Source organism: Lygodium microphyllum, chromosome 25 (assembly GCF_053477565.2).
Source record: "Lygodium microphyllum isolate KBCC chromosome 25, Lygodium_microphyllum_v1.1.10, whole genome shotgun sequence".
NCBI lineage: Eukaryota > Viridiplantae > Streptophyta > Polypodiopsida > Schizaeales > Lygodiaceae > Lygodium > Lygodium microphyllum.
Window position 1 is genome coordinate 106,045,839 of NC_141159.1, and position 72,089 is coordinate 106,117,927.

Below are 72,089 nucleotides of genomic sequence, written 5' to 3' on the forward strand. Positions count from 1 at the left end.
TCCTTCTAGTCTTTATTCATGCTCTCCGAGGCTGCCTGTAGGTTGATACCTTTTCCCTTGCATAGGAATTGGAGCTTTACGAGCCCAATTTTTGAAACCAAGGAAGGCACGTAGAAACAAGGCTTATGGGCCTTATACTTAGAAGCTTCTAAGGAAGCTTCTAAGAAGCTTTTGATCTTCATCAGAGTCGACGTGGAAGGGCCCAATGATTGGAAGGAGGAAAAGGATTGATGACGGGGGGATATTTATGATCATGGCGGCGGTGGGTTAGCGACAGTCTGACGGACTGTGGCGGCGATCTCCACAGCTACAGGGGCAGTCTCTCCCCTTTCTCTCCCTTTTTTTTTCCATGCACGGCATCCTCCTCCTTTTTGTGCCTCTACTCTCTCTCTTCTCTCCCTCATCATGGCACCTTCCTTTCCTTGTCTCCCCCCATTCATGCAGCACGGCAGCATTCAATCTCTCCTCTCTGATCATGCCTCCCCCCAATGCCTAAGGGGGAGGTGATATAGTGCTAGGGGAGGGGGGGGGAAGAGACTCCACACATGTGGAGCCCTCGTGCTTCTCTCTTCTCCCCATGTACTCCACCTCTACAAGCTCTCCACAGACCTCACTTACTTCTTCTCACACTCCCTCTCCTCCAGCCATGCATCGGATGGGCGAATGGATAATTAGTAAAAAAAATTGCCTAAATTCCCACCATTTTCAATTTCCCCTTTTTCCCTAGAACGGATTTCTTATGTAGCTTTGCGGTTTTAATCCCCAGCCTCATTTGCACAATGCAGATGGACTCATTATTGCAGGTGTGGGGTAACCACTTGGCCACCGTCATTAGTCAATGCGGGAGATGACTTTGCATAGCTTTTACACAGGCGTGCGGGGGTCAAGATCTATAATATTTTTGGGTAGAAATATTACATGTATCCAGACATGAAGCCAAAAACTCTTACGACTTCTTCCTTCTCCACCAAAATTATATTGTCTGAACTTCTATTGAAAGCTTGGGATCCAATCACCTTGGTGATAGCTTTCAAAGCCATTATTGGTAAGCTTGGAGAGTTTGACAACCTGTTATGATAAATTGTAGTTGTTTGATTATTTAAGATTTCAATATAATGGCGAAGGCCTTTTGAATTTTGCCAAGATTCAATGGCCTTGAGCCCTTGGCTCTTCCAAGAAAGTTGTCTGCATCTTCAATTTCTATCTGCACAATAAACCACAATAGTATAATATGTCAGTAGATATGTATAACATACTCTAATATAAATCACAATGGATATCTTAGAATTATCTTTCATACCTTAGGAATTTCATCTTCTTCAAGAAGATTATCATCATATAGATTTATTGAAATTTTTGGTTTCTCCTCTAATGAAGATTTCAATTTCTCTTCATACCCCATGTTATCTATACCAAGTCTCTATTGAGTTTTTAAGTACTCTTCCTCTGTAGGTATCCCCCCCTTTTCATATTCCACAATCTAATTAATACAAGAATGCAAGGCTATAGATCTATCTTGAAAGTTCTCTCCCTCAACATCAAGAGTCTTGTGCATTGTTTATTGAAATTGGATTTAGACTATGTGATTAGTGTTTGCTTGCTTTTTATTGATTGTAGATAAAATGATATGAGAGATTTGGAGATCTTTCCTAATTTGTTTGTATTTTTTGTTTTTTTGGATGTTTCAGATGACTAGAACTAAGGCCACTGCAAGAGGAAGTAGAAATTTGATCTTAGAGGTCTTACTTCAAAGAACCATCAGTCCTCCAAGACTTCCGAACTTACAAGGAAATCAAAGCCAAGAAGAAGGTTCTCACAAAATGTGAGGTGCATTAAGGAGATTAGAAGTGCAATGAAGGCTCTAAATAATGCAATTCCAAAGCTCTCTTTTCAAAGACTTGTCAGAGAAATTTGTGACAAGTATAGTCTACATAGTTTTAGATGGACTAGGGCAGGTCTCAACTATATTCATGAGACTACATAAGATTTTTTTGATTGAGTTTTTCCAAGATTTTTATATTTGTGCTGCTTACGCACATAGTCTTACACTTATGGATAAAGATATAATAATTATAAGGAGATTGAGATACAAGCTTTCAAAGGTCCTTGAGCCAGTCCCTCTTTCTTATGTGAAGGCTTTCAATATTTTAAATGTGACTCCATATAGAAAGAAAAAAAATGATCCTGGTCTGAAGGTTGAAGATGTTACACATGTAAATGATAAAAGACAATATGAGAAAGAGGAAAAGGCCACAAAAGAGCAGGTAGATAAATGGAGGGAGTATAAAAAAAAGAAGGAAGAAGAAAAGAAAGTAGAACAACTCCCATATTTTGAAGAGGAGTTATCTACCCTTCTTGAAATGGTTGACCCTAAGGGCTTTAATGTTTATTAATTTTTACCTGGTGATATCAACAAAAGATCTGATATGGTATTTTTGGACTTTGATTGTGTTCAAATTCTCAATAATAAAGTGAGAGAATTAAATGACTCGATTCTTCTTGCTGGGATGAGGTATAGTATACCAAAATTTATTTTTACTCACCATATTTTTCTAACAATTGACTTTCATGTTGATGCTTACTATCTCCATTCCTTTGCTAGGTGTATAATGCATGAGCTCCCCTTTGATATACAACAAAAAATAGAGGTTCTTGATCCATCTATCTCATACTATATGAAGAGTGAGCTTGATGCAAGTGCTTTTGACCATTGGTTCAATTCAATTGACTTTCAGATCTTTGGAGCTTCTTCTAATTCCATACAATGAAAAGTAAGTAATTGTGATATTTTGTTAGATTTTATGAGATCTTGTTTTGCTAGATTATTGACATATTTTTGTTTTTAGTTCTCATTGGAGCCTTATTCGAATAGACTATGTGGAGAGAGAATGTTTCTTCATCAATTCTATAAAAGGAAGCCATGGAAATGTCAAGTAAGTTATATAATCTAGGGTCTCCTTCATATTTTGATATTTTTGTTGTAGGTAATCTAAATATTTTTATCTTTCTTTTATAATAACTCTAAATTTTATTGCCTTTTTGATACAGATTTTGCAAAAGATTGATTGAAGTGCTAGAGAAAAGGCCTCTCATGCCTTCTGACTTACTTGCAATAATGTAATATAGACAAGCTGCAGTAAGGTCTTGATTAATATGGTTGGAATATACTAAGAAAATTTATTCTAAAAACTACCATAAACAAGTTTCATAGTTTTACTTTATTTTGTTGATTGTACTATCCTCATCATTATGATAGTTACTTTTGTGGCTGGAGAGTAATTGTAAATGCTAGAAGATTATTTTGATTTATTTATCTCAATGATGATAAACTTATAAAGGTAATCTTTAGGAGAAATATGGACTCTCTTTTTTGCCCCTTAAGGAGTGAATAAACAAATATAGGCCTAACCAATGAGAAAGCTGGGATTCAAGATTCATGTAACATGAATCTTCTAGCCATATCTTGGACCAAATCTTCCCTTAGCAATAAAATAAGGGAAAATGTGGAGACTACAATGCTGTCACTTCTTGGAAGTTTGTGCCTCGAATTTTCATTTTCTTATTTTTTATGTTTGACTTTTCTTTTCTCCCCTTTTCAGTTTCCCCCTCTTTCTTATGCGGAACTCAAATTTGTCATATCTCTTTCCCCGCTTCTTCTTTCCTGATGAAATTTTACAGTCTCACTGTTGCTTGCCCTATCTGTAACCCTATAAAATTTCATTTGCTTTGCACAAGCACAGAGAGAGTTTCATGTGTTTTATGAGAGCAGAGCTTGTTTTACCAAAGCCCTAAGATTCTCTTCACAAAACTCTACAGGTATATTTTTCTCTTCCATAGATGTTCTATGGTAAAGTTTTATCTCGTTTGGAGAAAACCTGTGCAAGTTATGTGCATTCTCTGACATGTAATTTCTTTTGTTTTGATGCTCTAGGAGTCTCTTACAGTCAAGAATAGTGATATTTTGAACACTCAACTTCTTCTTCAACATCTTAGGGTTTCTCTGTAAACAAAGTTACATGTATATTGTCTTGTTTTTTTGTTACTCCCACTGTTAAATTTTATCTCGTTTAGACAAAATGTATACAAGTTACATGCATACTGAGCTTTCCTTTGTTTTTTTACTCCAAGAATCTCCAAGGGTGAAGAACAATGATTTATTAAGAACTCAACTTCTACAACATCTTTGGGATTTTTTGCAGAGAAAGCCACAGGTATATTGCCATTTTTTATTGTTTTTCCATGGTTAAATTTCAATGCATTTGGACAAAGCCTATATAAGTTATATGTATGCGTTGACCCAAGATTTCTTTTGTTTTTGTACTGGAGGAATCTGTCAGTGAAGGAACAATGGTCTTGCTATAAGTCAACTTCTTATTCAACATATCTAGGGATCTTTGTGAAAGAAATTACAAGTACAATGTTTCTTTTTTAAATTGATCCATTTAAATTTAATTTCATTTGGAGAGAACATTTGCAAATTATACACATGTTGATAGGTAACTTTTGTATTTGGTTGTTACAGATGTCTTCACGGAGGAAAAATATTAGTAGCATACTTGCAGTGGAGGTCTTCAACAAGAAAGATAATGGCGGTAATTGGATTTGTAATAAGTATTATAAGTTGGATTGGATTTTGATGCACCCAAGTACTCGAGGGAGTTTCAAGGTCAAGCGCAAGGATGTTGCAAACCCTAGCAAACATTGGAAAGGTAGAATTCTAGAGTTTAGAAAAGTGTTTAATGACACAAGTGCAGTAACAGAAGTGTTGATTCAACATGTTTATACGCATAAACAAATCTCTGTACACGACGAGAACAACATTGCAAATTATAAACAAAATAGTAAGTTGTTAAATTTTATCATTGATTATTCTTTTGTATCAGAGTTGTTTTTAAAAGTCTTTGCAGTATTCTAATTGAGTCTTGTTTGATTGACAGCTCTATATCCATCAACTTTGCATGAATGGCAGAATGTGGAATGTTTAAGCGGCAAGATACATGTTTGGCATGAAGAGATAGGTTCTTTGATCTATGATAATACCTCTACAAGTCAACTTGCCACTCAAAATATCTTTTTTTATAATTCATTGTATGTGGTAGAAAGCCAGAGATTGCAGCATGTCCCATTGCCGCCACTATCTAGTGGTGAATGGTTCATTGGTAGCTTGGAGTTGTCAGGAGCTTGCAAGTCGAAGATAAAATCTGACATCAATAGTGCTATGAAACTGACCACAAGCTCCAAAGATGTGCATCTTAGTTGGTTTATTCCATTCTCATTGTTTGCACATTTGTTTGGTTCATGTGATGTTTTGAAGAAAACAAAGATTACTTATCAATGCAAGTGTCCATCCGAGGAATGGAGAGTCAGCTTGGGTGAGTCTTGGCAAGTCAAAAGAACATATTTTGATGAGATGATTGAGTGCAGGGTCAACCAATCTGATATTACATTTAGGTAAAAAAAATTTACTACTTTGCATACCTTGATTTAATTGGCATAGGTCTCGCTTAGATGAATTGTTATGTTAGTCGCATTCATTTACCATTATTTTTGTTTTTATTACAGGTATTTCATTGCTAGACAAACTCTGTGCGTTCGCTTTCGATATAGAAGATGGCGACTTTTGCGAGGGGAGTGGATCAGCTTGGATCAAGATATCCGAGATGACACACATACATCGCTCGTAGATGTGGTAATCTTGTGGAGTGGTCATAATCCTTTCGTAGTCAGCGCAGAGAGTCATTGGCCCATTGATTTTCTGAGACAAGAAATCCAATTAATGTCCAGTGAGCCCCTCTAAAACTTCTATTTCAAGTTACATAATAGAAAAATCAGGACTCATAGTGAGCAATCCATGACATGTAAACAATGTGCTTCTCCACATATTCTTGAGATAGTGGAATCCTTGTAAAAAAACTTTATAAAGAGCAAATACTTACCTTTTTTGAACTTCTGAGTACTTTAAATTTTAGTTTACTGTGATCCAAGCGTGCGATAATACATACTGTAATTACTCAATCGTGCAGTTAAAAATCATAATTAAATTGCAGGTTAGAGGTCTATAATCTATAGAATATTGTCTTTGCACAATGATATATTGTAGCGCATCTCTGCTGCTCGTTTCTTAAATTTTATTATTAAATTGGATCCAAAGGGAATTTCAAGGCCTTTTAGATTGATTTTCTTTAAAAAATTATATATTTTCTCTCGTTAGACTTGAATATACTCAGCGACCCAAATATATTCGTGGATATAATAATGTAGAACGAAGCGTTTGTCTGTATGAGTAATTTTAACAGTGACTTTAAAGTACTGAAATAAAGAAACTAAGGTAAGAGTTTTAATTTGAAACTTTAGAGTTAATAACTTTATAAAGAACCTTTATTTAAAACCCTAGACACATAAAAGCTATAACTCCAAACTCATTTTCACTTTCATTCTCCACTTCCCTACACTTGTGCTCTCCTTCCTTCTCTCTTTGTGTGCCATGGCTACCACTCCCACCTTCACCGCATGGATCAGCTCCACATGCTACGCGCACATAGGGGACCAGATATACCCTAGGTTTTGCATGACCTTGAGTCTAGAGAGCTCGCTTTCCGCTGTAGACCCTGACTCTAGTATACTAGTATCGTTTTGTGATGCAGTGAACCCTCTCACTTGCTCTATTCCCGACTCCACTCTCAGGTGGGTTCCCATGGATTTTTTGTATAGTTTGCGTGCCGGATCCAGCCATGCAAAGGTCATAAGTCGAGCCCTGGTACATGTGGGGCAACATCTCTGCGCTAGAGCAGTGCCCACCTCGTCACAGGACCACGTCACGATGGACCTCATTGAGAGGGATGCCTCCTTTGCCATATATGTTATGTGCACTGAGGTGCAAGAGGACAGTGACAAGGACATCGACGCACCCTCTCGGCCACTACTAGAGTACTTTGAGAGGGAGCCTGAGGAGATCACTCTCGATCTGAGTGTTGAGGCAGCACAGAGCTTGGCCATTGTGCACCCACCTCCCTGCCCTGATGAGATGCCCATGAGCGAAGAGCCACCCCTCTCTTCTCTCCATGCTATCACCATCGAGGGGGTGGAATATCTACTCATGCAGGATGTGCTAGAGTTGTTGGAGCTTAGGGAAGAAGAACTATACTGTATCATGGTGCGTGATGCACCAAGTGATTTCATAGATTTTGATTTACAGGATGCCCACCACATGTTGATGAGGTGGCTCGTTATGATGGCACGAGCATCGATGACATCTCTACCATTGTGAGCATTCAGGAGCAGATTGAGGATGCGGCGCTACCGTATCAGATCTCTGATGAGGAGTTCGAGCACAGGAAAGCCTTTTTGGTCCTCGACCCGACTATGCAATGCCTATCCAGGAGAGAGACGAGGGCGGCCCAATGGTTGGCACGAGCAGATCTGGATGCTCCATTACAGCGGCAAATAGATGATGCAGAGAAGGTAATGTTCTCGGTTTCTTATGAAACTTAACCAGTAGGGCCTCTAGGGCATCGAGAGCGCACACATGTGTTTTTGTCGGGATCGGGCCCCCAGATGTGCCCAGGCCGGAGACTCGCGTCTGGGGGCCTGAATCTGCACTTAACCAGTAGGGCCTCTAGGGCATCGGGAGCGCACACATGTGTTTTTGTCGGGATCGGGCCCCCAGATGTGCCCTGGCCGGAGGCTCGCGTCTGGGGGCCCAAATGTGCAGATCTGGGGGCCCCCAGATGCGAGCCTCCGGCCAGGGCACATCTGGGGGCCGATCCCGACAAAAACACATGTGTGCGCTCCCGATGCCCTAGAGGCCCTACTGGTTAAGTTTCATATAAATATGATTTATATATCTTCAGCACACTCCATGCATAGTGAGTCTGATACTGAACTTGTGTGTTGCAAGAGATTGTCTATATAGATGAGTTTTCATCTAGGCAGGGTGGCCGATTTGGTAGCTAAGGAAGGGTGCAAGACTCGGCATTGAAGGAGTACGTTGGGCAGCTTGTCAACGACATTATTGTATTTCATAAGACATGCTCCCCTGCTTTTGCCAAGAACTTCTTGAAGTTGAGGGCACTAACAAAGGCTAGGCCCTTCAAGACCATCTCGAGCAACTCCAGCCTGGAGAAAGTAGTGTTGCTTCGACGTTCGAAGCTACTCTACTTATTCACGAGTACTAGGTCTAGCCCACTTTTCTCCATGGTGGCCCGTGGCATGGTTGCCGGTGTTGAAGACCCCACTGTCATTAGACACGAACTATTGGGGCAAAATGTATTGTTGCCTATGATCAAGAATAGCTCTGACCATGGGGAGCCTAGCTCGAAGAAGCCTAAGAGAGAATAGATGTACTTATTGCCTACTAATATTGCATCACTGATGTACTGCACTTTGTAATCTTCTCTTCAAGTAATGAAAACCGATGTTTGTTGGATTCGCGTGCAATGTAGTTTGTGATACGTGTCATTTACTGTTGTTTTTTACTTGAATGTTACGTTTATTTGTCAAAATTTTACGTAACACGATTCGTACCCTAAATTTAATACGCAGTGCTTTATCAAATTCGTGCGCAACATGTATTTGTTCGAACGCATGTAACGATAACTCATCGACGTAAATAAAATAAATATCAAGCGACTAAACAAAAATAAGACGCGCCAAAAACTTTGTATTTGTATTAATAACAATTTTACATGGGGTCCATTACAACCAAGGCTTTACAAAATGTCTTCAGAAGCTACATTCCATGTGCTTTTGAGTTGTACACCTCTATCCTTGGCTGCTAACCTCCGGGAGGACTATCTTTCCATCGCCGAAAGAACCTAACTATCCGTAGATCCCTGTCGGTGAGACGGTGACCCTCCTTGCATGCACCGTTGCATAGACTGAGCCTCCAAATAAGTCGATGAGGTAGGCTTTAGCAGCTTCTTATAGTGCGAGGAGGGCCTAGGTAGTCCAGCGATCCGGTTGTTTCGCGCATGATGTATCTAGAAACTGGGTCCTGTTGTTCCTGATCAGTATGCCCTCCATGATCTCCCGCACCAACTTCTGGAATGGAGCCTTCGGTATCATGAGGTGAGTGGTCTTCTGGTAGTGGCGGATCTCGCAAAGAGCCACTGTGCCTAGCTTCCATCGACGCTTGCGATGCTGGCGTCATGGTGGTGGTGGTGGACCTGGAGGACGTGGCTGCCGTATGGAATTTCTAGGGGGTATCTTCGGGCCGCTTGCTTGGTTTGTACCATGTCTTCAGGTATTGACTGGACTTGCAAGGGCAAACCATCCCTCAAAAAGTTCTTAGACACTTTCCGCTTATCCCCCGCGTAAACCACATGTTTCGTACGTCTGGCATGGCGAGCTTGACAATGTGGCATGCGTAGAATAGGTCAATGTATGGAGTTCAACGAATATCAGCAGATTCACGCGCATGGAGCCACATTGACTATACCTTCCCAGGCTTTGCTCGAGAGCCAAGGAATCTTCAACTCGGTCTTGCAATGGATGGCATGAACCCATTCGGTCTATGCTCAACTTCTTATAGTGTGTGGCCTATAGTCCTTATCAACTACAATATCCCTCCATGGCTTTCTACGAAGAAAGGACATCTCATCCTTAGCTTACTCATCCCCGGCCGCTACAAAGTAAAAAATATGGACATGTATCTTTGTCCATTAGTCGATAAGCTTAAGATTTTGTGGGAGGAGGGGGCCACACCATGCAAGATATGAGCAAGCGCAATGGTTGATGGTCAGCCAATATTCGAGTCATATTCTCATGTGGACGATGCATGACTTTTCGGGATTCGGAGAGTACTCAGGTGAGTAGGCCTCCGTTCTCGTTGGTAGTATCCATATTTTATCTCGTTCAAGCAAGTATTCACTGGGTCGTGGTGTTGGAACAGGTCTGATTACCTCAGATTATCATGCATGTCCATTGTGCGGGCCACAGTTAGACTCCCGAAGGTCACGAACCATGAATAAGATGGTATATTAAGGACACGCTGCTTTCTTGCCAAAGGATCATGAACTCAGGGAAGGTTTCCTTAGACAACCTTCAACACGTATGAATGCCGCAAGCTAGTACAAGCTGAAAATGGTCCACACGGAATCACATCCAAATGGAATGCGGCGGTTCTCAGCTTTCTATAAGTTGCCATATTGGACCCACTTACAGGTCAGCCACTTGTTGGATCCCATGCATATTTTCAAGAATGTGGGCAGCTTGCTATGGGACCACATCACAGGAAAGAGAGACACTATAGGGGTACGAATGGATTTGAAGGAGGTAGGTAAGATGGAGGCACTTTGGCCGCAGTCGAGTCCTGATGGTCGCATGCAGCTTCCTCACGCTCCTTGGATTTTGCCCACTAAAGAAGAGCACATTGTGAAGCAAGTAATCAAGTCTATCCGCACTCTGACGGGTATGATGCGTTCTTTCAGGTTCACATTTTCTAAGACGACCAATTATCAGGGCTAAAATCCCATGACTAGCATAAGATATGTCAAGTTTGTACTACAAATGGATTGTAATTGGCGTACGCATTTTGCTATTTGGAGTGTAGCCATTATTCATAATGCTTTCTCATTTGTGGCAGTTTGTACTATCGATCGCGATCGCAAGATATCTTACTTCAGAAATACGCGGGGCCATTTACAAGTTGCCGACTTTGGTGCAATGGATCTCACAGAAGGAGATTAAGACGTCCTCTATTGAATCCACGAGGCAGGGAGTTGTGGAGACGGTCTATCTCTTTGAGAAATACCTGCCCACTAGCATGCTCACGATACAAATCCACCTTCTTGTGTATCTTGTAGATGAAGTGGAGATTACTGGACCTGTCCATATGCGATGGATGTTCTTCTTGGAGCGCTTCATGAAAACCTTGAAAGGCTTTGTGCGACAATGAGCTTGGCTAGAAGGTAGCATGGCTGAAGGTTGGTTGATGTCTGAGGCGCTAGTGCATATTTCACAATGGCTACCAACGGTGGATCCAGACAATGAAATGCTATGGTCGGTGAAGGACGATGATAGACTGACTGGAGATATGGTTGTTGAAAATGAAGTAGAAAAAAAAATGGATGCCTCAATGGAGGAGAAGGTGAATTGCTTTTGTATGTTGCACCGTGCCTCTATGGAGATGTGGCTCGCCAAATACTAGATCGCTAGGCAAGATCGAGAGGAAGCGTGAGCTAAATTCTAATGTAATACGTATCATCAACCGATTTGATATCCCGAAGGCATGGAGGAGATGCCACGGTTCATGTCAATGTGATGGTTGCATGGAGCTTTGACCGGAGCATCTCACGAAGGAACAGAGATCTCAATGGAGGAGTGGGAATTCTCGAGGGGATGTATTCCAAATGTGATGAGGGGTTTAGAATCTGTCATATCTAAATTTTATATGGGACATCTAATTTGAGTGTTTTAATGTACAGTACAAAATATATAGTGCAACGTGATGGCATAGATTGTATTTTCGTGTGGAGCAGCGTATTGACAAAATGCGCTCCACAATGGACTGTGGTATCATGGCAAGGTTCGAGCAAGAGAGGTGGCGACGAGCAATAGATCCAAACACAGTTGTGGATGAGATGGAGTATTTTTGGAAACTTGCAAAGTATTGTTACAGTGGATTACTGTAGCTTCTCCATGATACTATTCGATGTGCAGTGGTTCAAAGTGATACTTGGAGGAGCTAGAGCAATAGTTTGATGAGTTCCATATGGATTTCTCGAAATAGATTCTGAAAAAAAATGGACGGATTTGCATGACACCTTTGTGTTGTCAGCCCATTGTGAACAGGTGCATGGACTCATTTGTTTGCTAATTGTATTACGATATGATTTATGTCACAATGGTTTGAACTCTCTTGTACGTGTTTGTGAATAGGTAATCTTCTATCCAAACCCCCGACAACCTCGATGGTGGTATGTTATACCTTCAACTTCCCGAAGTGTGAGAGTATATGATCAAAGCAATGTTCCGAGCATAGATGAAGATAATATGCAAATAGAGGGGTTGATATTGCAAGGGGTGGAGGCCGTCGAAAGCTTGGAGCTAGCATTGGCTAACAATGATGGAAATACAAGAGTCCAAGAATTCTTTGAGAACGAGATGGACTCATTCTTGTGTAGTGACATGTCTATCGACCTTCTAGTGTATGCAGAATTGTGTCAAGAGACTAACATGGGACTATAGGATAGTTCATACTTGGAGCATCCACTTACGCAATTCGTTAACCAATCGCTTATAAGGATACATAAGATATGTATTTTAAGTGAGATTTTTTAAAAATGATTTATATTTCTGTGCTTTGTATGATTTAAATTGATTATTCTAACATCATTTTTTTTCTATGTAGGTGACATTTTCAGGATGAGTCGAGGGATGAGCGATGAGGAGTTACAAGATATCTTCATATGCATGTCTCCAAACCAAATCGTGAGATTCAGAGATATGGCAGACTAAGAGCTGTCTCGGTCTTCGTCGGGGCGCTCTGCTAGATCTACTTCAGCGTGATCGGATACTTTAGCTTCGAGTAGATGAGCTCGACGCTCTAGACTTGGGCCAGAGGGAGGGAGTGCTTCGGGGTCAGGGGGATGCTGCAGAGATACAGAGGTAGTGAGCCCGCGGTTGACACGGGATACAGGTGTGACTCCTCGCTCTCATGGCCCTTCCAGGGAACGTAGCTCAATCTCAGGTGGATGCTGTGGAGGCACGGACGCGGTGTCTCCGTCTCATCGTTCAGCTGGAGTTACGTCACCTCAGGGATTTGTCACATCTGTGGGGACGTCTACTCCAGTTACTTCGGCTTTTGCTCAGCCGTCAACAGGTGGTACCCCTATGGGTGCCACTCCGAGAGATATTACCCCGATCGGTACACCAGATGCACAGGGGTCTCCTGGATATGCCCAGGAGCGTGGACACAGATGGGAGAGGACCCATCTTAGGCAAACTCTAGGGGGATATGGATATCTAGTCGATGGTAGATCAGGAGCCATCATCATGAATGATAAGGGGAGGAGGGTGATGGCTGGCATGAGAGAGTTGTGCCAACAAGTTTTTCGGCACAACATCTTGGATCATTGGAAGAACATACCGGAGGGGAGCAAGGACTACATAGTAGCATCCTTGCACGAGAAGTTTCCGGTTCCAGCCTCAGTAGATAGATTCTCTACGGGCCGGATGATGGATTGCATGCGTGCATACATGTCACACAGATGATCCGACGCACGCAAGGCAATCAAGAGTGTGGTTGCAAAGCTCAAGTGGTTAGATGCACACGACTGGCGCCGACTGAGGGATGAGGCTACAGATTCTCCAGGATATTGGAGTCAGCAGTAGGAGGTGGCGAGGGCACAACTCGAGGCTAGCTTGGGAGTGGTGGCCACATGACATATTTGGAGGACTTTGTAAGTTTTTTTTTTGTTTTGCTTGTTTATTTTTTTGAAATACTCTTTGTACTGACAATCATGTTTGTAATAGTTAGCATTTTGTTTTCTTTGCAGCACTCCATTACAAATCGCGATCCGACTAGCCTTGAGACTCGATATGCAGAGAGGCATGGTCTCACTTCATTGATCGACCAATTGTATAGATGCGGCAGCCCTATAAGTCACTCATCTTTCTTGTCCGTAGTTACCATGTTTAATTAGAATGCATTATTGTGTGGTGGACTGATATGTTGTTTCTTTTTCTGCAGATTCCGTTCGATGCTCCTTTGCGATGGGACGAGATTTCGGGGGACGAGGATATGTAGCTTGCCCTTGGATCCCTGCAGCTCACACACCTTTATTTTTGAGTTGCCTGATCTATGTAGACATTTTCTATGTATTACTGATATCTTGTCATGATTGTACCAATCGCTTATTATGCGATCATGTATTTATTTCATGTATCAGTGTTATAATTTCAGTATACATTGTTTTTGTTTGCAAGCACATTGTACACAGTGCAGAAACTATTTTGCTGCCCTGCCACAAATTTTCTTTTTCCATGTTATCGTCGCTATTAGTGTCGCAAATTTTACTTCTCACGTCGTTATTGGCGTCGTTATTTATGTCGCAAACCGTCGCTATCAGCATTGGTATTGGCGTCGGTATCAACGTCAACTCCAATGCATTATTGTATTTAGTTGCATATACTAGTGGGTTCAATTCATGGCTATCCTAGTCATCTACCAAGCTATGCCAGGTGTTAGGACTCAATTTTCATCATTCACTTTAGTACTTTTCTTCTATCTTTGTACTTAGAATGCTTTTAGGTAACTTTGTCAACATATGTGTGAAGTAACCCTTGCATTTCATGAGATTTTCATGTGAAAGAAGTCGCCTATTCTAATGTACTTCAATTGTGTCTTTTTGTATCTATTGTCATCTAGAATAAAAAGATATTTAGTATAGAACCTACACATGTTTTTTTTGTCAATTTGCTTTTGCCTCCTAAAAATTTAATGTTATCTACCATGAGTTCTTTATTCTTAAGAATAATTTGATTCATACTTTTTAGGAGAGCATGATCTTATGAGCAATTATGATGTATATTTCATTTTTGCTTACTATTCCTAAAAAGTAGATATTGTCTATAGTTATAAATTAATTCAGGAAGTTGTAGTTGTAGTAGAATTATTTTAGGTAGATTATTATATTATTTGATCATGATAGGCCATTACATCTATTAGGACCAACCCCAAATGCAAGAGGCCTCTCCATAGGAAGGACGCCACTAGGATGCAACAAGGGTGCTAGGGAGGCTTCGGTTGTAAATTCCTTGGGTGTCAAGGGCAAGCCTAACCTCTACAAGCATGGGATGGTATCCTCAAAAGTCCTTGATGCCAGCTAAGGGTGGATTGGTGGATTGTGCCCATGCATAGGTATCCATACATTTTGGATTTGGGTCCCAATGTAAGGGATAGAATGCTGTCATAGCATTGCACCTTGGAGAAAGTGTAGATTAATATACTACTTGCAACTGGATTTCAAAGGAATGTTTGAAATTGTATTTGTGTTCATGCCTAATTTATGAAAATGAACATGGTTTCGGTATGTCAAATTAAATCATGCTAGGATTGATAATAGATTACAGAAAATCATTAAGGGAAGTGGGTGGCTAGATCCCTAATGGATCTTGCCAATGGCAAGGTGGTCTTGGTTCGTCAAAAAACCTAGTCTCAACCTAGTGTTTTATACAAGTACAAAATACATTAAGACTCATTACCATTTCATCAAAGAGTGTGTCTCATATAGAGGAGTAAACTGTAGATACTTTCACCATGGCCTTGGGAGTAAAAAAATTTGATGACTTCAAGGCATGCTTAGAGAACATGACATGAAGTTTAGCTTTAGTGGGAGTATTGAGATGTTAACGTCAAAGATGAGTTGATATTCATGTACCTAGATGACCTTTCTTACATTCATATCACTAGTGTGGTTGATATTCGCATTGGCAAATGCTTTGACTAATGCTTTTTATAGCTTCAACCCTATGGGATATTTATCAAATCATCTTGCTAGTTAGCATGTTCACACTATGCACCACTTGTATATTATGCATATTGTATTTTTCCATATCCTTCATAGTCCATTATTGCAAGTAGAATAAGTATAGTTTTTTTAGCTTCCTATCTTAAGTTCATTCTCTACGTATTGTATGCATCTTGTAAGAGCTCAAGCTCCCTCTCTCATCCCATTCCCCTTCACTCCCATCCCCTATCTTTTCAACTAAATAGTTGGCCAATAGTTAGGGAGTCACCCAATCCAACCATATCCATGAGAGAAAAGGAACCCTTCTTTGCATGGATGAGTTGGTGATTAAGTGGGCTATCTCCATAGATCAAATTTATTATAATTTGATCTCATACGATAGCATGTTCATAGCGACACATGATTTTACTACCAAAGACCTATATCTCAAGTCCCCTTGAGCGTGTGTAATTCTCTATAAATTTTCTTTTGAGTAATAATCTAATTAGCCACATTTGTATGAGTTCCTTGGTAATTAAAGTTTTATTCAACTTGTTTTGTTAGCCTTTTCCTTTTATAGAAAAACATCCTGGATTTTTTGTGACTTTAGAATACCTATGTAGGCCTTCTATTAGGATTCAAGTTAATACTAAGTAATATTATTTTTTGCACCATTCAAGTTACCACGATTTTAGTACTATTCAAGATGCCACTATTTTAGTACTATTCAAGTCGACACTATTTTTGTACTTTTTCCTAAAAATGAGAGATATTTTCTAGAGAATGAGTCACATTTTAAGTGGATTGGATTATTATAAGAAAATAACATGTTTTGCTGAGCTAAAAACTACACAATCGAAATTATATAACATGTTGAGAGTATGGGATGGAAAAAAGAAGAATTACTTATACATCTTCTAGTCACATAGGACCAACATTTTCTAAGCACATAGGATCAACACTATATGTTATACTCCTTTATTTATTCTTTACAAAAGAGATTTACTTCACATCCAAGAAATTAAAGAATCAATGCTATCTTCTCACTAGTAAATCTTCATTTTGTTCTAGCTTCAAACGAGTCTATTTTCTTTGAGGTTAAACTTTTACTTCACATATCCCAAGTAGTCTCTAGATTTCTATTGAATCTACATAAACTTTTATTTCACCTAATTCAAATGAATGGTCACTGTGTGTGTGTGTGTGTGTGTGTGTGTGTTTCCATGAATAGTTTTTATACGCATTAACCCTCTGCCTTACCCTATTTACAAAACCTTTCACTACTATTGAAAGAGTTAGTTGAATAAACAAATAAGGAATAGTTAATGTGTGTTGGAGACATTCCTACTTTGTGCACATTGGAGACACTCTTTGTTCATGTGTGTCAGAGATTGTTAAGAGAATTTGCATAGCTTGAGAATCATATCCACCACTCCCCCAAGTATTTTGGGTTAATATGTCTTAAAGGATTAGAGTGCAAGTGCTACAAATACTACCAGTAAGAAGGTGCATATAAAAAGATTCAATATTTGAATTAGCTAGAAACTAGTTCCATTATAACTTAGAATAGAGGAAAAATACATCTCTCATATCTAAAATCTTGGAAATGACCATGCTTTATTTCCATGCTTTGCCAATTTACAATTTCTATTGAATCCGCATACTGTAATACATAAAGTTTAATAGATTTAATCAGTACTTGAAAAAATTGTACTTGGCTTTTAACATTGAAAATTTTGCACTCACATTTATTGTCATACAATTTTAAGGAGCTACTATAATGGTTTGGGGACCTTAGATATTATGTCTAAGGACATGGTGAATGGGCTCAAGTTTCTTACTCAAATTTAGTAAGACAATCCACTAAAAATTGCTCACATCTAGCCTTTTAGCAATCGATGAAGTGAAGGGAAAAATGAGATTTCCAAATAGAACATATTCTGGGCTATGGATGAATATAAGTAGTATCATCTATGAAACTTAGTACCTTGTCGCATGAAACCTCATCTTTGCATTCCTCATGAAGGCCTTGTCTCTATAATATTCATGAAATGATTGATTGACAAACATTATTAAATATTTTCCCAAATTTCCTTCAAATTTGCTACAAATATTTGAAGCAGCATTTTTCATCAAAATTTTAGCATACAACTCCTACGATGCATATTGCAATCCGAATATTTGTTGGAGTTATGTTGTTTTTCATTGTCTTGAGCATATAAACCAATTACATTATGGTTGATGGTCATAAAATCCATAATTTGCTAATTTACTGCTAGTGAAGCATTGCAAGTATGTGGAGAAACTTTGTCATCAATGTTGCAAAATCACAATCATCATTGAATATTCCTCATACTAGATTTGACCATGAAACCAGTTTAAGAATATTGATGATGGCTAAAGTTCCCTCTTCCTTCCACGTGGTTTGTCACACACCATTGAAATGCAACAATAGCACTTCTAGATGGATATACAAAAAGCACAATCCCACAACTAACAACCCATCAAGCACCTTTAGTTTTGCAAGTTCTTGCTTAAAAAGTAAACAATAGTACAAGTGATAATGAGATGTTGTGATAAACCCAAAGTCACAGTTTCCATTCTCACAAGTGGTACTGAAGGCACATTTTACAATATGAAAAAGAGAGTATGGCTCCACTTGGCTAGTCACACCAAGATGGGACTTGTAATGGAACCAAAAGTTGAGTTGGTAGTCAAGGGTCTTGTGCCTCCTTGACTCTACAAATCTTGATATAAGCCCCAAAATTCAATTGATGCAAACAACTTTCATGTCTTGAAAGTAGACAATGAATATATAAGCCATGCCAAGCACCACCAGAAAGACACACACTCACTCACTTACACCCACAAATACGCACACACACACACACACTATCTCTCTCTCTCATGTGTGTGTTTGCCTACATAATTAGGCTACTAATCTCATGCACTTGTCTTTCAACCTGCACATTCATCTTCACTCTCTCTCTCTCTCTCTCATGTGTGTGTTTGCCTACATAATTAGGCTACTAATCTCATGCACTCGTCTTTCAACCTGCACATTCATCTTCATGCATACTTTTTGCAAGTACATTATGTCCTTCATGGTTATGCTAGTGGCATAGAGCTCACTTTCTGCAAGTGCTTTATGTCCTTCATGGTTATGCTAGTGGCATAGAGCTCACTTTGTGCAAGTGCTTTACGTCCTTCATGGTTATGCTAGTAGCTTAGAGCTCACTGTTTTCCAAAACTGTACACAGGGTTTCATGCTTGATGCCATGCAATATATATATATATATATATATATATATATAAAATAAATACACGCACACATAGACCCATATTGAGGTGACGCAAATCAAGGCTGGTGCATCACAGGGAATCAACCTCAGCTGGAAAACACACACACTACTGGCATAAATCAACCGACCCTTCAAGTATTGTTTTATACTCCTTAGGAACGATGCTAAAGATCGGACATCCACACATACACACACACACTCACTCTCTCTCTCTGTGATATATTCGTATGAAAGACGAACCAATCTGGGCAGAAATGTCACACGCCTTTGCCACACGAGATCCATGCAGCAAATGTGAGCGCCATTTCTTCGATCATCGCTATCTGTGTCGAATTCACTATGCAGCAGGCGTGTGCGTGTGTGTGCGCGCGTCTTTAAGAATTATCACACTCTACCATGGGTGTCGTCTGGCAAAGGCGAGTAACAGATCGAGAGCTCCCAAGTTTATGGACGTCCATCAAAACGATAACAAACACCACAGTAGAAAAGACAGCATAAAATGACAAGGAGAGAGCCCGAAGCGACCTACTTGAACTGCAGGCGTAGCAGGCTATGGAGGAGAGATGGTAGCCATGCGAGTCCCTCTATATAGCTCTCTTTGTAGCCTCGGATTTCACACACACACACACACACTCTCTCTCTCTCTCTCTCGCTCTCTCTCTCTCTCGTTTTTGAGTACTTCACTTGGCCGCCCCCAAACTTGTACTACATTTTTGTACTACTCATTTTCGTCTCTTCAAAGTTCAAATGGTGCTCGTTTTTCCCTACCAAAGAGATAAGAGTTGCGACACGGGCACATGTTCGGTCCATTGATCTACATAAGTTCTTATAATTCGATTTGACTTCCGAGTGTCCCATTCTTTTGAACTTGTAAGTTGTATCTTATGAAAAGGGGACTCCACCAAAGTCCAAAGAGTAGCCGTCAATGGAGTCTTGGTGTGGTGGATTGTGTGTGGGTTGAGTTCATGGTTTGATCCCTCTCACAAGCTTCCCCTACGGCATTCTCGAATTGACACACACTTTAAAAATTCCATAGAAGAGCCACATAAAACATACTCCATCAACTTGTGATATCAAATCTAGTGGATACATTTATCCTTGCTAGCTCCTCCTTTCTCTCACGTCATCTCATATTTTCTCTCACCTCCTCTAACACGCACAATGCTAATGGGACTCCCTCTTTTACTAGCTCATTTACCCTACTCCTTTGACCAGCAATAGGCACCAAAAGATTAAATCCATGATAGTAGATGCACATTGTGCTAGTTGGACTCTCAAGACATCAATGAGTGTGTTGGACTTGGCTGTGTTAGGGACCTAAAGTACTCTCTCTAGCATGTCCTTTTAGGGAGAGGCTAGTGTTGCAAGTGGTCATATCATAGATTCATAAGCTCCCACACCCTCATTTGTGGGCAACCTCTTTATTACTATTTATTTGGTTATTTGCTCACTCATTTTGCTATATGACAACTCCTTTATTTTTTGTCAATGAAAGGAGGGAGTGTCACCATGGTTAGTCATACACGTACTTCTAGATTCTTACTATGGAGAGAGCGAGCTTGTGGAGTGTGGTCATGGTTTGGTCTATAAAATGAGGGAGTATGGCCATGGTTAGTCATTCATGTACTTCTAGATTCTTCCTATGGAGAGAGGGAGCTTGTGAAGTTTATGAGCTAGCACTCACTCATTGTACTCTTGATTATCATATTGGATTCCTTTTCCTAGTTACATCTTGGTCCATCATCTCTTTTGTTAATCTTGTCTCTTTTGAGTCCCTTTTATTATTCTGTTGCTTTGTTTTTCTCTTCTGACACGATATTAGACATTATTTTTTGTTGAAGGAGCTATGTCCATGATTGCTTTTTGTCTTGCACTATGGGTGCATGCGGTAGGCTATTGACAATTGCTTGGTTGATGTGTTCTACAATTTTGAAACCCTTAAACCTCCTACTTACTCATGTTTTATTTTGCTAGTTTGATGATGAACTATAATTCAGTGATTGCATAGCCGTGGCCTCATGTGTGTTTTTGGCTACTAACATTTTAACAAGCTTGTATTCATTGACCCCTCTACCTAGCTGGGCACTTAAAAAATGCTAGCAATATGGTTGCTAAAGCTTGGGGGCACCTACATTTCAAAAGCCCTTTTGTAGGTATAATCATATATAGTTATTGAATAAAATAAGCTCCTTTTTAAGATACAATCCTATAAAATTTATTTAATAAAATAAGCCTTTTGTCGATTATACATGATAGACTTACATTTTCTGATGTGCACGCTTGAATGTTAATGTTGTGGGCATTGCATGCTCATTGATTGGCATCCATGCTACCTTTTCTTTGTTGATTGATTATGACAATTGTGCTACCATTGACCTAATAGTTATTGGTTTTGGCATTAGCATTATGTCATTGCTATCATGCACCTACATTCAGGCATTGCTTGTTGACTTGTGCGTTATCATTTGTTTGTACCTTCGTTTATGTGGCACTCTATTTCTGCTAGTTCTCCTATGTTGCCATTTGTGCATTAACTTCACACCCATCATTTGTACTCATGATATGTTGCACTTTTCATGCTTGTAGGTGACTTGTGGTGTGTCATAGCCATGTTGATGTGTGGGGTGATGGCTTGAACCATGTGAGTTTTTTGATGCTTGTCTTCTATGCACTTGTTCGCATGCTAGTAGTAGGCATTCACAATCCCTCTACTTCATTGCCCCCCTAACCAAGGTAATTTGAAAGTAATTTCCATTCTCATTTCACTTCATTACAATTGTGCAAGTACCCTTGTGATTTCCAAATATTCAATATCCTAAGTTAGCTTATGGAGCCACGATTGAGTGTCATGATGCTAGCCAGTGCTTTTTGAGAGATTGTTTAATTACTCCTAAATATGGTACATCCTTTGAGAGCAGACAAGAGGGGAGAGAGGTGAAGAACCTAAGAGCACACACACAAAAGAAATGGAGACTTCAGAACATAGAGAGATAGGACTGTAATCTTTTTCTTCTTCTCTCTTCTTCTTCACACAAAATAACTAAGTCTACAATATAATAAAACACTAATATGAAAGTACCACACCATATATACACGTAGTCACTAAGTGTGAACCTACTAAGAAAAGAAGAGGTAGCATAATAAATGTACCATAATCAAGAGTGGACCACATGAATATAGTCCACCCTAGATGTAGAATCACTAGTGTATCCTCATTTCAGTCACCTAATATCCTAGTAAGTAATATCCTACCACATCACGAAGGCGTTGTCATGGGATTCTAGGCTCATGATGTGAAAATTACAGTTTGGTTCTCTATATGATGGTCTTGCTATCTCTTGGTAAGGACAAGTTGTAAGGTGTTTTTCATGCTTCGACAAGACTAAGTCACCTAAGTCTGCTCCATGGGACATGACATATGCTCTATAAATCATTCATTGTTTTAGAAGAAACATTCAACTTGGTTAAGTGGCAATATGTGACGACTTCTAGTTTGAAACATTTCCTCTCTAAGAGTACATTCACTACTTGTGAATATGAAATTTTGTAAGTCATGCTACATATGTCATGGTATATCTAATTAGGGGCAATCATATGGCTTGGTTGAGGCCCTGAAAACATGTGTCAATGATGTAGTTACTCCAAAAACATGGCTCACAAGTTCATTATAAAGAAGAACCACTAAAGTTCATGAAGTTTACTATGTCTTTGAGCATAGGACATTGTATATATCTTGCATCTTACTTGTGTGACTAATGATACCTATGAAATAGTCAAGCAAAAAACAAGAGGATAGCATGATCAGTGCCGCATTTTTTGAGCTTCTTCAGGATGAGAACAAGGCGCATCCTGGGTGGGGGAAAATGAATCTCATACACTACCACACAAAGGAGCTCATGCCATGCAACCACAAGCAACTGAAGAAAACTCTACTGGACATGTAAGTACCTCTTTTCCCATGCAATGATGAAAATGGAAGGCCACTCTTGGCTGTGTGAAACATGGTAAAAATGTATAAAGATGAGGGTAGCAGCCCATTGTTGGGGGGGGGGGGGGGGGGGGGGACTTATTCTTGCTCTTGGAAGTTAACTGCAAGCTACCATTGTAGAAGCTTGAAGAGAGGAGTATTAAGAAGCCTTCTTGACTTGATTATGTGATGAAAGTGGACTAAAGAAGGCAACCCAAACAAAGTATTGTGGGTAGCATCACATATCCTTATCTTCTTGAAGATTCATGATCAATCATTGGTCTTATTTGACATTGATATGCTTGATGCAAGTTGACATTGCATTAGCATTGTGGAAGGGGTATCAAGAGAGCATCTTGATTGCTCTATGTGCATGCTTGGGGGGTGAAATAGGTAGCCAATAACAGGGCAGACAAAGGCAACAGGATTTCCTTCTTCTCTCCTACTTCTACATGCTTATTGCAAGCTATCTATTGCTTGTTACATGCTCTTGAATATAGGGGCTATTTTTGTACCTAACTAAAGAAGGTTGAAGCCATGGATATGGGCTGAAATAGGCAGCCCACAAAGTGATTTTTGTGGAATATAGGTCTTTTTTCTTCTCTAATGCTTCATACAATGTGATAAACACTTGCATTTGGCTAATCTATGCTTTCCGTGATAGGGGAAGCTTATGTTGTCTTCAGATGTGAATCCCAGAAGATATTTGGGCTGATTTGGGGCTGATATCTTCAGCCATAATCAGAGAATCAACTACATCGGTGCTCTTTTGATTCATTTCTTGCTCTATAGAAGACGTATTGACAAGATATGCAAGTCTTATGTGCCCCTATGGCAGGGCAATGTTTGTAGATCATTCATAGATGCTTTGGGTTGGATTAAGGTTTTTTCTCTTTATTTCTTGGTTGTAGTAGCCTATCCTTATCAAAGACTCTATTTGAAGCTTTCTTGAAGCAGGTCTCTTTTGCTCTACAAGCTTGAAATTGACCCATAATCTTTTGTCCCTAACAGTCTACATTGAATGTAATAATGCAAAGTTGATTCATGCTTTGGCATCATGTATGATTGATGGGATACAGAGTTGTTTATGATACATGACAGCTTATTATACTTGAATACATATCTTGTGATTTCTCTTATAGTCAATAAAACAAGCTTGATTTGAGTTAGATCTTATAAGGTAATACTCTTGTGATATTTGCTAAGAACATGTAGTTGGAAGCTCTATTAACATCTTTGAGAACTTGGATTGAAACCTTCAACCCTTCTCTTATATCTACCATCTCTAGAGTTTAAGCTCTTGAACTTGGATACATTCTTCTCTCTCAATCCCATGTGGTTGACCGTGAAGTTCCTCTTGAACCTTTAAAAATTCATTGGAATCTACTTACTTCTTGAAGTCACATCTCCATCTATCTTGTCCATTTTTCTTGCCAAACCCTTGTGGTGAAGTTCAACCCTACGCGCACTGATAGCGCGTAGTGGATGCCAACTTATGTAGATCTCTATATCTCAACACTCCCTCTTGAGCTCAGCATGAGCTTGTGAACTCCAAGCATAGTCTAGAAGCATCGAAGCTTCTCATCTTCCAAGTCATTCGTAAAAATGTTAGCAACTTGATCCTCCTTTGTGTTGACATAAACCAAGTTAATATCACTTGCCAAAACCTACTCCTGAATGAGATGGTAATAGATATCTACATGTTTGGTCCATGCATGATACAATGGGTTCTTAGCCAATTGAATGCTACTAAGGTTATCACAGTAAATGATAACCTTATTATCCACTTGTGTCCCCAAATCACTAAGAAGGTTACATAACCAAGATATATCACGAGCTCTAATTGTAGCATCTCTATACTCTGCCTTTATACTAGAAAAGGCAATTGTTAGTTGTTTCTTGCTACTCCAAGTAATAGCAACACTACCAAAGGATAACATAAAACCAATGGTACATCTCTTGTTTGAAATACTACCAACCCAATCTACATCTGTGTAACCACACAAGTCTAATGGTACACCTACATATGATAGAATAAGGCATAGTCCAATGAGGAGTTGAATATGCATCACACTGCATCCAAATGTGGTTTCCGTGGAAGTTGCATAAATTGATTCTCCATACCAACTATGTAGTTCAGGTTTTTTGATACATAGTGATATCCTCAATCAAGTTACCCTCATGTGCAATAAGCTTAGCATTAACATCCAAAGGTATGGAAATAGGCTTGCAATCAACCATACCATACTTCTTCACAACATATCCAATGCATATTGTCTCTGTGACAACCATTTATTCTCTAGAGTCTTGATTATCTCTATGCCAAGAAAATGACATAGCTGTCCCATATCCTTCATCTCAAATTCAATTCTTGAAGAGACCCTTCACATGGTCAATCTTTATCTCACTATTACCCACAATGATCAAATCATCCACATACATAGTAATAACCACAATACATACATCACTCTCATAGACATAGAGTGAGTGGTCATCCTATACTCTATTAAATCCAATGATGATAGTGTATTCTACAATTCTCTCATGCCATGCCCTAGATGCTTGTTTTAGCCCATACAAAGCCTTTATACATAATTTGGATGATTCTCATCCTCATAACCAGGTGGTTGCTCCACATTAACGTCCTCTTGTAAGTCCCCTAATTAGAAGGTATTCTTAACATCCATTCAATACATGATCCAAGATGCATCCACTACTAGATAACCCTTAGAGTGGCCATTTTAGCCATTGGAGAAAAAGTATCCTCATAATCAATACCACGAGTCTACGTATACCTTTTGGCAACCAGCCGTGCCTTACAATGCTCAATAGATCCATCTGACTTATGCTTCACCTTGTAAATCCATTTACAACTAGTAGCTTTCTTACCTTTAGGTAAAGGCACCAACTTCCACGGAGTCATTATCCATTAGTGCATCCATATCTTCATCTATAGCATGATCCCAATACTCATTATCCACTGCATTCTTAAAATAAGTGGGTTCTACATCTTGCATAACCTTAGCTTTGTATGCAAAGTGATGAGCTACATAGCTATCATATGTCAATCGTTGCGTTGTCTTTCTTTCTCTACTTGACTTGTGTGGATATCGATCACTACCAAGTGCTTTGGTATTTGAGAGAAACTTTTAAAGACCCATAAAGTGCCGAAAAGGAGCGGATTAATGTAATTTTGATCTAACAACTCAAACCGATGGAAGCGGAACATGAGGATTCGACAATTTTTAGAGACCAAGGAATATCGAAATGCAAACTTCAGCCGTTGTGGTGGTTGCGGATTTTTAGTAATTTTTTTGATGGCCCAATAGAAGAGAAAGAGCTTCTGAACAGTTTCGGATGTCAAGCCGGAGCTGCCAAAAATTTTAGATTGAAAATCGGGCTTTGGACTAAAGAGGTGCGAGTGACCAGACATTGCCAAGGTTAAAATGGGCCAAAAGAACGAAAAAAAGTTGCACATGGGCCTTTAGGGGGCCTTGGTCCCCCAAAATTTTTCGTGGGGGGAGGGAGGCATTTTTGAAATGGTGACAGCCAGAAACACCACCCCTTGCGACGATTTGTGGATGGAGGGGGGTTGGAGCCTACAAAGAAGCCACCAAAGTGATCATGGCAATCTTCTTCCTCAATTTTTTGCTCTCCATCGCTAGTCTCTGATCGCAAATGGCTGCCAGTGAAGAAGTTGCAAAATCAATCTTTCTCTCTCCTCCCTCCTCTCTCCTTGATGGCTATTCACATGCGTGATTCGATGGGAGAAGGGGAAGGAGTTGGATGCAATATACTAATGGAATAACGGAACTCGAGTGAAGGAGATTGTAGATCGAAGTTAGAGAGAGCATTGTCAGAGCATTTGGGGGTCAAAAGTCTACCGCGGGGGTAAGAGACAGCATGGTAAAGGGAGATGCAAGGAGTAGAGTAGACGGAAGAGAAGGGGTTGAAAGAAATAGAAGATATGAAAGAATACTCGCAGAAAGAAATAGAAGACGTAGAATAATACTCACAGAATTGAAGCCTGTTAGTTTATTTCTCCATTATGAGAAGACAAATCTCTTGTACACAAAAACATACACAAAATAATACCTTCCTTTATGTTGCTCAGATCGCCAATCTGATGCTTTGATTGGCTCCATAAGGGGGGTAAAATACCAGCACACCTGGCTAGAATTCTGCTAGATCACTCCTTCTTCATCTCCCACTTCGGAGTGTTGTTCACTGCCTGAAAATAGCGATCGCGACACACACGATTTCATCCATCTCTCTTTTTACATAAAATCCTCACAGATGGCTCAAACCTACATGCTTTCTTTTGCATGTCATCCTAATCTAGAAGTTGTCTACAATTTTTGGATTTTTACAAGAGATAATATCTAAAATATCATAAATTGGCTACACTTGTCCAAAAAACTAATATGTTTGAACTATGGACACTAACACTAATGTCTAAAATGGCATTGCCTCCCTAGATCAATAAGAAAGCCGCACTTTAGAGTTTTTCACATAGTGTGCACGATCAATAAGAAAGCCGCACTTTAGAGTTTTTCACATGGTGTGCACGTAGCGGCACAACATCCACCCCCTCCTAACCTACACATCCACTGGCATGTGCCAAAGTCTTATGGATTTGCAGTGTCAGAAGAAGTATCCTCTACCATGTCAATGTCTTCATCTTCTACCTCTTTTTCTTCCATATTCTCATGTTCATGTTGAGTATCCAACTCCTTCAACTCATATGCCGAAGACTCCCTACGTTTAAAGAGTTTGATACGTTTTCTAGACAGTGGAATCCTTAGAGTTATCCCATCCATCTCATTTAATGCATTGATAGCATTGTCTAAAACAAACCTTACCACATATGGTCCAAACCACCGCTTTGTCATCTTCCGACTAGCATTATGCTGATTTTCTAAGCTATTGTCATAAACTAGAACCCAGTCTCCTTCTTGTATAACTCATGGTCAAAGTTTGTGTCACTTGTCAAACCTCTTCTTGTTCTTGATCCTTATAGTCTTCAGCTTTTTCATGGCTATCTCAATGTCTTTAGGCCTTCTTTCTAAATTTCTAATGCGTAGGACCAGCAACTCTTCTCTATTCAAACCCTCTTCCCATGGTAGAACACTCCAAGTAGCAATAGTCTCCTCAATAGGCATGATTGGTTGTTGTCCATACATTAATTCAATAAGCATATACCCTGTAACTACACTATGAGTGGTCCTATCAGCCCACAAAGCAAAGGGTAACATTCTTGGGCATTCTTTCATCTTGCCCTTGCATGACTTTGCTAATGCATTAATGATAGGTTGATGACCTCTTTCACTTTTGCCACTTACTTCAGGATTGTAGACTGAAGTTAAAGCCAGCTTGATACCCAATCGTGAAAAGAAGTCACGAGCCTTATCCACATCCAATTCTCCTCTATCAACAACCACTTTACCAACACAACCATACCTGCAAAAGACTTTTTCCAATAAGAACTTGCGAACTGCTTGAGTAGTCTTTGTACTAAGAGCTTGCCTTCCACTTGATTTGTCAAGTCTTCTCGTGCAAGCACAAGATATCTCATATTCCATAAACTTGTAGGCATGGTAACCAAATCAACTACCCATTTGTAATGCGTAGACAATGGATAGGTCCATTGCAACCCATCCCTATGCTTTACCATGGAATACATCTAACAGACATTGCATGATTCCACAAAATGTTCCACATCTTTATACATGTTTTTCCACCAATAATTCTCTTTGATCTTGGCAAATGTGCCCCAAACTCCTCGATGTCCAGCCCATAAGCTTTCATGAAACCCCTGCATCACCTATTGTTGAGAAGCCCTATCTCCCAAAACACGTACTGGAGCTCCCCTCTTTTTCTTTGCATGCTTCCATAAACATCCATCTTTTAAGAAAAACCCATAAGCTTTTCTTTTGATCCTTTTGAATTCAACTTCAGACCATTCAACCTTCTTTGTCAAGAGGTTGAGATATTGACCTATTTTCAGCCAATAATCCTCATACAACTCTTTCAAAAATTGTGTTCTCATTGAAGCATAACACTAATGATGCTTTCTCTCTACTGCCCATTTCTTCTCCATAGCTGTAACCTCTTTTCTTACTGTTAAAATCCTTGTTACAACAGTTGTACTTGCAGTAACAGCAGCTGCATACTCATTCCCTATTGTCATAAAATCGTTTTCAGCACCTATCACATCATCCTCTTCATCTTCCATCAACTCCTCTTCATCTTCAAACCTTGCTCGTGAAAGCATGTCAATCACGGGGTTTTCTCTACCTGTAATATGCTAAAAATCAGGGTTAAGTGACATTATATATGGAATCCATTGTAACATGGCAATATTAGGAGTTGAGCAATTTGTTGTCATGCCCAATAGAGGTAGACAATCAGTCTCTACCATTACATGAGCTCCCATAAAATACTCCCTATCACACTTAAGGGCTGTCACTACACCCCAAAGCTCTCTTTTGACTTGAGAATACCGTCATTGGCATTCATTGAGGACCTTTGCTCCAAACCGAATGGCATATCTATTCCCATCAGCATCATCCTGGATCTAGTGCCCAACCAATGCCAATTGGGCTTGTATCCACAATGAGAATAATAGGTTGCCCATTCTCATAATTTGCTCTCTTTAGTGTTGGGGCTAAAATCAATAAGCTCTTTAACTTCTGAACTGCCTTCGTATGCTATTTTTCCCACCAAAACTTTTGCCTTTTTCTCAAGAGCTAATATAGACTTTTCACCACATGAGAAAAATGCGGAATCCATATCAAGTAAAAGACACATGAACCCAAAAATCTTCTTACCTTGGATACATTCGAACATGTCTCCCGCATCTTGCTTATGGTATCAATCTTTACATGTAAGGGCTTTCTTCCATATGGTCCATACATGTGCCCAACAACGAATACTTCCTCTACTCCAAAAATTGATTTTTCTCCAAACAGAGTCAAATGCACTTCTTCAAGACGGTTCAAAATCCTATCACAATTAGAAATATGATCAGTCACAAATCCTCTACATCCATGATCATTCCGCCCTTCATTCTTCTCATGGATATTGCACCCTTTTATCAGAACATCATCAAGAAAGGGTAAGGTCAACTGAGGAATATACTCCCTCAAAATTTGTATTCATGGTAGTGACATCGTGGCTTATGCAAATTCATCCACTATCGGGCCTAATCCAACATCCTTTATGGTGACTTTATTAACTGGTTGCAAATCTTGTATAAACCTCAAAGAACCATTCTTCTTTGGAACAGTTTACTACCGATTCGAATATGGAGCTAAAGAGGGCTCCAAAATCCGCATCCTGATCTTCTCGTTTAAAAGCTTCAGCAACTTAGGCAAATATGCCCGAGGTATTGGAATAGGCTTTAAATTCCATGGCACATGAGGTATTGTAAAGAACACCATAGGTGCAACTATGGTCGGATCAACATATCCAATTTCATCTGGTTGAAATGCAAAGGCTTTCCCATGCCTTGCCAACATCTGCAAGAAACAAGCTCTTTCTACAGGTAAAAGAAAGCTTGTATCACCAATTTTCAGCTTTTGTAAAGTTTCAACTATAAATTTATGTCCCACTCCATGTGGATCCCATAAACTAGGTTGTTGAGTCACTTTTTCAGCCAACCCATCACTTTCAAGTGGTAAAGGCAAAGCCACAAGCTTAACCTTCTTTGCAACTGTTTTGTACTTTGTATCCACCCTTGCTTCAGCCATGTTTTGCAGCCCATATTGCAGCCCATAACATTTATGCTTAGCAAACTCTTGAATGACTTCATACATTTCTAATGTGTCAACATAAATAACCTCTTTTTCTGCCATGCTTTCAGCATTAATTGCTGCAAAAATTTCAGCCACTGTATCAACATTAATTAGCCCTAAAATACCTTCATTTGCAGCCATCAAACCATATATCTTCACCTTTTTTTCAGCCCATCCTACATATTTCTTTTCAGCCCTGCACATGGATGAAACATCCTTAAAACTGCCAAGACTACATGCAGTCCATTCCTGCAATCCAGACACAAACACAGTTTCCCCCTTTCTTGGAGGCATAATTATCTTCCTAGAGGCACTGCTATAGACTCCCCTTATAGCAGTGCTATCTAAAAACCCTTAAACTCTCGTGATTTAGGTGGCATGGGATTATCCCGCAGCTTATCCTGATTGCGGGGATGATTCACACAATCAGTTAGAAACTATACTGCCTTTGTATTGTCTTTACTCTGAACCCGAGCATATGAATAACCATCATCCAAGGCTTTTGTTTCCAGCCTTGATTCTGAAATATAGGGCTGCCCCAAAATCACTGGTGGATAACTACATGAATCTTTCACAAAAAAATGATATTCATCCCTAACATCTCCAATAGTCATGGGTGCATTCGAACAAGCTGCATAAAGATCCCCTGATGAATTGTTTGCCGCCTGCATGCGCCATCCTGGATCTACATCAATTGGCCAACCTCCATTCTCATAGAAACTGCATGCTATAACATTGATTTCAAAACCATGATCCAAGAGAGCTATGCAAGGCGTCTCTCTTTCTCCCACTTTAGCAATTGTCTCTATTGTAGCACGAGCCCAATGTGTTTATGAATAATGACTGCTTGGAATAAAATGAGCATCTTCTTCTTCATGTGCTTGTTGATGGACATCCCTATTATACATAGTCTTTTCTCTATGCTTAGTGCTACCCATAATACCATTTTCGGCCACAAGCTTGCTGTTTATACTTCCATCTAATCCATTTTCAGCATCAACCTATTCCAAAACAACATTACATACATCATCATATTCCCTCTGAAGATGTTTCTCTATGTCTTTGTCAACCTGCATCAATGCTTGCAAAACTTCACGATCAAATTGTCTTTTTCGTTTCAACATATCAATGATTACATCATGAAATTCATGCTTTGAGATTCCAAGAACTTTGCCAAGTGTGAATTCCACTCTACTACCAAGTATGCGATCTTCCAATACTTTTTAAAGACTTGGGGCAGTCTCAAGATCAGATTGTAACCTGTAATCAAATTTCTTGCCCCTTTTCTTCCCTTCTTGTTTCTTCTCTTGAGATGCATCATCCATAACATACTCATGTATGGCTTTTTCAATCTCTTTTAATTGCTCCATTTTACTTCGTGTTGTGCATTTAGATGGGCATGAAGAGGAAGGACCATCAGTGTCCTCATCTCTTCTTCTCTTTTCTTCCACAAGAGCTTCCTGATTATGAACCTCATCCAAATAAGCATAGGCAGAAAATGAGTCCACTGGTGCACTCCATCTTGCTCTCCCTCATATACTCTGACTTGCATTAGCCAATTCAGACTTTGCTGTTTTTCCCTTTTCCATGCAATCTAATGCTTGCATCCAAACACGAGATTTTGCTTCAGCCATGCTTCCTTTATGAGCTCCATCAGTCCTTTCAATTCTCAACCCATATGTGGCTGCATCTATGGTAGCAAATGTTGTCCTTGCAGCCATATCTTCCAACTTCTTTTGCATGCCACCATTTCCAAAATTTGGCTCTATTGGAAGACAAGTTTTTGTTGCATGTATTTTTTCATCTTTCTAAAAGATTAACCTTTTTGCTTCCACTTTATGGTAAGCCATACAATCTCACTTTTCATGTTGTAAATTGTCACATCAAATGCATCTCCTCTTGTATCCTTCTTTGTGCGGTCTTTGGGCTGTTGTCCGAGCCTTCTCTTCTACCATAACATCCAGCTTTTCGACCTTTGCATAAATCTTTGTCAAATTTAGCCTCAAATCATGCATGCCTTTGATTAATTCATCCACGGCATCACCTTTAAGAGTTGGACCAACAGGTATAGCTGGTTGTTCCGCCATAGCTACAGGTGCCTTGGCTGCAATTTCAGCCCCCTTCTAAGCACTGGCAGTTGTGTTTCCTGTACTCCATCTTATGGTTGTTCCGCCATAGCTACAAGTGCCTTGGTTGCAATTCCAGCCCCCTTCTGAGCATTGGCAGTTGTGTTTCCTGTACTTCATCTTAATTCCATCCGCTCTCTCTTTACCGACATATGCACTGCTTCAGTTACATTAGCCCAATCTGATTTCACATCTGATTTTAGCCCTCTTTTAGAAGAGGCATCTTCTAAACGATCAGTTAGCTTCTCCTGCAAGACAGGATCTGCAACCTTCAGAAACAAATCAATTTTCTAACTCTCCAATGATTGCTGCTCATCAGCATCCAATTGTGCATTCCGACTTTCAAATTCACAGAGCAAAGCTGTAGCAGCCAACCCTTTATTGGGCTTTTCAATCCAATCTATAAATATCTTTTTAGTTACCAATCCTTCATCTTCCAAGAAAAACTCTTCTCTCAAAGCTTTCTTAAAAGCTACCCAATCATCATCTGTTCCATATAACTCATCAATTAGATCATACAAAGCATGCATGGCCAAATGGGAGAAATACAAACTCCATGCATACTGTGGTACCCCATGAAACGATATTTTTTTTCATATAGCTAGATGAAGGCCGAAACATTTTGACCTTTAAACTGCTTCAATTCTTGTCCCACTACCTGCAATACATTCACGGCTAAGGAATCAATTATTTATGCTTCCTGCCGAGTTTGCATCTATTGTTGTAACAACAACTGCTGATGTTATTGTTGGTGCAAAAAAGCAATCATTTGTTGTAAAGCATCACCACCACTTGAAGCTGTAGAATCTCCCATCTTTACACACCTCTGCTACTACTGACTTTCACGTCGGATTCACCACTGTTAAAGCGTTTGGGGGTCCAAAGTCTACTGCGGGGGTAAGAGATAGTAGGGTGAAGGGAGATTCAAGGAGTGGAGTAGATGGAAGAGAAGGGGTTGAAAGAAACAGAAGATATGAAATAATACTCATAGAAAAAAATAGAAGATGTAGAATAATACTCACAGAATTGAAGCCTATTAGTTTATTTCTCCATTATGAGAAGACAAATCTCTTATACAAAAAAATGTACACAAATAATACCTTCCTCTATGCTACTCAGATTACCAATCTGATGCTTCCATTGGCTCCAAAAGGGGGGTAAAATACTAGCACACCTAGCCAAAATTTTGCCAGATTCATTGCCTGAAAATAATGATTACGACGCTCGCGATTTCGTCCATCTCTCTTTTTATAGAAAATCCTCACAGATCCCTGAAAGCTACATGCTTTCTTTTGCATGTCATCCTAATCCAGAAGTTGTCTATAGTTTTTGGATTTTTACAGGAGATAATATCTAAAATATCATAAATTGGCTACACTTGTCCAAAAAACTATGTTTGAACCATGGACATGAACACTAATGTCTAAAATGGCATTGACTCTCTAAATCAATAAGCCGCACTTCAGAGTTTTTCACATAGTGTGCGTGATCAATAAAATAGCCGCACTTTAGATTTTTTCACATGGTGTGCACGTAGAGGCACGACAGCGTCAGTGGCCTCCCACCCATTAAATACGCACCTCTAAAACTGGGTTTCTATGCGTAAGCAATCATTTCATTTGTTTCATGATATGTGTTTGATAGAATTGCTTGTAAATGGATGCCTTTGATTGATAATGCTAAAATTTATTAGAAATCTTAAAGTAAACTAGAAGTTTCATTCATTCAATAATTTATACCAAAACACATAAAACTCGCAATTATGTGATTTTCATGAAAATGATAAATTTTAAAAAATTTGTTGTGATTTTGGGGTTTATATGGCATAGAAATGAATATAAAATAAATTCTAAAAATTGTGCTCAGTCCCAATCCATAAATAAAAATTATTAATTTTTTAATCTAAATAAATGAATAAAAATAGAGAAAATTAGTTTTCTTGCGCTAGATAATTAAGGAAAAATATGCTTTATGTTCGTGAATGAATGTATGGCATGGTTAGAGCATGAGGGATAAGCATCACTTCATCCTTGTCCCTATGTTAAAGTATAGTTTTTACTACTTTTACAAGTAGAAAATATGAAAAAACCACTTCCTACACCTATCAACAATGAATAATCTAAACGATAGGGAGGAGGGGTTTTGAGGGTGCTTAGTTGCTTATAACATTTGAAATTTTGATCTATTTGCTTGTGCATATCATATAGGATGTTTATAAGTTAAGTTTAAAGGGGTCTAGTAGCATGAGGATGTTCGGTGCAGACCCTTAGCAACACAGAATTACATGTGGGCTAAAATCATTAAAAGACATGTTTGTTGCACTTCACAATGTTTTTTTCTAAATCATAAAATATTTTAGCACTTTGATTCATACACAGTTGCATTGTGCATATCACATGATGTAATTCCTGGATGCATTGCAATTGGTTTTCTATACATATGACCCATGCTGAGTTGTGAGATACCTAACCTGTAGGTTTAGAATATCGGCTTTCTTGGGAAATTGTTAAGTGATGAAATATATTATCTCCTGGAATGGATTAAAATAAGAGTGGAACTTGTGATGTCCGTGTTATTTATGTTAGCGGTGCATCGAGGAGCCAATCCTTGAGGAGGTGTAGGAGAGCTCAGAGTGGGGCCACAACATTTTTTCGAGGGGTGCCTCCTTTTGTTTGTGCTTATGAGGTATTTTTACACTGATACATGTGTAGGGACTCCCTCTAAGGAGTGTGGGGAAGGCTTAATTGTTGGATTACAATCCAAAACAATCACAAAATGTATAGAAGTTAGGGCAGTGTTCCTTAGACACTCCTAGCCGCAAGGCTGAGAGGGTGTGTTCTTTGAGTATAGAGAGGCCTAGCTAGTGCTTATAGCCAGTGTCAGACCCATTTTAGGTCCCGATAAGTGGTGCATTTGTTGGGAGCCACTAATAAGTGACGGATTTCAAATCTTAGCTATAAGAGACCCATTGTTTTTCTTACTTTCTAATTGGGAGCTACCTTGAAGTGGTGGATACTAAATGCAGGTTGATTAATACTTCAGTCATTAGATTACTAATGCCAGGAGGCATATTCCACGGTGGATTCCATGCCATGGTGGATTCCGTGAGGTTTTACGGTGGATTTCGTAAAATTTTGTTATCGGGGCTCATACACAAAGTGGATTCTTTGTGTGAGAAGTCGATGGGGATGCCTATCCTTTTCGGGCATTTTGTTAATTTAGTGTGTACATGGGTGATTCCATAGCGGGTGATTCCGTAAAATACATATTTAAATTAATAAACGTTTATGAGTTTAGAGTGCACACTCATGATAAGTTAAGGTTAGGATTGATTTCTAACCAATTAATTTATTTATATAGCTGAAGACTGCTATGTATTCAATTTTTTCGGCTTAATTGTATTATTTTACTAACGATTATGAATGCTTCAGTTGATATGTAGAGATAGCAATAGTGGCAGTGGAAAGCATTGGAGGATAGCATGTATTCAAATTTATCATCAATATTTTGATGGACACATACCTTAGGCATGGTGCCTATATTTTGTCGTGCTTATTTATCAAAGCGTTTGATATTTATTTATTATTTTTGTATGCGCATGGGTGCACGATTTAGATATTTGTATTTGGACATTGTATTTGGGTACGTCTGACTTCTTGGGCGCCCGTTAGCTTTATTTCTATTTGGCACGAAAGCAAACTCAAAAGCTAAAGCGTGCTATTTTGTAATTTGGGCTATTATTTGAGCCTGAAGATGATTAATATATAAAATACATGCTTTATGGAGCACTCACACAAGGCATGGGGGGAGATTGCACCCAATTAGTCTCTTATTCATGTCGTGCAAGCTTTCTACATTGATTTGTGTGCAAAAAGTAGAGTTCTTTTGTTCTTGGGGACCTTGTGACGCTCACTACGTGCGCTTATGGCATCCGATCTGTGCACTAGTGGTATCAGAGCAAAGCTGAGATCGAGAGCTTCCAATCGCATACCATCTTGCACGAAGGAGGAGCTCCTAGAACGATCGAGCTCTATAGTCATTTCATCACGAACGGTCGATACTAGTGACTTCTTGGCGGTCAAGAACCCCTATGTGCATCCTCTGATCGCGAAGGACCGGCCTGAGGAGGCGGCGGACCACTTGTACATCTCCTTCTTCAATACGTTTTTTAAACAGAGAACAATAAGCTTCCATAACTCACAACTTTCAAAAGCTTTAACTTAAAAGCTTACTAAGACTTAATAGTAAGCTTTGCAAAGCTTACTTAAACGAATTCATGACGGGCGGCAAGAGTATGTGTTTGGCGGCGTCGAATTCGTCGCCAGAATAGTAATATCCTCAAAAATTCGTTTAGCTTTAGTTACTAAAGGTATTAAGCTTCCTAGTCTACCAAGTCTACTAAGCAAGCCCCCAAGTTCTATTACTTCTGCAAGTCCACAGAAGTCAACACAGACTTATCCAACTATTCCCATAAAGACTGTTCCTATGCAGAAGCACAGAGTTCGTTTATTGCTCTCTGGAAGACCCTGTTCCTCTTTGCAGACTTGCTAAACCAATTTCAGCAAACGCATAAGGTCATACGAAGATTGTATGCAACTTCTACGAATACAACGACTACCCCAATTGCAAAAAAGAGGAAGACCATAAAAGCCAAACAAAATTTATAAGCCTTGTACACCCGACTTTGAGCTATGCTCATCCCGCTAATCAGATTTCGAGAGTGTGAGGTCTTTTGAATTTTACAGAATGATGGAACAAAATATGGATGATCTTATGGGGCTGAAGGTGATTTACCCGAACCTACGATGGAACAAAAATTGGATTTGATTATGATGCAGATTGATGAAGAACAAAGAGCTCGACAAGCTTTGCAAGTTCAATTGGCTAATTTGCAATAATCTACCACCGACAAAGATGGACCGCAACCCGAAGATCTTATATGACATACCATCGATGTGATGCTTGAAGCTCAATCCATTAGCAAAAAAAACAAAGATAAGTAAAAGAAACTTCAATTTCATACTTTCAATGGATCTCGAGATGGAAAGACTATACTTGCATTTATCAGTCAGTTTGATGATTACTTTCATAAAGAGACATATGCTGAGAAAGACAAAATTAAATGTGTCACTAATCATTTAGTCGATCGAGCATCTCTATGGTGCACGGTGGTTCGCAAGAACATTGATTGTCCCACTACTTGGGAGAGTTTCCAAAAGAAGTTTTTGCAGAATTTTCTTCCTCCTCAATTCCATGAAAAAGCCATAAAGCAATGGGATCTTCTACAGCAAAGAGATTGTGAACCTATTTCCCAATACATTGAACACTTTTGGAATGCCCTACTGCAACTCCGAATGCTCGAAGATGTACCTGAAGCGACGCAAAAACGCAAGTTTATGTCTGGCTTACTTGGACATTATTATGCTGAAGTCAGTATGTCTAAGCCAACAACCCTTGAAGATGCAATTTCTTTGGCTCATGACACTGAAGACAAGATTCGAGGAAGAGACAAGCGTCCACAACAATTTCAAACTAATGGTAATTATGGTTCCAAGCAATTCAATTCAAATTTTAGAAGATTCAATCAAAGTCGTTTTCTTCCATCTTCATTCCGTAAGTCTTGGACACGACCACCTGCTTTGCCATCAAATACCAATCCAAACCCTAAGCCATCCTCACAGCCAAATCCTAATATTCCTAAACTTCCTGCCATTACCAACAATGTATCTAAAGCCAAACCAATAGTTTGTTACAAATGCCATCAACTTGGACATCTAGCAGCCAATTGTCAATCGAAAAAGCCACCTATCCATATCAATTATCTTGGAGCAATGGAAGATGAAGAATGTGAGGAAATGTTTGATTTTACGGAAGATGATGATGACATTGGTACTACTTCGGATACTTTGCCAGGTATGCCAACTCCACATTCTTTGTTGACAATGAAATGTTCAGTGCATGGTAAAGAAAAGATTATTTTGCATGATGATTGTAGCACACATGATTTTATTTCTGCAAAGTTAGTTAAAGAATTGAAATTACAAAATATTTCTACACATTATTGCATTAAAGCAACATTCCTAGGCACGAGATATAATGGAACACAAGAAGTGCATAACTTAGAAATTAAAATTGGTGAATACACTGAACGTAGAAATTTCCTAGTTGTACCTTTGCAGTCTAGTGATATTATCTTAGGTATGCCTTGGCGTGATCAGTATAATCCTGACATAGATTATTCCACGCATTCAATTAAAATTTATTTTCAAGGAAAACAAATCACATTGCATGGTATGTATGCTTCTAACAATTTTCCACTGCTTACTCATACTCAAGCTAAACGTGCATTACGTAAAAGTAGCAAATCTTATTTAATATGGGTGAATGAACTTCAAGCTAAAGAAAAACAAATGCATTCTAGGCATACACAATTTCTTGCTCAATTTAAAGATTTTTTTGCTGATGATTTACCACCTGGACTACCACCGTCACGACCTAAAGATCACAAAATAGATTTAATTTCTGGTACACAACCACCATGTAAAGTACCATATAAGCATAACAAAATTGAATAAAAAGAAATTCAAAATCAAATAGAAGAATTGCTAAATAGAGGATTAATTAGACCTAGTAGTTCTCCATTTGACGCACCTGTATTATTAGTAAAGAAGAAAAATAATACTTATCGCATGTGCATTGATTATCGTGCCCTAAATAAAATTACTGTTAAGAATAGATATCCAATACCTAGGGTAGATGATCTTATGGATAAACTACAAGGTTCTATCATATTCAATAAAATAGATCTTAAATTTGGTTATCATCAAGTAAGATTGGATAAATCTGATATATTCAAAACTGCATTTAGAACACAATTTGGACACTATGAATTTCTAGTGATGCCTTTTGGTTTAACTAATGCACCTGCTACATTTAGTTGAATGATGAATTGCATATTCTTGAAATATCAGCATTGTATTATAGTATTCTTTGATGATATATTGGTATTCAGTAAAAATGAGAATAAACATTATGAACATTTGTCTTTAGTTTTCAAGTTGTTAAAAGACAATCAATTGTATGCTAATCCAGAAAATAATGAATTCTTTCAAATAGAAATTGAATATCTAGGTCACATTGTTTCATCAAAAGGTATTAAGGCTGACCCTAAAAAGATAGAAGCAATTTTAAATTGGCCCATACCCAAAAATGTGCATGAGTTATGTTCTTTTCTAGGTCTTGCTAGCTTTTATAGAAAGTTTGTGCGAAATTTCTCATTACTCGCATTACCTTTGACTAAACTTTTAAAGAAGGGTATTGTTTATAACTGGACTGATAATCAACAAATTTTGTTTGATTTATTGAAACATGCATTAACACATGCTCCTGTATTACAACTACCTGATTTCAATAGACCATTCTTTTTAGTAGTTACTGATGCTAGTGGATCTGGAATAGGAGCTGTCCTTATGCAAGATAACCATCCCATAGCCTATTCTAGTTGTAAACTAAAACCATAATAACTTAAATATTCTATATATGATAAAGAATTGTTAGCTGTAGTACAAGCCTTACGTCAATGGAAACATTACTTAATGGGTTCTGAATTTACGATTAAAACTAACCAACAAAGCATTAGACATCTCCTTAGTCAACCCCAAATATCTGATGGACATATTAAATGGGCAGCTTTCATTCAAAGTTTTCATCCCCTTATACAATATCAACCAGGAAAAGAGAATGTTGTAGCCGACGCTTTGAGTAGAAGACCAACAATTCATAATATTTCTGCCATATCATTTGATTCCCTTATCCCTATGAAAGATACTTATCATTAGGATCTTACTTTTCATGTTGATTGGAATAAATTAGTTGCAAATAATTGGATTCCTATTGATTCACTGTCTTACAATAATGGATTCATGTTTTATGAAAAAAGATTATGTGTGACAGCTCCATTTAGATCATTTGTTTTGCATGAGATTCATTGTCCTCCATATCATGGTCATAGAGATATTATATCTACTTTGCGTACATTGACTGAAGATTTTTATTGGCCACATATGGACACTGATGTATCTAGCTTTGTTTCAAAATGTTTAGTTTGTCAACGAGTTAAAAGACACCATGGTAAACAATATGGTTTACTGATGCCATTATCTATTCCATCACGACCATGGGAACAGATTTCTATGGATTTTATCACTGGTTTACCTAACACTAAAGCTAACCATGATATGATTTGGACTGTTGTAGATAGGTTTAGCAAACAATCATATTTCATTCCATGCAAGAAAACTTTAACTGCATCTCAAGCAGCTCAATTGTTTTTGAAAACTATGTTTACTAATCATGGTTTACCAAAAGTTATTATTTCTGATCGTGATTCTAGATTTTGCAATAATTTTTGGATTACTCTGTTTGCTAACTTAGGAACAAAGATTGATTTTTCATATGCATTTCATCCTGAAACAAATGGTCAAACAGAAGCTACTAACAGTACTATTTTAGATCTTTTACGTACTTACACTATTTCAAAACCACACACATGGGATACATATCTACATTTACTTCCGTTTGCATATAACAATATACCACATATAGCTACAAAGAGAGCACCATTTGAAGCTATTTATGGTTATAGATTGCCTACACCTGTTGCATCATTATCAAACAAAATTCAGACTGCTGATGATATTGCTAACATGCACGCTACTATTTTTGATAAAGTTAAAGATATGATTGCCAAAGCCCATCAATCATATACAAAACAAGCCAATAAGAAAAGACAAGCCATGAATTTCAAAGTTGATGATTATGTTTGGTTATGAATAGAAAAACATAGATTACAAAGTGTAGATAAACACCTAGTTGTGAAATTAGCACCTAGATTCTATGGACCATTCAAGATCATTCACAAAATCAATGACAATGCATTTAAACTAGAACTACCACAACATTGGAAAATTCACAACACCTTTCATATTAGTTTATTACAACCCTTTAGAGGCCAATTACTTGTACACCCTATCTATGAAAACCCACCTTTGCTAGATGAAGAGACTAAAATCCTTGAGCCTGAAGCTATTATAGATACTGACTTCATGACCACTAGAACTGGCCGTAGATATTCTAGATATTTGGTCAAGTTTAAAAACCATCCTATTGAAGAGGCCCAATGGATACACACTAGAGACTTAAATGCTTTCCCCACTCTGTTAGCTCCGCATTGAGCTAATAGCAATTGAGGAAAATTGCTATCCCACCCCGGGGGTATGATGCTAGGAGGCATATTCCACAGTGGATTCTGTGAGGTTTTACGATGGATTCCGTAAACTTTTGTTACTAGGGATCATACACAAAGTGGATTCTTTGTGCGAGAAGTCAATGGGGACGCCTATCCTTTTCGGGCATTTTGTTAATTTAGTGTGTACATGGGTGATTCCATAGCAGGTGATTCTGCAAAATACATATTTAAATTAATAAAAGTTTATGAGTTTAGAGTGTGCACTTGTGATAAATTAAGGTTAGGATTGATTTCTAACCAATTAATTTATTTATAGCTGAAGACTGCTAGGTATTCAATTTTATCGATTTAATTGTATTATTTTACTAACGATTGTGAATGCTTCAGTTGATGTGTAGAGATAGCAGCAGTGGCAGTGGAAAGCATTGGAGGATAGTGTGTATTCAAATTTATCGTCAATATTTTGATGGGCGCATACCTTAGGCATGACACCTATATTTTGTCGCGCTTATTTATCAAGATGCTTGATATTTATTTATTATTTTTGTATGCACATAGACACACGATTTAGATATTTGTATTTAGACATTGTATTTGGATACGCCTGACTTCTTGGGCGCCCATTAGCTTTATTTCTATTTGGCACAAAAGCAAACTCAAAAACTAAAGCGTGCTATTTTGTAATTTGGGCTATTATTTGAGCTTGAAGATGATTAATATATGAAATACATGCTTTGTGGAACACTCACACAAGGCATGGGGGGAGATTGCACCCAATTGGTCTCTTGTTCATGTGTGCAAGCTTTCTACATTGATTTGTGTGCAAAAAGTAGAGTTCTTTTGTTCTTGGGGACCTTCTGATGCTCACTACGCGCGCTTACGGCATCCACCAATTACGCTTAATCCAAGGAATACCCATAACCTGAAAGATACTTTTTCCATCCAAATGGTTTAGTGGGATCTTTGGTTAGTCATGTGGTCGACTATTTTATATTATGACCCGAAAGTGACACCATGCTTGAGTTTGGGCCACTATGGGAAAGTGCCCATGGAGCAACATTTGAGATTAATAGGCCATGGGAATTAGAGAAAACATTAGAGAGAAAAAGTGAGGATAAGAGGGCACACTCATCCACTAAGGATGATGACTCTTTAGATGGAAAGACTATGATAACAATGGTTAATATGCACACAATAATACATGACTCCAATCTGAGAATACATCCGATGCTAGTGCTTGACATAGTTGGGTACCGCAGTGCAATTGCTAAGATCGCATTGGATGATGTTTATGTGTGTGAAAGACCATTGTTAGCAAGAAAGGTTCTATTGGGACTTGTCCTAGGTTCTAGCAAAGTGGTGGTAGATGAGAATAGCCTTGCTAAAGTATCACTAGTCAGTGATGGGGTAGATTCCCTATTGCATCATGTTGGACTCCCTAAACCACTATGTGAGTTGGTAGAAAGGGAAGCCTAGGGAACTAGTGACTCTTCTACATCGATAAAGGGGGAAAGGGAAGAGATTAGAGAGCGTGACATGTGGTTATTAAGTCAAGATGAATATGAAGATTTTGATGAACCGGTCTTGATCCCGAAGAAGAGAACTAAATGTCCTTCTCCTTATAGGGATCTCCCTGGGCTACTAGATGAGGATCAGATGCTACATTTGAAAGAGTATGGCCTGCCTTGCCTTGCAAGTGGGTTTGACAATCTACATCAGATGCATGTGTTCTCAAATACCCTTAAGGGAGAGGCCGAGAAATGGTATTGGAGCCTTCCAAGAGGATAATTAGATCATTCAAGGAATTATGTGATAGATTTTTGGATGAATATGAAAAGAAGGTTTCCATGACTCAGGTCTTGGGATAGCTTATGTAGACTCGGCAAGAGTTGTATACCTCCGTCAAAGAGTACACAAGAGCCTTTGATGACATTTTGAAGCTTTGGCCAAGGAAATTCAATCAATTACCAGAAGATGTTGTCGTGATGTTATGAGGACACAGTGTGAAAAAGTATGGAACGAATCATCATCCGACTTCTTTATTGATCTAGAGAGTCAATGTGATCTGAGCCATTAGTACTAATGTGAGTTGCATGGATTACCTGAAAATACTAGATTTTTGGATAAATTTAGTCTATTTTTTATATTATTTATTGTTAAAATTTGAAAAAGTTAGAAAAAAACTTCTAGATTAGGATGGCATGCAAAAAGCTAGTTGCTTTTTCAGCCAATTAGGGGATTTTCACAAGAGGGACAAATTGACAAAATCGCACTCATTGCGATCACTGTAAACAGGCTGAAAATTGTAGATTGAACTTAAAGAAGGAGTGATCTGGGAGATCCTTGACCAGGTATCCTAGAGTTTTACCCCCCTTTCGGAGCCAACGGAGCCATTAGATTTGGGTTCCGAGAGCAGTAGAGAAGGAGCTGTAATTTTTATGTATGTTTTTTTCTACGAAGAAGCTCCAAGAGATCTAATGCCTAGAGATTGCTTCTGAATAGTGCAAAGATTCCAGGTTCTTTCAGTACTTATTGATTCAATTCATTGTGCTTTGTCTTTGTAGTGTTTACCACTTGGGTATTCTCTATTTTGTCTTCCATCTCCTATCTCTACTTCCTTCTACTTCTAATCCTTGGTGGATTCGACCTTTCGACAAAAACCCCTCCGATATTGGTGAACCCGACATGAAAGGTCGTCAGAAGAAGGAAAGACGAGATGCAAGAATCTTCGAATACATTCTCCAATGATGTTTTGCAATAGTTGGTGCAAAATATGAATATGCTTATGTAGGTACAACAACAACAACAGGTGATGCAAGCTTCAGCTCAAACAAAAAGTGTTGTGATGAATGCTTTGCAAGCAATTGAGCATGAGGTGAAGTTATTCAATGGTAGGAATGTATCTGTATATGTATATACCTATGCTCAGAAGATGGAATTCTTTGGGGTAGCTCAATCTGCATGGAGCCGGTATTTTGTACGTGTTACTGTTCATGAACTGAAAGCACGGATTACTGAATTATACTTGCAGGATGCTGACTGGGTAGCCTTCAAGAAGACACTCAGGGAAGAATTTTACATTGAGAACACCAGTTTGATTAAGCGCAAGACTTTTCAAGACTAGGTTTTACAACCCAATAAGGGTCTTGTGGCTACAGAATTGTTAAGAGAATTTGAAAGTCGATTTGAATAGTTGGATTTTGCATAATAGAAAGCTCTTGTAAGTCACAAAATTGAATTATTTCTACAAGCAGCTGATCGTGAGCTTCAAGAGAAGCTTGATGATTTGCTGGAGGATTAGACTACATAGACATGTTTGAAAATAGAGTGGAGACATGTCAAGGAAGCTGTTACTGCACTTGTGAAGAAGCATAGAAGAAGAGAAAGATTCCATGTCTCTAGCTTGCCCACTGTTACGAGCAAGACAATTGATGTATCCAGTAAGCCACCTACTTCTGTGGCTAACCCTATGGCTATACATGCTATTGTTCCCTCTGTTAGGGAAGATGTCTTAGATGAATTGGTCAAAAGCATGCGGGATCTTTAGTTGAAGGTTGCAAAATTGGACGAAAAAGGACAAGAGGAAAGGGGACGGGCAGGAGCCCCTAAGCCTAGAAAAAGATGTATGTGGTGTGATAGTTTGTAGCATGAGAGAAAGGATTGTGCTGCCTATCAGGAGGCCTTGGCACGATAGCTCATCTTTTGGAAATATGGCAAGATCCATGCACAAGAAACGGGATTGCCTCTTGCTTTGAATTTTGGAAAGGGAGATATGCAAAAGTTGTTGGAAGACTTGGCTGTCCGAAATGCTTATGCGGCGGTACACGCTTCTACTTTTGCTCTATATTTGGATAGAATGCATGACCAAGTGATGGTTGGTCCAAAGATTGAAATATGGACACATGCTTTACATGCAGCTGAAAAGAGAAAGGTCAGTGATAGTGAAATGTCTCATGTAGGGCAAGACATTCGTGGCATAACTAGTTGGGAATCACCTGTAGATGCATATTCAGTGTATGCATATTTAGCAAAGGTACAAAACACGGATGTACTTGTGAAAGAAAAATGAAACAGAGATGAAGATATTGTAGGGACATCTAAAAGAATGACAAGAAGAAGTGTGGATCATCCTAAAGGTGCAAATCAACCACCTCCCGAGCATGTTATGGAAGAGGTTAGTCAGGAGCAAAAATAGGATAACAAACAAGAGGGCAAAAAGAAGGGCAAGCAGCCAAGATATAAGTTGCAATCTGACATTGAGACAGCCACAGATCTTAAGAAGGTTCTTGAAGAATGGATCTTAAACAGTCAGGTGGAATTTACGGTGGGAGAGGTGCTTGGCATTGCCAAGCGAGAATTTCATGATGAGATTATTGACATAATTAAAAGGAAGCGTTAGTTTCTTGGTGATACCACTAGTGCATTGCTGCAATTTGAAGAGGAAACTGGTTTGTTGGGTATTTGGGCTGAATATGAGCATGAAGTAAGTACAGGATTGTCTATGCATGATGCTACTAATCAATGGATAGCATGTGGAAAAGAGAAGAAAGTGGTTGAAAATGCATTTTCTTGTAGCAATATGCATGGTGGAGTAAGGCAAATCCAACAATATGGAGAAGAGACTCTAGGATTTATTCCTCGAAGTCACTATATAAGAAATCATTGGGCTAGAGCTACCAGTGAAACGATAGCGGTAGTGAAAATAGGGGAGCATGAAACTCCTTGTGTTGCTTTACTTGACCATGGGTCTGAGATAAATGTCATTGAGCGTGGATTGTATGAAAATGGTGCATGGCTATAGACATTGATCATAGTTGGTGAATGAGGGCTGCAAATAATTCATCAGGGGAGCTCTATGCTGCATGTCCTAATGTATATAGGAAGAGCAACACTTCTTTGTGTAGGATAATTGCTCATATGCAGTGATTTTGGGACAGCCCTATATTACAGGTGTGCGTATGGAAAAAAGGGTGCTTGATGATGGTTCTGCTTATGCAAGAGTCAGAAGCAAGGATGGGAGAAAAGCAGTCCAATTTCTTAATGTTTGTGTTAATCATCCTAGAAATCGGGATATGCTTCAAGAGTTTCCTTTGGTTCCAAATGCAAGGAAATTCAAAGACCTGGATTTTCATTAAGCACTACTATAATGTGGGGCTACAGTAGTGCTGTTCAATGGGTGTACTCGGATCTTGATGAAATGAAGCATGCATTTACTATTGGTAATTCTCAGTTTACAGCAAACAGTTCATGTTGGTTTAAGCCTATGGAAGCTATATGTAGGGCTGAACGCATATCTATGAAATGGGCTACTAAGAAACTGAGAGCATTGGGGTTGTTAGCTAAAAATGATGGCATTTTAGGCATCTTTTATGGGCTGAATATTACTGACACTATGGCTGAAATTTCAGGAACTATACATGCAAAAAATGAGGTTGAAAACAGAGTGTTGTCAGTATGTTCTTTGGATATGTATGATGTTATAGCATTGTTTGCTCAGCAAGAAGGATTACAATGGGTTGAAGCACTTGTGGAGACAAAGTATAAGACAGTTGACAAAAAGGTGAAACCAATTGATTTGCCACTTCCACCAGAGAGTGAGCGTATGTATGAAAAAGTGTCAAGGTAGCCAAGCTTACGCGATCCTAAAGATATAGGTCGTTAGTTTACATCTGAAACATGCATAATTGAAAGTTGGTGCAAAAGAGTTTCTTTTGCCTACTAAGAGAGACTGTTTTATGCCGATGTTGGCTAGACATGGGAAGACATTTGCATTTCAGCCAAGTGAAATAGGTTGTGTGGATCCAAATGTTGCCTCTCCTATGGTCATATTTACTGTGCCACATGTACCATGGAACTTGAGGCATATTCTAAAACCTAAAGCTTACTTGCCAAAGCTGATGGATTTGCTAAATGAAAAGATTGGCAAGAAAATCTTGGAGCCTTCTACAACCCCGTACTCAAATCCTTGGTTTACTATGCCCAAAAAGAATGGGGCTTTGAGATTTATTTAAGACATGCAATCGATCAATAAAGTGACCATAAGAAATGTGGGTGCAGGTTCTATAGTTGATGAATTTGCATAGGCTTTTGCAGGCAAAGCGATCTATTCTTTAGATTATCTTTACTCAGATTATGATCAGTTTTAGCTTGCAATTGAAAGCAGGGATATCACAACCATGAATATTCCTTTGGGGTTATTACAGATGAGTTTCCACAAAGAGCAACAAACTCAGTGGCACACATGACAAATGCTATGAATAGGGTACTCATGGATTTTATACCACAACTAACTATGCCCTTCTTGGATGATGTTCCAATCAAAGGGTGTGTAGTGGATGAAAAGAATGAAGAGATGGATGCTCATGGATGCAGACAGTTTGTTGTAGACCATATTGTGGATTGTGAGGGGATCTTGACATGTCTATAAGAGGTGCATTTAGACAAAAATCTGTCTTTGGAATTGAAGAGGTTTTGATTGTTGCGCATATATGTGGGCCTTATGAGCGAAGGCCATCACTAGCAAAAATAGATGGGATTTAAAGAATGCAAGATGTATGCACGAATGTATCAGAGGTGCGTAGATTCTTGGGTTCATGTGTGTTCTATTTGATATGGATTCCTCACTTTGCACATGTAGCCGATGCTCTTTATTAGCTTCTAAGGAAATTCCAGAAATTTCATTGGAAAAGGAAGCATTAGAAAGCAATGAAGAAATTGAAGCAACTCTTAAAATCTACTCCTACATTGAGAAAGACTGACTATTCACATGGAAAGCCTATCATTATTACTATTGATACAAACCCAATCGGGATTGGATGAGAAATTGGGCAAGATGATGAGGAAGGGCAAAGATATGCAATTCACTTTAGTGCTAAAGTATTGACTAAACAACAGAGAAGATATCCATAGGTTAAAAGAGAATTATGGGGAATTGTGACAGCCCTTAAATGTGATAAGGAGTATTTTATGGGTGCTCATGTAGTCATTGAGATCGATTATTTGCCGGTATTGGGTATGATTACTAGTTGTGCTACTCCAGAAATTCCTATGCTCCGGTGGATTGCATACATCAAATCTTTGAACCCTAAATTTTAGCATATTGCAGGAAGAGATAACCCAATGGCAGACATGTTATCTCAAGCACGTTACGAGAATGAAGATGGGATGATGGATGAGGAGGAAGATGATGACTTTCTTATGGTTGAAAATGATGTTGTAAGAGTAAATTTAGTAATGCAAGGTGTTGCTGCAGCATTAACAGAAGCTTGGACAACAAAGAGAAGACACTTTAGATTTTTTTATATCTTGTCTAGAAGTGTTTCTAGAAGACAAATATGCAGGAGAGTGGCTGAGAATTGGTCAATACCTCAGTACATTAATAAAGAGAGATGAATGGTCAGATGAGGAGTTTAAGATAATCAAGAGGAAAGAGTATGGGTTTTTTTAAAAAGATGGATACTTATGGAAACATGCTAAAAAGAAATAGGGTATGCCATTGCGAGTTTTGGGTGATAGAGCTTCACAAGTAAAAGTAATGCAAGAAATTCATGAAAGCTTGTGGGCTGGTCATAGAGGTGTTTGGGGTACTTTTACAAAGATCAAAGAAAGATATTGATGGCAGAGTATGTATAAGGATGTTGCTCACTTTGTGGAAACATGTATGACATGTCAAATGTATTCATCTATGAGACATCGGGATGGATTGCAACCCACACATCCATTATCTCTTCATTTTAAGTGGGTGGTGGATTTGGTCACAATGCCTACAAGTCTTTGGCAAATGAGGTATCTTGTGCTTGCTCGTGAAGACTTGACTAATCAAGTGGAAGGGAAAGCTTTATGTACTAAGACAACAAATGCTATGTGTAGTTTTCTCTTAGAAGAGATCTTTTGTCGGTATGGCTGTGTGGGAAAAATTACAGCACATAGGAGTGAGTTGGATGCAGATGAAGCTCATGATTTCTTTGCATGGTTGGGAATAAATCTTGCTTTAACTTCAACCTATAACCCTAAAGGAAATGGAAAAAGTGAAAGAGGTCACCCACCTATTGTGAAGGCGTTGGCAAAAGCATGTGGAGAGAAGGTAAAAGAGTGGTTACGATTGCTCCCTTATACTTTGTGGGCCAATAGAATTGATGTATGTGGAGAGAAGGTAAAAGAGTGGCTACGATAGCAGGGAAAAGAATCAAATTATTCAAAAGGCAAGAATCTACTACCTATGAGTTGCCAGAATTTGAAGAAAATAGTGGTCCTGATACAGGGGCTAGCCAGGAAGATATGAAAGAAGAAGAAGTAAATGATATGGTTGCAAAGGATGAGGAGGACTTAGAATCCAGTGACAACTAGGATTTTGGCACATATCGGAGGATCTGCAGGTTCAGAGGGGGTGGATATCGTGATGTTATGAGGACACATTGTGAAAAAGTATGGAATGCATCATCATCCGACTTCTTTATTGATCTAGAGAGTCAATGTGATCTGAGCCATTAGTACTAGTGTGAGTTGCATGAATTATCTAAAAATACTAGATTTTTGGATAATTTCAGCCTATTTTTATATTATTTATTGTGAAAATCCAAAAAAGTTAGAGAAAAGCTTCTAGATTAGGATGGCATGCAAAAACCTAGTTGCTTTTTCAGCCAATTAGGGGATTTTCACAAGAGGGACAGATTGACGAAATTGCACGCATCGCGATCACTATAAACATGCTGAAAACTGTAGATTGAACTAAAAGAAGAAGAAGGAGTGATCTGGGAGATCTGTGACCAGGTGTCCTAAGGTTTTACCCCCCTTTTGGAGCTAACGGAACCATCAGATTTGAGTTGCAAGTAGCAAAGGAGCTGTATTTTTTATGCATGTTTTGTTCTACGATGAAGCTCTGGGAGATCTAATGCCTGGAGATTGCTTCTAAATAGAGCAAAGATTCCAGGTGCTTTCAATACTTATTGATTCAATTCATTATGCTTGTCTTTGTAGTGTTTACCACTTGGGTATTCTCTATTTTGTCTTCCATCTCCAATCTCTACTTCCTTCTAATTCTGATCCCCGGTGGATTCGACCTTTCGACAAAAACCCCTCCGACAACGTGCATGGTGAACACTTTGTCAGTGGCTTGGAAACAAATACGCAATTTCAAGTTAGGATGAGAAACCCTAAGTCACTAAAGGAGGCAAAGGTTCAAGCTGAAGATTATAAAAGATATATTTAGAGATGTTGGGAGAGCTATTGGATTTTTCCTTGCACCCTTGAAATCCATAAGGATTGAAAATATTTGTTGAATGTTAGTCATGTTGGAGGTACAAATGATAGGTATACTAGGGAGAATCCTAGCATTAACTATAATGATCTTGAGGCCCAAGATTAGCAAGCACTCCCATGTTCCAAAGCCATGAGCTATATAGAAATGGGTGTAGACCTAATAGGGAAATTGGAGTGGCTAAGCAACCCATCAGTGGTCTAAGTTTGAAACAAAATCATGTCAATGAGATGACGCCCCAAAACATAGCTGATATATGCTACCATGTGAGGGCTGTCTCAACCATTGAGAACCAGGGTAATAGGGAACCTGGGATTTACAATGGTAAAGATCCACCTAGAGTTGAATCTAGTAGAAGGATTTACTTCAAAGGAAGTGATAGGTAGCGAGTGAGCCAAGATGGATCATGAAAGAATATCAAAATAGAAGGAGTGGTCGTAGCCAATCAAGCCATGCAAAGATTAGAAAGAGATGGGTTTGGAGGCCCAAAATCTCTAAAAGTGTGGCTAATGTGGTGGATCACAAGCACGATTTCCAAGTGGATATACTATGGTTAATTCCCAAGTGGATGAGACCAGAGGCCATAACAATATATCTAGCAATGTGCACCACTCCGAGATGCATCATTGTGATGGGCCTAGGATTGAATCCCTACCTAATTTGGGTAGTAATAATGGCACATTTAAAATCCAAATAGGAAAGGGTTAAATGAGCCAAAATCCATGGATCTCTCTACAGGAGAGGCCTTTGACAAGCTGGAACAACCAGTCTATTTGGATGATAAGACACTCAAGCCTAAGGAGGTCATTTGTTCAGCTAATAGCACACAAAGAGGAATAGCCCATACTCAGGTTATATTAGTAGGAAGGCTTGGACTTGTCACTTTGGTTTAGCTTGGTTGGTTTGACAAGATATAATTTATAGCTAGACCATATTTGGTTAGAACAAAATGATTTATGTAAGGCCAAGAGGGCCGGTCTGTTGGTTGTGAAATGTTATATTCCTTTAGGCCGAGAGGGCCATACGTTTGGTTGGTGCAAGTACGTTTAATGGCTTTCTGTTTTAGTGATCGCATCACATAGGTAGGACGAAGTGCCAGGAGGAATCCTTTGCTCTACAAGAGCTTTTTGTGGCTATTCCAGGTGGTATCATTGCCTTTTTGAGTTTTTCCTCAAGCTAATAGTGTTATATGTGTATGTGGGGGTTATTTTCTTTTCATTTATGGGGACCGAAAATCAAGGCATGAAGTCCTAGGGTTTGGTTAGGGATATCTGAGGGAGATTTGAGTAGTTGTCTACCTCCTGTTAGGACATTGTCAACCATTAAAGACATGTGATAGAGGGTACTCCTTGTGACCCTGTCCTTTCTACTTGCTAGGCAATTGTCCTAGGAGTCCCTGCTAGTGTGTGGTAACTAGAGACGCCAATCAAAATAGCAAAGAAGAGAAAGTTCCGAATATATCTAAATATAAAAGTTACAGAGATGTGTAAAAAGGGGTTCTAATCCCTCAATTAAAACAGAAAAAAGAAGAAAATTCCTACAAGCAGTTGATTATTGCCTTGCAGAGGCTTGGTAGGTTCCTAGGGATGAATCGATGCCTTCTCTTCCTAGGGTAGCAACTAGCTAGAAAAAAAAGAAATAAGAACGGTTGGAGTGAAAATAAAAGTGAGCAAAATAGAAAAGGATTAAGTGCTGCCTCGCGAGAGCTTGGTAAGTTCTTGGATATTTAATCAGGACTTGAGGTCAATGCCTTATTCTCCTTGGGTCGCTGTATGCTCAGCTCCCTCCTTTTTACACACCCAAGTCTGGAAACCATGCATGCAAATGTGTTAAGAAAACTATGATGACCAAGCTATAGGAGTCCTCACCTAGTAGGAGGTCTTGCTCCAGTTGTCCTAAGCTAGGTAGGTAGCTCAAACCACCACTAGGATGACCTCTTTGATAGGTTTTTAGAAAGATGTTAGGGCAATTTATTAGCAACTCACTCTAGATTTCTATCAGATTATGCTGGGCCTATCCCTTGTGGATTCTCATGCATTGATTCTGCCAGGGGGGTGAGAGTTGTTATTGTGCTTTATTGAGTATATTTTTTGTGGCAGATTGATGCTTTTTTTAGTTATTGTTTGTGCATATCAGTTCATGGGATTCGACAAGCTGAGTTGCCCTATCCCCTGGTTGCCAATGAGAGCAACTTTCAAATACCCATAAAGTGTTGAAAAGGAGGAAATTAATGCAAATTTTATGCAGGAATTCAAAGCCGATGAAAGCGGAACATGAGTATTCGACAATTTTTAGAGATCGAGGAAGATACAAATGCAAACTTCAGCCATTGAGATGGTTGCGTATTGTTGGTGATTTTTTCAATGGCTCGATTGAAGAGAGAGAGCTTCTTGATCATTCGGGATGTCAAGCCAGACTTGTCAAATTTTTCAGATTTGAAATCAAGTGTTGGACGGAAGAGATGCGAGTGACCGGACATTGCCAAGGTTAAAATGGGCCAAAAGAACAAAACAAAGTTGGGCATGGGCCTTTAGGGGGCCATTTGCCGCCAAAATTTTTCGTGAGGGAGGGAGAGCCGTTTTTGAAATAGTGGCAACCAGAAACGCTGCCCCTTGTGACGATTTGTGGATGGAGGGGGATTGGAGCCTGTAAAGAAGCCACCAAATTGATCATGGCAATCTTCTTTCTCAAATTTTCACTCTCCATCACCAGTCTTTGATTGCACAATGGCTACCTAGTGAAGAAATTACAAAATTAGTATATCTCTCTCCTCCCTCCTCCCTCCTCTCTCCTCTTAATGGTTGTTCATATGCATGATTCTATGGGAGAAGGGGAAGGAGTTGGATGCAAGATGTTGATGAAATAATGGAACCGGAGTGAAGGAGATTGTAGATTGGAGTTGGAGAGAGTGTCAATGGTGGCAAAAAATGAGCCTCAGCAACCTCCCAACCACTAAATACACTCCTCCAAAATTGGGTTTCTATGTGTAAGCAATCATTTCATTTATTTCATGATAGATGTTTGATGGAGTTGTTTGTAAATGGATGCCTTTGATTGATAATGCTGAAATTTATCAAAAATCTTGAAGAAAACAGAAGATTTAGTCATTTAATAATTTATATCAAAACATGTAAAACCCACAATTATGCGATTTTCATAAAAATGATAAAATTTGAGGGTGTTGTTGTGATTTTGGGGTTTATATGGAGTAGAAATGAATATAAAATCAATTCTCAAAAATTGTGATTAGTCCCAATCCATAAATCAAAATTATCAAAAATTTTCTCTAAATAAATGAAGAAAAATAGTGAAAAAATAAAAAAAATTAGTTTTTGTGCTGGAAAATTAAGAAAAAATATGCTTTATGTTTGTGAATATATGGCATGGTTGGAGCATGAGGGATAAGCCTCACTTCATCCTTGTCTCTATGTTAAAGTATAGTTTTTACCATTTTTAGAAGAAAAACATATAAAAAATTTGCTTCCTATACCTATCAATGATGCATAACCTAAACGGTAGGGAGAAGGAGGGGTTTTGAGGGTGCTTAGTTGCTGATAAGATTCAAAATTTTGATCTATTTGCTTGTGCATATCATATAGGACGTTTATAAATTAAGTTTAAAGGGGTGGAGTAACACGAGGATGCTCGATGTTGACCCTTAATAATGCAGCATTATGTGTAGAATGAAATAATTGAAAGACACATTTATTGCACTTCACAATGTTGTTTTCTAAATCATAAAATATTTTAGCACTTTGATTCATACACAGTTGCATTGTGCATATCACATGGTGTAATTCCTGGATGCATTGCAATTGGTTTTCTATACATATGACCAACATTGACTTGTGAGATACCTAGTCTATAGGTTTAGACTGTAACGTGTCCACCTGTTCACTTGTAGGACACGTCTTAGTAGCCCATCGAGAAGAGAGTCTAGAAAGCACCGCCCAGCACTCCCACGGAATGTCATGGGGTTTGCGATCTAGGTCCTCCTGGGTCTGCCACGAAGCGGAAGCACCTGGATCAGGGTTCTCCTAGTGGTCAAATTCCTAGAATGGTAGCTAGCATCGAACCCCAGGCGAACTACTTTATGCAGAAATGTCAGGGTCGAAGCGGATTCATGCTACACTTGGTTCAAGGAGAATGGGAAATGAGAGGGATGCAAAAATTGACCTCTCTGCCCGTAAGGCATAGTCCCGTTCTGTTCCCCTAAAACATCATAAATCGGGTCTCTAGTACTCTAGATTCTAAGTCATCGTTCCTTTTGCTGTCAATTTCCTTTGAGAAAAGTTCCCGGACAACTGGGACCACCCTTCTGTAGGACGTACCCATGGTCGCATCCACTGCACTTTCCTCAGGGTTGCTTTAGTTATCTAATTACCTATCACATTTAGTTTGACATGAAAAATCAGCTTCCTTAATTAGCCAAATTATTCACCGGTTCCTTGACGTAATCTTAGCACTGACATAGAAAAACAATGTCAAGCAAGTTTCTTTTCAACAATTGATCTTATTTATCAATTTTTGAATACATCATATAATCCAGCCTGAAGGCTATTTCCATAATCTTCCCGAAGGCAATTTCAAAATCGACCTGAAGGCAATCCAACAATCCTCAGGGATATGCGGGCCTCGAGATCCAATCCCAAGTCACGTCGGCCTCTTGTGCAGGACTCGGAGGCAAGGGATTTACGGCCAGAGCCCCCCTGGCACCCAAGCGTCCTCCTGCTCCAAGTAGCACCCATGGAGAGACCTCTCGCGGCGGGTTAGGTCCACGTTCTCGGCGCGGCTAACAACCCCTTTGCATAGGGTCAGGCAGACAGTCGGGGGTAAGTGAAGTTGCCTCTCCCTCTAGGCCTTCAACCTGAAGCATTAATTATTTTTCCATCTTTAGTTCCTTGAGCAAAGCAATACAACTAGTGCTCGTAACTATACAAACACAATCAATATAGTGGTCGTTTGTTTGGCCAACTACCAAAGTGTGAATCCTTTTCTCCGAATGTATCCAACATTCGATCCGGGATCAATTGCGACTTGGCAAGATCCCAAGGGTTTCATTGTTTGTTTACCCTTTTATCCTTGGGTTAGGGTTTATACCCTATTAACCCAAATTAACCAACACCTTTGGTTCCTCAAATTAAGACAGTAAATCTTGGCGACCTCATCGCTCTAACTTGATTAGTCATTTGCTTGCTAGGAAATTAATAGTTACCCTAACTTGGCAACTTAGCCTTACAGAAGGGTAATGTAACAGGATGACTACTCATCCTCTTGCAAATCAACTTGTACTTAGAACCTACCAACCCTTGTTCCAAAGAGTGGTAAATCTATTTTGTGACTTAAACACAAGGCCATGTGATGTTGCAACTTGTTATATGTGACAAGTGTCACACCTAACTTGTGGGATCATTTCTCCCATCAAATGGTGTTTCTTGGTCAAGAAATACACTTGATCAAGATGTAGGGTTTGGGAGTCCTCTTGACCCAACCCAACCCTAACCATACTAGGCCGATGATGTTTGGCCCTAGGGTTTCTAAACTCAATCAGAAGTCTAGTATTAGGTCATTTGATCCTTAGGATAAAACTCTAGATCGTTGTTGCATGGGTGTTTAGCTAACCCTAACGTTCGGTGAACGTGGGTAGGACTTTTGGGATCAAAATTCTTGACTTGGCATCCCAAGTGCGATACTAGGTAGAAATTTTTTAACGTGACTAAACCCTAGCTAGCACTTTGAGGTTTTTGTTGTACTAACTATTTATGCTTTTAAGAATCCCATGTGGATTATGTCAATACAAGCAATTTACCTCAAATGATCTAATTGTCTTGCGACGAGAGTGATCTTTGTTTAGAAGAGATGCAAATACTTTTCCTAAGAGATGCAATTAAATAAATTCAAGATACAACATTCCGTGCAAGTATGCGAATTATAGACTTTTCCTTCTATGCAACTATAGGGTTTGCAAAGACCATTTCTTTTCCTTACTTAATCTATAATGATAGACAATTCACGGCTAACTCATATAAAACCTACGTTGAGTTTCAACAAGAATTATATCTATAAACCCTTTGTTCGATGCATTGAATTCATGATTTAATATGAAATGCATCTTTTCTAAAAAACTTCTATAAAGAAGTTCATGCATGATAAATGTCATAAGACTATCGTTGACTTAATCTGTTCTACGGCACTTACTCTGACTTGAAATGCAAGCATCTTTGCATGCAACATGCAAGTTCATGGTTTCATTTCCATGCAATGTAATTCTTGGACACGTTTCTATGGACGTCAACGATTATTTCCTACGAATCACATCTAGGAAATCATTGCCTAAATGCATTATGCGCTTGTTCTTTCTTGCAAGGAAGACAAGGATGCATTTAAACAAATTTTCATCCTTTTAACCTAAGCAATATGCGTTTAGGATTGTCACTTTGGAAATGCAAGCAAAGTGCAACATGCAACTAAAACTTATAAGACGAATGGATAATTGCATTCATAACTTCCCCATGAAATTTAAACATGCCCAATGCATTCCTTTTATGCAGAACTAAACTTCTAAAAACCTGAGCATGAGGACTCGCAGCGATGTCCACATGTAAACTTGGGTTGAAGACTCCTGCGCATGCACCTTGCATCTTTTTTTTTTGGGCCATTTATGCAGCGTATTTATTTTTGTCGCAGGAGCTCCCCTTGGGTTACTCGCGCATCCTGAAGACTCACAATCCACGATCTTTCTCTTCTGCACAGGATCAGGGGCCTTGGAGACTTGGGTTTAAATTCCTGGGGAAGCACGCGTGTACAAGGCTTATGAAAGCCTTTTTAGAAGCTTCCAAGAAGCTTCTGCTTCTCAAAAGAATTACGTGGAGGAAAATGATTGGGTAGGAGAGGATGATGGCGACGATTTTGATGATGGTGATGGTGAGGAGATGGCAACGGCCAGCGTGGCGGCAGTAGCAAGTGGCTTGGCAATGGCATTTATGGCTGGTGGGAGCATGGCACAGCGGCAGCTCATGAAAGCAGGGGCACACAATTCCTCTCCCTTCTCACATGCTCCAGGGGAGGGGGGGTCATATAGGCTAGGGGGGAAAGGTAGCCACACACATGGCTTGTGTGCATGCCTCCCCCCTCATGCTTCCCCACACCACTTAGCTCCGCTTCCTTTCACACTCCTCTCTCTTGCCATGCATCGGTTGAGGGGGGGAGGGGTTTATTAAAAAAATTTGCACTAAAGTTATCCATTAACCCCTTTTTTCCCCGTGAAGGGTGTTCCCGTGTGACTTACGTGATTTAGCCTCGGCCTTATTTGCACAACACGGTTGGGGTTTATTATCGCGCATGTGGGGTAAGCATTTAACTGCCAACATTTTACGATGTGGGAGATCACTTTGGGGTGCCTAATTGTGCGGGGTGTGTGGGGTTTAAGGTCGACTTAATATTTCAAACAGAAATATTACATTATGAAATTAAGCTTGCACCATGAGCTGCACCTATTGCAAAGAGGCCATATAGAATGTCCATCCTAGAAGCGATTGAGTTGAAGGAGCAACTCAAGCAACTATTAGATCAAGGCTACATCCGCCCTAGCAGTTCACCATGGGGATCTCCAGTGCTGTTCCGAAGAAGAAGGATGGAACGCTTTGGCTATGTATCGATTATAGAGGGTTGAATCAATCAACCATTAAGAACAAATATCTCATTCCAAGGATAGATGAACTTCTTGACTGTCTTCAAGGTGCGAAGATCTTCTCTAAGATTGATCTCAGGTTTGGATACTTTTAGATAAGAATCAAGGACGAGGATATTCCAAAGACAGCATTTAGCACAAGATATGGACACCTTGAGTTCCTAGTCATGTCATTCGAGCTGACAAATGCTCCTGCCACCTTCAACAGGTTAATGCAGGATATCTTTAGGCCATATCTTGATGCTTTTGTACTCGTCTTCTTTGACGATACCTTAGTCTACTCCAAGCAGCAAGAAGATCATGAATCCCAGCTTCACATTGTCCTTGAGACAATGAGGGCACACAAGCTTTATGCAAAAAAGAAGAAGTGTGCATTCTTCAAGTGATAGATTGAATATCTGGGATTCATTGTATTAGCGGAAGGAATTTCAGTAGACCTGGCCAAGGTCAGAGATGTTTTGGAATGTCCAACACCAACAACTGTCAAAGAAATACGTAGCTTTCTTGGATTGACAGGATGGTACAGGGTCTTTATCAAAAACTATGCCCTCATTGCAGTGCCTCTGATGGATCTACTGAAGAAGCAAACATCAATTGTATGGTCAACTGCTGAACAATCTAGCTTTGACAAACTAAAGCAAAGTTTGGTATCAGCACCTATCCTAAAACTTCCAGACCTTAGTAAGGAGTTTGAAGTGATAACTGATGCTAGCACACTTGCCTTAGGATGTGTGCTTATGCAAGAAGGTCATCCTATAGCATACTCTTCAAGGAAACTGAAGAGCCATGAGAGGAATTGTGCTACCCATGGTCTGGAGCTATTAGCTATCATCCATGCTCTCAAGCTTTGGAGACACTACTTGCTGGGTAACAAGTTTACCCTAGTGACAGATCATAAAAGTCTCAAATGGATCTTTACCCAAAATGAGCTCAACATGAGGCAACGCTGATGGATTGAAGTGTTGGAAGATATGGATGACCAAATCAAGTCAAGAAGACAAGACATCCAAGTTTCCAAGGACAGACAGAAGGCTTACGCGGACTTGAAGCGTCAAGATAGATCCTTCATTGAAGGCGACATGGTCTTCATTTGCGTACGTCCAAAGAAGGGTTCCCTATCCTTAGGAGAATACAAAAAGCTAAGTCCAAGGTATTGTGGACCTTATAGGATTGTCAAGTGCTTAGGGCCTAATGCTTACAGACTTCAACTCCCCGAGAACCTAAAAGTTCATAATGTATTCCATATCAGTCTAATGAAGAAGTATGTACCTAACCCTAGTCATGTGTTGATGATCAACAAGTTGTAATGCCTAGCCAAGGAGTCCTTGAGCTATGGCATGACACGATCTTAGATGTTAGGGAGAGGCATTTGAGATCCAGGACCTTGACAGAATACCTCGTCCAATGGAAAGATTATCCCAAGGAGGATGCCACTTGGATGAATGAAAGTACTCTCAACCAACAATACTGCGAGTTCTTCTCGAGATGAGGACATCTCAATTCCTCTAAGGGGGAGAGAATGTAATATTTCTGCTCGAAATATTAAGTTGACCTTAAACCCTGCACACCCCGCGCAATAAGGCACCCCAAAGTAATCTCCCACATCGCAAAAATTTGGGAGTTAAATACTTACCCCATGCACGCGTTAATAAAACCCAACCGTGTTGTGTAAATAAGGCCGATGCTAAAACTCGCAAGCCGCATGGGAACACCCTTCACAGGGGAAAAAGGGTTAATGGATAACTTTAGTGCAATTTTTTTAAAATAATAACCCCTCCCCCTCAGTTGATGCATGGCAGGAGAGAGGAGTGTGAGAGGGAGAGGAGCTAAGTGATGTGGGGAAGCATGAGGGAGGAGGCATGCACACAAGCCACGTGTGTGGCTACCTTCCCCCCCTTAACCTATAAGACTCCCCCCTTGTGAGGGGAGAGAGAGGAGACGAAGGCTGCTGTGCTGCCCGCCTGCCATGGAGGAGCTGCCATAACCAGCACCACTGCTCGTTGCTGTCGCAATGCTGCCGCCTGCCCATACCATCACCATCATTGTCATAATCTCCCCCCCCCCTTTGTTGTCAATCTCCTCCTCCCCAATCATTTCCCCTCCATGTCATTCTGTTAAGAAGTAGAAGCTTCTAACAAGGCTTTCATAATCCTTGTACGCATGTGCTTCCCCGAGAATTAAAACCCAAGCTTCCAAAGCCCCTAATCTTGTGCAGGAGAGGAAGATCGCGGACTGTGAGTCTTCAAGACGTGCGAGTAACCCAAGGGAAGGTGCTGCGACAAAAAAATACACTGCATAAATGGCCCCAAAGTTAAAGATGCAAGGCACACCTGTGGGAGCCTCCATCCCAAGTCTACGTGTGGACATCCCTACGAGTCCTCATGCCGAGGTTCTTGAAAGTTTAATTCTACATAAAAGGAATACATTGGGCACGTTTAAATTTCATGGGGAAGCTATGAATGCAATTATCCATTCGTCTTACAAGTTTTAGTTGCATGTTGCACTTTGCTTGCATTTCCAAAGTGACAATCCTAAACACATATTGCTTAGGTTAAAAGGATGATTTTTTTTTTAAATGCATCCTTGTCTTCCTCGCAAGAAAGAACAAGCGCATAATGCATTTAGGCAATGATTTCCTAGATGTGATTCGTAGGAAATAATCATTGACGTCCATAGAAACGTGTCCAAGAATTGCATTGCATGGAAATGAAACCATGAACTTGCATGTTGCATGTGAAGATGCTTGCATTTTAAGTCGGATTAAGTGTCATAGAATGGATTAAGTCAATGATAGTCTTATGACATTTGTCATGCATGAACTTCTTTATCGAAGCTATTTTAGAAAAGATGTGTTTCATATTAAATCATGAATTTAATGCATCAGACAAAGGGTTTATAGATATAATTCTTGTTGAAACTCAACGTAGGTGTTTATATGAGTTAGTTGTGAATTGTCTATCATTATAGATAATGCAAGGAAAAGAAATAGTCTTTGCAAACCCTATAGTTGCATAGAAGGAAAGGTCTATAGTTCACATACTTGCACGAAGTGTTGTATCTTGAATTTATTTAATTGCATCTCTTAGGAAAAGTATTTGCATCTCTTCTAAGCAAAGATCAATCTCGTCGCAAGAGAATTAGATCATTTTAGGTAAATCACTTGTATTGACATAACCCACATGGGATTCTTAAAAGCATAAACAGTTAGTGCAACAAACATCTCAAAGTGCTAGCTAGGGTTTAGTCACATTAAAAAAATTCTGGGATGCCAAGTCAAGACTTTTGATCCCAAAGGTCCTACCCACATTCACGGAACGTTAGGGTTAGCTAAACACCCATGCAACAATGATCTAGAGTTTTACCCTAAGGATCGAATGACCTAATACTAGACTTTTGATTGAGTTTAGAAACCCTAGGGCCAAACGTCATCGGCCTAGTATGGTTAGGGTTGGGTTGGGTCAAGAGGACTCCCAAACCCTACATCTTGATCAAGCGTATTTCTTGACCAAGAAACGCCGTTTGATGGGAGAAATGATCCCACAAGTTAGGTGTGACACTTGTCACGTACAACAAGTTGCAACATCACATGGCCTTGTGTTTAAGTCACAAAATAGATTTGCCACTCTTTAGAAAAAGGGTTGGTAGGTTCTAAGTACAAGTTAATTTGCAAGAGGATGAGTAGTCATCCTGTTACATTACCCTTATGTAAGGCTAAGTTGCTAAGCTAGGGTAACTATTATTTGCCTAGCAAGCAATTGACAAATCAAGTTAGAGCGACAAGGTCGCCAGGATTTACTATCTTAATTTGAGGAACCTAAGGTATTGGTTAATTTGGGTTAGTAGGGCATAAACCCTAACCCAAGGATAAAAGAGTAAACAAGCAATGAAACCCTTGGGATCTTGCCAAGTCGCAATTGCTTAGCCGAATCCACTGAAATCCCTTCCGTTGATATAATGAATCCCAAATACTCAATCTGTCGCTTGAAGAATGCACGGTTCTTCTTTTTGGTATAAAGCTTGTGTGCCCTCATTGTCTCAAGGACAATGCAAAGCTGGGGTTCATTATCTTCTTCTTGCTTGGAGTAGACTAAGGTATCGTCAAAGAAGACGAGTACAAAGTCATCAAGATATGGCCTAAAGATATCCTGCATTAGCCTGTTGAAGGTAGCAGGAGCATTCGTCAGTCCAAATGACATGACTAGGAACTGAAAGTGTCCATGTCTTGTGCTGAATGCCATCTTTGGGATATCTTCTTCCTTGATCCTTATCTAATAAATCCAGACCTAAGATCAATCTTGGAGAAGATCTTCGCACCTTGAAGATGGTCAAGAAGTTAATCTATTCTTGGAATGGGATATTTGTTCTTAATGGTTGATTGATTAAACCCTGTGCAATCAATACATAGCCAAAGCGTTCCATCCTTCTTCTTTTGGAATAGCACTGGATCTCCCCATGGCGAACTGCTAGGATGGACATAGCCTTGGTCTAACAGCTCTGTAACGTGTCCACTTGTATCTTCGAGACACCTCTTAGTAGTCCATCGGAAAGGATGTCTAGAAAGCTCCGCCTGGCACTCCCATGGAATGTTACAGGGTTTGCGATCTAGGGCTTTCCGCGTCTACCACGTAGTAGAAGTATTCCGGCCGTTCCCACTTAGGATCGATCTAAATTAGGGTTTTCCTTATTGGTCATTTCCTAACGGCAACTAGCGTCGGACCCAAGCAAACTACTTTACGTAGAAACCCCAGGTCCAAAGCAGATTCACGCTGCACTTGGTTCAAGGAGAATGGAAAATGAGAGGGATGCAAAGCTCAACCTCTCTACCATAAGGCATAGTCCCATTCCATTCCCCTAAAACAACGTAAATCGGGATCAATTGTAACTCTAGGTCAACACTTTTATTGTGCGTGTTCTTGACGATCTTCTGGCTGTTCATCATGATTTGAGAAAAGTTACCAGCCAATTGGGACCACCCATCTGTAGGAAGGACCTATGGCCTATCCTCCGCACTTTCCTCGGGTTGTTTTAGTTATTTAATTACCTAACACATTAATTGGACATGTATCAATCAGATTCTTTAATTAGCCCGTTAGGCACTGGTTATTTCACGTAATCATATCATTTGACATAGAAAAACAATGTCAAACAAGTTCCTTATTAATAGTTTATCATATTTATCCTTGAAATACAAAAAGTCCAGCCCGTAGGCTTATCCACAATCCATCCGAAGGCTATCCAGCAATCCACAGGGATCACTAATCCAAGTTTCCACCCGAAGACTAGTATGCAGGCCTCGAGATCCAATCCCGAGTCACGTTAGCCTCTTCTGCAGGGCCCGGAAAGTGAGGGATTTATGGCCATAGCCCCCTTTGGAACCCAAGCATCCTCTTGCTCCAAGTAGCGCTCAACGGAGAGACCTCTCACGGCGGGTTCGGTCCATTTTCCCGGTGCCGTTAACAACCCCCTTGGTTAGGGTCAGGCAAGCAATCGGGGGTAACTGAAGCTGCCTCTCCCTTCAGGCCTTCAACCTGAAGTATAGATATCCATTTATCTTTTAGTTCATTGATCAAACAAAGCCAAATAGTGCTCTAAAATCTGTAGCAAGCACAAACATTTCCATTGATCGTTTTTGTTGGCAAACTGCTAAGGAATGAATCCTTCCTTTCGAATGCGTCCAACACTCGATACGGGATGACTTGCAACTTGGCAAGATCCCCTATATCCTGGGTTAGGGCATACCCTATTAACTCGACTTGGTCAAACCTTAAGTTCATAGGTTATTTTAGTTTATCGGCTGGTCTATTGCTTCCAAGCAATCTTCTTTACTCAAGAAGATTCTATATTAGGATGATTATTCATCCTCTTGCAAGATAACTGGCGTAAGGACTGGCCAACCTCATTGCGAGAAATAGTCATTCCCTTGTGATCCAATCACAAGATCATATGACTCTGCACTTGCTGCGCAAGTGTCTCATCGAACTATGAGACTATTCTACTCATCGAATGGAGTTATGAAACAATCTATTTCTGATTACATTAGGCTGACGTCGTGAGTCCTAGGGTTCCAAGTTCCATCTCGTAAGTTTCTTAGGGACAAACCCTAGTTCACTTCCCAAATATGTTTCACTGTCCCTACATTTCAGCGAAAGTGGGCAAGTATTTGGGATATAGGAGTTTCAGTTTTAGCAATACGTAACGATTAGGTTACGTATTAATTCCTAGTGAATTTCTTGGAGTTTAACTCATTCTAAATGAGTACTCCGAGGTTTAGGTGTTTAGGTTTGTGCTAATTTGTTTAGCTTTTGAAGATAGTTACGTTAACATTTCATAAACACATGACTCGTTGTCTACGTGTAAATTGATTTTTCAACCTTAACTTATCGATTAAGGTCACGTTAGGTTAATTCAACTAATCTTCCTATAACTTGCGAACAAAATTCATGCTAAACAAGCAACCATTTACTTGATAATTTGTGCAATTGACAATGATAATTTCCTAGAGTTATGCATCGTAAGATCATTTCATGCATTGCACTTTCCATGATGATTCATTGCGAAGAGGATATGGGTCAATAGTGTGATATGCAGTTTATACTTCCAAGCTTAAATGAAGTATAATATTTTAATGGACATTAATCTAATTTTTAATTCATTTCAATGCATAAAGCTATTTGCTAGAAATGCATTTATGCTTCCTTTATTTTTCTTGTTTTATTGAAAGTATTAATGACTAAGTTCCTCCGTCGTGAGCATTTAGGACAAAAATATATTCTATTTCCAACAATTAACCTTGCATGATTGAATTACAACAATACAAAATAAAAATTAGGAAGGAAAACCTGGGCTTGGGGTGAGATGTCCACATGGATGCTAGGAGACAACCCTCCCGCGGCTGCACCTTGGACTTTCTTAGGAGGCATCGCAATTGTAGTCTTTCTGTCGTGGAATCAACTTTACAACTCCTTTTCGGTGGCTTTCTTTGCGATAAATTGCACAGTCCGTCGGAAACGGTTTCTAGAAGGTTTCCTCCTGCGAACTTGAGTGGGGATTTCCTACACAAAGGGTCTTTAAAACCATGGCTTAAAAGTGGACAAAAGCCTTGATCTCAATGGGGTAACGGGCTTTTAAACCCCACTTGAGAGGGCAATACGAGGGCTCACGAAAAATGGCTTTGGATCCTCGGGCTGGGTGGAAAAGAAAGGGGAAAAAAGGTGTGTAAGACCTTCAAGAGGTTATTTTGTGTGAGAAGGGGAAAGGCCTTAAAAGAGGAACATGAGGGAATTGTATATGGGGGAAATAAGGGTTAAAGGTACCATATAAAGACCTTTTTTGGAAATTTGGGAGGAAATGACTTATAGAGCCTTAGGAGAATTTCAAAGGGGAGAAAAAAGTAGCCTTTAAAGGCTATAGGAAAGGGCATAAGGGCCCTTAAAGGAAAAATTGGAGGGGGGGAAAGGAGTAATCCCAAAGTCCACAGGAAGGGGGCTAAGAAGAGGTTTTTAAGACATGCGGGAAGGGAAGAGTAAGACCTTTAAGGTCAAAATTTTTCTGGGGGGGAAAAGGGGGCTTATAGAGCCCCCCCTTAGAAGCTTAGAAGCTTCTAGAAGCATGCGTGGGGGCGGGGGGGTACAGTCGATAGACGTCGACGATGGCGATTTGTAGGTGGCTCCTCCTTGGCCAGGCGATGATGGGCCCTCCTGGCATTGATTTGCAGCATCTCCCCTCAACTTCTCCTCTCCCTCAGACAACGGCAACAACGCCTCAACCTCTCCCTTCCTCATAGCGTCTCCGGCTCCATCTCGTCCACCTCTCCCAGGCTATCATAGCCACTAGCCTCCCATGGTTTATATAGGGGGAGGGGAGGGGGGATCCTCCCTCCCTTGTGTGTCGTTGCGCATGGCTACAAGCCTTGGCAAGCTCCAGTAAGGAGCTTTCCCACCTTACTAATCCCCTCTTCCTCCAGCTCGATAGTCAGCTAGAGGAGAGGGAAAATAAAAAAATTTGCATTTATCTAAAGGATAATTCCATTATCTCCTAATGGCCAGTTCATGTGAGCCTAAAGCCATCGGAATATTACATTCTCTCCCCCTTAGAGGAATCGAGATGTCCTCATCTCAAGATAACTAGGGATATTGATGGTTGAGAGTGCCTTCATCTATCTAAGTGTCATCCTCTTCGGGATAATCTTTCCACTAGACGAGGCATTCTCTCAAGGTTTTGGATCTCAATTGTCTCTCCCTAACATCTAAGATCCTGTCAAGCCTTAGTTCAAGGACTCCTTGACTAGGCATTACAATTTGTTTGTCATCAAGTATATGGTTAGGATTAGATACATACTTCTTCAATAGGCTGATATGGAATATATTGTGAACCTTTAGGTTCTCAGGGAGTTGCAGTTTATAAGAATTAGGTCCTAGGCATTTGAGGATCTTGTACGGTCCACAATACCTTGGACTTAGCTTCTTGCAATCTCCTAAGGATAGGGGACTCTTCTTTGGGCGTACACAAATGAAGACCATGTCTCCTTCTTCAAAGACTCTATCTTGACGCTTCAAATCCGCGTAGGCCTTCTGTCTATCCTTGGCAGCTTGGATGTCCTATCTTAGTGACTTTATTTGGTCATCCATCTCTTCCAACATCTGCCTTGAAGCTTCAACCCTCAAGGTTGGATTTGAGAAGTTTAGGGGGCTTAGGCAGTCATGACCATACAATGCTTGGAAAGGGGTCATTTGAATGCTTTGTTGGTAAGAAGCATTGTAGGCAAATTCAACCAAATGCAAGTATTGAATCCACCTCTTTGGCTCATGATAGCAGTATGCCCTAAGCATATCCTCGATGACTTGATTTACTCGCTCTGTTTGGCCATCTTTTTGGGGATGGTAAGCGGTGCTAAAGCAGAGTTGAGTTCCAATGGCTTCAAAGATGGCTCTCTAGAAGTGTGATGTGAAAAGAGAATCATGATCACTAATGATTCTTCTTGGTACCCCATGTAGCTTGAATATTTCCTTGATAAAAAATCTTGCAATGTCTAAGGCTTTATAGTTTGTCTTTACTGGAATAAGGTGTGGAACCTTAATAAGCATGTCAACCACAACCATGATGTAGTTGTATCCTCCCTGCACTTGGGGTAGGCCAACAACAAAGTCCAGATGAATTTCCATTTCATTTGGGAAATTTCAAGTGGTTGCAGCTTCCCTGGCATCTTGACATGTTCCGCTTTGATACGTTGACAAGACAAACACTCAATGACATATTTGAGAACGTCACCTTTAAGCCTCTCCCAATGGTAGCTCTTCCTAACTACATTAAGAGTCTTGGCATAGCCAGGATGTCCTGAGAAAGGGGAATCATTAGCTTCCCATAATATCTTCTGCTTAAGTGACTGACTTGCCGGTATACACATCCTCATTTATAGTAGACAAGTCAAATATTAATACAGAATTCATGATACTTTGCCTACAGCTTTTGATCCTGATTTTTGATAGAGATTTCCCTTAGCATCTTTTGATAGGCTGGATCATGGAATGCATCCTCTCTAGCTAACTCAAGTATCGGATTGTTTGGCATAGATACTTTTGTAGCTAGGGATATAGCTGTTGATGGATTCTACAAGATTAGGGAATTAAGGAATGCCTTGCGACTAAGTGCATCGGCAAATACATTTTCTTTCCCTGGTCGGTACTTGATTTCAAAATCATACTCCTCCAGTACTTCTATCCACCGACGTTGCCTCATGTTGAGCTCGTTCTAGGTAAAGATCCACTTGAGAGTCTTATGGTCAGTTCTAGTGTAAACTTGTTACCCAATAGGTAGTGTCTCGAAAGCTTTAGAGCATGGATGATAGCTAGCAATTCCAGATCATGCCTAGCATAATTTTTCTCATAACTCTTCAAATTCCTTGAAGAGTATGCTACAGGATGGCTTTCCTTTATGAGCACACATCCTAAGGCAAGTGTGCTAGCATCAGTTACTACCTTGAACTCTTTATTGAGGTCTGGAAGTTTTAGAATAGGTGCTGATACCAAACTTTTCTTCAATCTGTCAAAGCTATTTTGTTTGGGAGTTGACCATGCAATGGTTGTTTGCTTCTTCAATAAGTCCGTCAAAGGTGTTGCAATCAAAGCATAGTTTTTTATGCAGACCCTATACCATCCTACCAATCCAAGAAAGCTACATATTTCTTTGACAGATGTTGGTATTGGCTTTTCTAGCACGTCCACTGAGATTCCTTTTGCTGATACTATGAATCCCAGATATTGAATCTGCCGTTTGAAGAATGCACACTTCTTCATCTTAGCATACAGCTTATGTGACCTCATTGTCTCAAGGACAATCTGAAGTTGGGGTTCATGATCTTCTTCATGTTTAGAATAGACTAAACTATCATCAAAGAAGACAAGCACAAAGTCATCAAGATATGGCCTAAAGATATCCTGCATTAACCTGTTGAAGGTGGCAGGTGCATTCGTAAGTCCGAATGACACAACTAGGAACTCAAAGTGCCCATATCTCGTATTGAAGGCCGTCTTGGGAATATCTTCTTCCTTGACCCTTATCTAATAGTAACCTAACCTGAGGTCAATCTTGGAGAAGATCTTTGCACCTTGAAGACGATCAAGAAGCTCATCTATTCTAGGAATAGTGTAACGTGTCCACTTGTGTCTTCAGGACACGTCTTAGCAGTCCATCGAAAAGGATGTCTAGAAAGCTCCGCCCGGCACTCCCATGGAATGTTACGGGTTTGAAATTTAGGGCTTTTCGCATTTACCACGTAGCAGAAGTATTCCAGCCATTCCCACTTAGGATCGACCTGAATCAGGGTTTTCCTTATTGGTCATTTCCTAATGGCAACTAGCATCAGACCCAAGCGAACTATTTTACGCAGAAATGCCAGGTCCAAAGCGGATTCACGCTCCACTTGCATCAAGGAGAATGGGAAATGAGAGGGATCAAAGCTCAACCTCTGTACCATAAGGCATAGTCCCATTTCGTTCCCCTAAAACAATGTAAATCGGGTTCAATCATAACTCTAGGTCAATGCTTTTGTTGTTTTGTTCTTTGACGATCTTCCTGCTGTCCATCATGATTTGAGAAAAGTTCCCGGCCAATCGGAACCACCCATCCATAGGACGGACCTATGGCCCATCCTCCGCACTTTCCTTGGGTTTGTTTTAGTTACTTAATTACCTAACACATTAGTTGGACATGTAACAATCAGCTTCTTTAATTAACCTGTTAAGCACTGGTTCTTTCACGTAATCTTATCACTTGACATAGAAAAAATAATATCAGACAAGTTCTTTATTAACAGATTATAATATTTATCTTTGAAATACAAAGATTCCAACCCGTAGGCTTATCCACAATCCGCCCGAAGGCTATCCAACAATCCACAGGGATCACTAATCCAAGTTTTTGCTCGTAGACTAGTATGTGGGCCTCGAGATCCAATCCCGAGTCACCTTAGCCTCCTGTGCAGGGCGCGGAATGTGAGGGATTTACGGCCAGAGCCCCCTCTGGCACCCAAGCGTCCTCCTGCTCCAAGTAGCGCTCAACAGAGAGACCTCTCACGGTGGGTTTGGTCCACATGCCCGGCGCAGTTAACAACCCCCTTGGTTAGGGTCAGGCAGGTAGTCGGGGGTAACTGAAGTTGCCTCTCCCTTCAGGACTTCAACCTAAAGTATAGATATCCATTTATCTTTTAATTCATTGATCAAACAAAGCTAAATAGTGCTTTAAAATCTGTAGCAAGCACAAACATATCCATTGGTTGATTTTGTTGGCAAACTACTAAGGAATGAATCCTTCCTTTCGAATGCGTCCTGCACTCGATCCGGGATGACTTGCAACTTGGCAAGATCCCCTATATCCTGGGTTAGGGCGTACCTTATTAACCCAACTTGGCCAAACCTTAAGTTCATAGGTTATTTCCATTTATCGGCTGGTCATTAGCTACCAATCAATCTTCTTTACTCAAGAAAGATACTAAATTGGGATGATTATTCATCCTCTTGCAAGATAACTTGCCTTAGGACTTGCCATCCTCGTTGTGAGAATTTGGCCATTCTCTTGTGATCCAATCACAAGATCATATGACTCTACACTTGCTGCGCAAGTGCTGCATCGAACTATGAGACTTATTCTACTCATTGAACGGAGTTACGAAACAATTTGTTCCTGATTACATTAGGCTGACATTGTCAGTCCTAGAGTCGCAAGTTCCATCTCGAAAGATTCTTAGTGACAAACCCTAGTTCACTTTCCAAACATGTTTCATTGTCCCTACATTCGGTGAATGTGGCCAAGTATTTTGGGTATAGGAGTTTCAATTTTGGGTAATACGTATCGATTAGGTTACGTATTAATTCCTAGTGAATTTCTTGGAATTTAACTCATTCTAAATGAGTATTCTAGGGTTTAGGTATTTAGGTTTGTGCCAATTTGTTTATCTCTTGGAGATAATTACGTTAACATTTCATAAACGCATGACTCGTTGTCTATGCGTAAATTAATTTTTCAACCTTAACTTATCGATTTAAGGTCAGGCATAGGTTAGGTTAATTCCCATATTCTTCCTATAACTTTGCGAACAAAATTTATGCTAAACAAGCAACCTTTTCCTTGATAATTTATGCAGTTGACAAACGATAATTTCCTAGATTTATGCATTGTAAGAATCATTTCATGCTTTGCACTTTTCATGATGATTCATTGCGAAGAGGATATGGGTTAATAGTGCAATATGCAGTTTATACATCTAGGCTTAAAACGAAGTATACTATTTTAATGGACATTAGTCTAATTTTTAATTCATTTCAATGCATAAAGCTATTTGCTAGAAGTGCATTTATGCTTCCTTTATTTTGCATGTTCTATTGAAGTATTAATGACTAAGTTCCTCCGTTGTGAGCATTTAGGACAAAAACATATCCTATTTCCAACAATTAACCTTGCATGATTGAATTACAACAATACCAAAAGAAAAGGAAGGAAAACCTGGGCTTGGGGTGAGATGTCCACATGGATGCTGGGAGATGTCCCTCCCGCGGCTGCACCTTGGACTTTCTTAGGAGGCATTTCCACCGTGGAAGCAGCTTTGCAACTTATTTTTGAAATTCCACCGTGGATCCCTTTTGCAATAACTTGCACCGTCTGTCCTTGAAGTAGGGAATTCGAAAAGGGGGATGTTTCACAATCTTTTGCGGATAAGACCCATTAAAGCCATAGGAGGGGCTTAATGGCATTGTAAAAACTCG

The 72,089-nt window shown here is 39.6% G+C and overlaps 1 long non-coding RNA gene across 1 annotated transcript; it reads right to left on the reverse strand.

Moving 5' to 3' along the window:
- Positions 1-18,734: 18,734 nt before the first annotated feature.
- Positions 18,735-19,432, reverse strand: LOC148014589 (uncharacterized). Its single transcript, XR_015688630.1, has 2 exons — positions 19,281-19,432; positions 18,735-19,158 (listed from the first exon to the last, which is right to left on the reverse strand). It is a non-coding gene; the product is annotated as an uncharacterized LOC148014589 (long non-coding RNA).
- Between the last annotated feature and the right edge of the window lie 52,657 nt (positions 19,433-72,089).